This window comes from Myotis yumanensis, unplaced genomic scaffold, assembly GCF_028538775.1.
Source record: "Myotis yumanensis isolate MYYU_CA2020_CCGP unplaced genomic scaffold, mMyoYum1.0.hap1 SCAF_13, whole genome shotgun sequence".
In the NCBI taxonomy this organism is placed as follows: domain Eukaryota; kingdom Metazoa; phylum Chordata; class Mammalia; order Chiroptera; family Vespertilionidae; genus Myotis; species Myotis yumanensis.
Genome location: NW_027223764.1, coordinates 53506488 through 53559746, shown reverse-complemented (window position 1 = coordinate 53559746; position 53259 = coordinate 53506488). Strand labels below are relative to the sequence as shown.

Below are 53259 nucleotides of genomic sequence, written 5' to 3'. Positions count from 1 at the left end.
TCTCCAAGCTTGTTTCCAGAATAGGTTGCTAAACTATTGTAAGTGCACTGTGGTCCAGGAGCGGAGTCAATTTGTTGGAAGGGAGCCCCAATTAAAAGTATAACATCCACCGCCCCCAAAATATTTGACCTTTAGTGCAAAATATTGTACTTGTTTTGTCAAAAATGAGAGTTTCAAATTTGCCTCAGCCTATGCAAAATCTAAAATAGTCTAAGAGAAAAGTTTGCAACTTAGGTTCTAGAAAAATGGTGTGGACTGAGCATGGAACAGAAGGAAGAGACACCACTATAGCAGGAAGTGGATATTATACCAGAAAAGCTGCTAGGTATGTGTGGACTGGACTAGCACATGAGGGATCTTGATGCTGGACAGATGGTTAATATGGGGCATCTCGGAACTCAGGATCTAAATTGAGGATGGCCAGGGCGAGGATATATTTTTTACTGATTTCTGAGAGGGGGAGAGAAACATCAATGATGAGAATCATTGATCAGCTGCTCCCTGCACGCCCCACACTGGGGATCAAGCCCGAAACCTGGGCATGTGCCCTTGACTGGAATCGAACCTGGGACCTTTGGGTCTGCAGGTCTCCACTCTATCCATTGACCCAAACCGGCTAAGGTGAGGATATGTTTTTTTGATTTTTAGAGAGGGGGGAGGGGTAAGAAGCCAATACGCACCCTTACTGTGGATTGAACCAGAAACCAGGTATGTGCCCTATGGGAATTGAACCCATAACCTTTTGGTTTATGGCAGGGGTCCTCAAACTTTTTAAACGGGGCCAGCTCACTGTCCCTCAGACCGTTGGAGGGCCGGACTATAGTTTAAAAAAAAAAATATCAACAAATGCCTATGCACACTGCACGTATCTTATTTTGAAGTAAAAAAACAAAACGGGAACAAATACAATATTTGTATTTGCACGTGGCCTGTGGGCCGTAGTTTGAGGACCCCTGGTTTACGGGATAAGGCTCCAAGCAACTGACCCACCCAGCCAGGGCTGGAGAAATCTTTACACTTGAAAGTATTGCTCCTCCTCAATTATTAGGTGACCAGAGGTTGCAGGGGTTCCACAAGCTGCCCTGCCATCTGCTACAAAGGACAGGGCGAGCCCCATCCTGGAGGTACCTGTTCATAAATGGTTTTGTGTGGTGTCTTTGACAAGTCTCAATAAGCAGTCAGCTCAGACCCTGTGTGTTACGAGTCGGCGCATGTGTCTAATGCAGCAGAGAGCTATTCACTGCTCACAAAGCAGCTCCTGGCACTGCTGAGCCCACTCTGTACTAAGCCCCACTCATGCTCTGGGGGTGGGCAGGAGCATCAAGCTGTAAGGCTCTCATGGCATCTCTGTTGGTTTCAGTTTTTATATAAAATTCATGCACATTTAATCAGACTTATTTCTGAATATTTTATTTTTTAAGGGTGTATTTGATATTGTGGCCCTGCTAAATTCACTTATCTGTGCTAATTTAAATGTGGATTCTTTGGATTTTCTACATACAAAACTATGCCATTTTAAAAATAGTGACAGTTTTATTGTTTCTAATCCTTGTGTACTTTGTTCTTTTTTTGCCTTGTTGCCTGCTCTTAGATAAGTTTATTTTTTATCATTAGAAAAGATGATGCTGAAAAAAGAAAATGTGATGCTGAACAAAGTTGGGGTCAGAGTATCTTACTCCCACTTTCAGAGAGAAAACTTTCAGTATTTCTCCATTAAAATTATTGATTATTGGTTGCATACCCTTTATTACATTAGTTGAATTTCCATTTCTGGCTTAGTATAAGGTTGTTTTTTTAAAATATGTTTTTATTGATTTCAGAGAGAAAGGGTGAGGGAGAGAGAGAGAGAAACATCAATGATGAGAGAGAGTCATCGATTGGCCTCCTCCTGCACACCCCCTACTGGGGCTAGAGCCCAAAATCCAGGCATGTGCCCCGAGCAGGAATTGAACCATGACTTCCTGGTTCATAGACTGACACCCAACCACTGAGCCACACCAGCTGGGCTAAGCTGTTTTTTTTAATCATTAATAAATTTTGAATTTTATTTAATGCATTTTTTCTAATATCTTGATAATCCTTTTTTCTTTCTGTCTTTTTTTAATCCCCACCTGAGGATATTTTTCCATTGATTTTTGGAGAGAGTGGAAGAGAGAGGGAAAGACAGAAACATCGATGTGAGAGAAACACATTGGTTGATTGCCTCCTTCAACCAAGGTACGTGCCCTTGACCAAAATCAAACCTGAGACCCTTCAGTCCACAGATCGACACTATCCACTGAGCCAAACTGGCTAGGGCTTGATATTTCTTATTATCCATCTCCCAATTCACTCATTCTCTTCAGCTGAGTCTAATTTGTTGTTAATCATCAATTATGTTCTTAACTTCAGTTAACAACGCTTAGTTCTTGAGAAATAAAAGAATCTTTAGTTCTAAAATTTTTATTAAAAAAATTTTTTTTTACTTAATATAAAAAATTATTTTTCTCACAGTTCTGGTGGTGAGATGTCAAAATTAAGGTGTTGGTAAGGCCATTCTCCTTTGAACTCTCCAAGGAAGAACTCTTCCTTACCTATTTTTAACTTCGGTAGTTCCTGGCAATCTTGGTGTTGCATTAGTCCGTCCTGTACCTCTGTTGCCACATGACCTTCTCCCTGGGTGCAGATTTTTCTCTTCTTATAAGGACATCACCAGTCATTGACTACGGCCCACCCTAGTTTAGTATCACCTCATCTAAAAATACTATATCTGGGAAGACCCAATTTCCAATAAGGTCACAGTCTCCGGTATTGGGAGTTTAGAACTTGAACATACCTTTCTGGAGGACACAATTTAACTCACAACACATGGGTTCAATTTTTTTTTCTGATAATCTCCAAACATCATTTCATTCCTTGAACATATCAATCAGTTCAAATCTTGGCCTAATCTTTCCAATATCTGCATCTTTGTATTTGTGTTATCTGTCTGGTACTAGTTTGTCTTTTATGCCTGGATATATATATTTTTTAATATATTTTTATTGATTTCGGAGAGGACGGGAGAGGGAGATAGAAACATCGATGAGAGAGAATTATTGATTGGCTGCCTCTTAACACCCCCCCCACTGGAGATCGAACCCGAAACCTGGGCATATGCCCTTACCCAGAATCATACCGGAGACATCAATACCCAGGCCAAGGCTCTGTCCACTGAGCCAAACCAGCTAGGGCTATGCCTGGGTATTTTTGATAAGAGCACCAGGTATTGTGAATATAAAGTCTAGATACAGAGTAACTATAAGATCCATGAGCTATAACATGTCAGATTGGTGGAAAGACTACAATCAGATTTTTTTTATTCCCTTGAGAACATGAGAAGCTCAAAATGGCCAATATGTATTCAGTGGAAATCATAAAACTGGCAATCAGAACAACCGAATCTGTGAGCCAAAACCCGGGAAATTTCTGCAGGCGCCAATTTGAATTACTAGGAGAACATTAAATGAATCAGTGAAATATAAATATTGCAGGAAACATGAGCAGGACGAGTGCTGGTGGTGCAGTTGTGGAGTGGCCCAGGAGGCCTCTGAAAGGTCCTACAGGAAGGGAATTGGGGATGCAGGGATGCTGGGGAATAGGGACAAGGCCCAGCAGAGGGAGGGGAGTGCAGTGCCCTAGGCTGAGGCTGCAGCCTGTGGTGTGTCTAGGAGGCGGGCTGAGTGTGGGACAGCACAGGCGAAGTTGGAGCACTGATGTCAGACATGGGGCTGGGGTCAGACCCGAGGGTCAATAGGCCATGTTAAGGGGATTTTTCTGAAAGATAAGTAGAGGATCTTTGGTGCATTTTGAACAAGAGTTGATCTGACCTTGCTTTAAGAATATTCCTCTGATGGCGGCATTGAGATTGAGTAATAAATCTCCAGAGCCAGACATAGGACCTAACCAGTAATCAACCCAGATGGTTCCGGTCACATGCTCCTGTGTTAGCTGTGAGCCTTTCTTACCCTGGGTTTTATAGTATTTGACACAAAAATTTAGGGTAAGATGCTGGTACTTTCTAGGAAACAAATATTACAGTGTTTTCAAGTCATTAATCTTAGAATAAACCTTATAACTTCTTAAATTAATAGGCTCTCATTTTAAAAGCACTCTCTTGCTCTACTACTCAGCAATACAAAGTAATGAGCTACTGATTATTGTAGGAACCTGGCAGGATCTCCAGAATTACAGAAATATATATGATAGAATTCTAGAACATATCAAACTTCAAACCTTGATTTATTTTTGGGTGCTGGGTTAGAAATCGGTTTATCTTCTAAGTGAGATATCTCTGTAATGTTCAAGTTTTCTATAATAGGCATGAAAAATGTTTGCAATTAGAAAAAAGATTGCTTAAAGGGGAGGAAGGATATAGAGTCCTCAGACAGGCACAGTCACTGGTTTCTTTCAGATGATGATAAATACCAGAAAGGCAGTGGAGCCTAGTCCTTCAGAAATGGCTCAAAAGCAAGAAAGCCTGAGAGTCTCCTCTTATGCACAGAGGAGGTAATGAAAGTCTGTGTCTCATGTTGCTGGGGAAATTGCATTAACATGTGAACTATTTATGTGTCCATCACATCCTAAGGATTCAATAAGTGAAAATTACCCTTTGTTTTCTCTGGTCCTTTCTTGGGCTGCACCTCATCTGGGAGAAAATGACAAGAGGAGGAAATTTCGACTAAAGCCACCCACTCCCCTAGGAGAGAAGGGGCCCGTGAATGGGTCTCTGGAGCACACAGGAAGCCGGGACAGAGACTCCCCCATCCTATGGCAACCTTTCCCACGCCCCCCTCCAGAGCGGGGAAGAGCTCGTTTCCCTTGGGAATTAGCAGCCCACCTGCAGGGATCCACAGGCAGCCTGGGGGGGATAACACCGATCCATCCTGCATCGCCCTCCCTCCGTCCACAGTCCTGACTCCTCCCATCGAGGATTAGCCCAAGGCTCCCAGACATCCTCCCTGCGCCCCTTGCCCAGCCCGGGACAGGTAGAATCAGCCTAGACCACCAGGCGCTAGCCTGTTATTGGACAAGGCTCACAGACGCTGAGCACCCAGCCTCTCCCACACACGCACACTGGGGTTGCAGGTCGCGGGGCCCTTACCCAATATGGGTGCTTATAGAACTTGGGTCTGTGGAATTTGTTCAGGCAAAACTTAAATGGAGCCGTTCTTGGCAGGCTGCAAGCAGAGCAAACTGTGTTCCCGTGTGCGTGCGTGTGTATGTGTGTGTGTGTGTGTGTGTGTGCGTGTCCTCTGGACCAACACGGGAAGAGGAATGTGGAATGCTCTTCTTCCCTGTGCGCTCGGCATCGTGAGTCAAAATGACTTAGGTTCCCAGGATACGCTGGGGTTTCCTTGTTGCTGAAAGGATTTCAAACAGTTTGTCACGGCGTGAGACGATGGGGACGCAACTTTCTCCCAACAAGCAGTTGTCAGGCACTCAGAGGGGCGCCTGCCAAGATCGTTTGCATGCTGTGGCCCCACAAAGGGTCACAGACTTTGCGTTCTTAGGCAGAGCTCATGTTTACTTTCTCACATGCAATCCACTCACACCAGTATCCTCTATGTCCCAGGAGGGAAGGGACTTGCACCCACTCCCTGGGGAAGGCTCTGTGGTGGCTCGCCCGCCTGCGCCCTCCTCTGGGGATCGCATTTTCTCGCTCTGCTCCTCTAGCACCTGAGTTCCCCTCCCCTGCAGCTCCTGGTCCCTCCGGAGTCCCAGCTCAGCAGAGGGCAGTGGTACTCCTTGCAGTGGCCACATTGCCTCCTCTTTTGCCTGCGTTCGAGTCCGAGAGCTGAAAAAGCATGAAGGCCAGTGTCCCCGCAAGTCGCTCACATTCCAGTACACTGTGCCCTCTACTAGGAAAGATGTTTGCGTGGCTGGCTCTTCTACTGTTCACAGTTGAGTCACCTCAGGCCTGACCACATCACCCGCTGATGCTCATGCACCCACCAACTCTTCTTTTCCGGGTGTGCATCCCATCCCGCTCAGAGCTGGAGCTTGGAGAATCTGTCTGCGGATAAACGGGCTTGGTGCAGCCGCCCACTCCGGTGGCTCCGCTCACACGGCATCACTCAGCTTGGACAGTGGCTGCACTTTCAGCCAGGCGTCCTGCGTCCCAGTCAGGGTCTTGGAGCTCCTGCTGCAGCTCTGGACTAACCTTAGAAACCACCCCTTACACGTTCTGCTTGAAGGGCTCTAAGCAGGTCTAAGAACACCATTTCCAGACCTCAGGGCCTGGGGATGCCCACTGACCTCCTGACCGCAGCCCACAAGTCAGGGACCCAAAGTCTATCCATATCCAGAGCTGGCACCACTGAGAAATGGAGGATTTGGAGCAGGACACCATCAGAGAGCTGGCTTGAAGCAACATCAAAAGGGGCCCCATCAATCCAGACCTAGACTGGGAGCCACTGCCAGACAGGGCCAGGGCACACCTCTACTGCCCCAGGGTCTCCACTGAACGGACCTTACACCCTTGGCTGTGGAGGTTGGCAAGAGCAGCGAGGCTGCAGCTGCTGAGGTGGGAGAGGGCCCCAGTCCATGCAAGCAGGGACCTTTCAAGTGAGGGGTTCCAGGGGTGGACTTTTGAATATTGTTAGATAGGACAAGGTTCTAGAGGTCTGGGTGCTTCTTACTAAACTCTATTCTCGCTAAATGCTAAATACTTTGCAGAAGTAGCTGTAAACAGGAAGCGCTTGAGAGGAACTCAACTGGTTAAGTGTAGCCAACTGCAAAGAAATCAACATGTAATTGATCAAATGGTATATATAAGCAGTGGCTAAGGCTCCCTTCAGAGGGAGAGTTTTGTATGTGAGTCCCTGGTGTCCTTTACTTGCTACAAGTAACTAAAACTACCGCAGGGTGGTCACATGTCATTCTTGAGTAGAGTACCACGAGTACTGAACCCTCCTTGTGCTTGGTAACAGTAAGGGAGCTAGATTTCTACGGATGGTTTTTGGTCCTAAATGCACTATGTAGGCTTTGTGGGTCTTGGGAAATTACCTAAGTGAGGGGAAGGGTCCATGGGTTGGTGTGAACATTATAGAGGGTTTTACTAGAGTGGGGCAGTGAAGGAATGGCTGCATTTCCTGGGCTGTGTGAGCAACAGAGAGCGTTCCCTGAGTGAGGCGGGGCTTAGTGGAGGGAGAGCCACGGGATCATTCTAGGTTAAAGTATGTCATGGGTACCTGGCTCATTGGGACTCCTAGGGTCTCTAGGCAAGGTGTGGAAATTGTAAGGCCTTTGGTATTGAGGTGTCTCAAATGGGGCATGGATGAGGCAGGGGGGCAGGAAATCAAGTATCAGGAGGTTCTCAAAATGGGAGACATGTTGGGTGTAGGCCTTAGGCTAGACATGTGGTCCCAGGAAGCATGAGCAACCACCCTGCTGAGGGCCTGGCTCTTCCTGAGCAAAATGTCAGAGCTCCTGTCTGGCTTGCCCAGCCCACAGAAGGTCACGAGGCCAGGGGAGGAGTGAGACCAGTTTAATTTGGAAATAAGCTTTGAGTAGCCTCCTGATCAGAAACAGCCTAAGGCCCCCCAAGTGGGGAGGGAACAGCATGGGATCTGGCCCTCGTGGTCCCACGAAGCTGGTCCTGCGCTCAGCAGGTACTGGCAGAGCCTGTGGAGAGAATGGGAGTCAGGTCCTCACAACATGGTCACTACACAGACACCCCCCTCAGCCCTGGGCAACCCCAAGGCTGGGCTGGCTCGGGACAGTCCCGCCTGACACATAGCCTATCATTTCTTAACTCTCAAATGCTATGGTCACCCTGACTGATGCCCGGAAGCCCCTCGAAGAAGCCCGTCTCACCTGGAGTGATGAATGGAACAGCTTTCTCAGATAAGGGGCTACGGAAGGAACATCAGATTAGCATATTTGACCTTCTGTCCTCCACCAAGACGCCTGGTGCCCCTCCCGAGAGGATCCCCAACTGCCCCCTTGCTATTCTTCCACCGTCATTTTAAACAATAGCAGAGCTCAGAGCTTTCTGATGTGGGGCCCCTTCAGGGTGGATTATCTGTGACTAATCCCACTGCAAGCCCAGGGAGCAGCCACCAAGCAGTCCTCTTTCTCCAAGTTATAGGACTTTTCCCCACAATAGTCTGCTCAGCTTGAGGTGCACACAATAGGGGCCTTATGCTCACCTGTGCTTGCGATTGTGCTTGCATTTGCACTTGCCACCTGTGAGAGGAAGAGACATCAATGCAAAGGGCCTGGAGATCCTGGGCCACCCCTCTTCTCACATGCCCTCCCTCCGCCCCATCCCGCCAGCCCCACAGCTCACTCAGGGCGAACAAGATTCCAGCGATGCACAGGAGCGCAGCGCAGATCATCCCGCCCAGCTGCAGGGCCTCCCAGTCTAGGAGAGGAGAGAGAGCTGGGGCCAGCCTGCTCCACCCCAGCACTTGGGCAAGGTATTTGTGAGCACAGAAAAAAAAAGGGGGGGGGGTGTTCAAGGGATGATCAAGGAAGGCTTTTCTGAATGGTGGCATTTGATCTGAATGAGGAGGGAGCTCAAGGGCATTTGGGGGCATTGGAGGACAGTGCAGACCCACTGGGGGGGCTGGAGGACAGCAGGGAACTGGGTGCTGAGAAAGGCAAGTGAGAGTGAGGGGAAGGAAGAAGGTTGGTGTGAGATACCTGGCCACCCAGCAGCCCATTGCCTGCAGCTACTTCCCCAGAATCTTTTTCCTAAACATGATGGGTGCCTTCCTTCCATGCTGGAAGGAGGTTCTTTTAAAGGCCAGCCTGCATGTTGGCCTTTGTTCTTGTAACTGACCACACTGGCGCTTTAATCTCCAGCCCCAGCCCCTGCCGCCCCTCCTTCCTCACCCCCTCAAGCCCCGCTCTGTCTGCATTGGGCTCCACATCACCCCTCACCAACCTCTAGCAGAGGTTCAGGATAGGCAAGGGAAGGGGTGGCGGGAGGGATATCAGCTCTTACCATAAGAGAAGGAACTGTCTTTATCTGTAGGAAAGAAAAAATAAGTAAGGACCAAAAGTTGGAGGCAGGATGTGGGATCTTAGAGGGAAAATGTGGGACAGCAAGAGCAGTTGGGGGCCTCACTCACCAATCAGGTCGTTGGCTTCCATGGCAGGCAGGCCTGGGTGGGAGAAGCAGAGGATTTGGTGATCATTCATGACACTGGTCTCAACATGAATCAGCAGGCAGACCTCAGCCCAAAGGGCAAGGATAACAGCTCATTAGGAGGCACCCTGGGGCTGGTTGCCTCCTTCACACTCCAGCCCCAGACAGTGCTGCTGAGGTTGTCCCCCATCCCTTAGCCTTTGGCCCCTCACTCACAGCCCTTGCTGCTATTTCTCAGGCTTCCTGCTATTTTTTCTTGCACTCCAATGGGATGGCGTGTTTGTATCTCTACTCTCTCCAGGGAAGCTTCCAACACAGACCCTAGCTGACCCTCTTCTTCCTAAAGAAATGGCGACGCTATTCTCTTCATGCCAAGAGATGGTTACAGGCTTCCCCCAGTTCAATGACCCAGAATAAATTGTGCAATTTCCACTTCTTCCCTGTACTATTATTTCCTGTACTATCTCTTCCCTTTAAATCAACAGTGTACATGAGAGCACATTTATTCGAGCCCTAGCTGATTTGGCTCAGTGCATAAGGCATTGGCCTGTGGACTGAAGGGTCCCGGCTTCGATTCCGGTCAAGGGCACATGCCCGGGTTGCGGGCTCGATCCCCAGTGTGGGGCGTGCAGGAGGCAGCCCATCAATGATTCTCTCTCATCACTGATGTTTCTATCTCTTTCTCCCTCTCTTTCTCTCTGAAATCAATAAAAATATATTAACAACAACAACAACACATTTGACATCAGGCCCCCCTTGAGAGATGCTGCCCTGGTCTTCACTGCCTTAGTGGGAATGTGAGTGGCAGAGGGTCACCTCTGGAGGACTCACCTGCCAGCACAAGGAGAAGGCCCCAGGTCACTCCCTCCATGTCACAGCTGCAGGGCAGGGCTGTAGGGGGAGGTCAGGCTGGAGTCAGGTGGGAAAGCAGGGCCCCAACCCCAAAGGTGCATTTGCTTGTTGGGCCATCTTGGGCAGGTTACTAACTCCTGTTTCCTCATTAGAGATAATAGTGTGTTGTGGAGTTATACGGATTGATTAATACTAGTTAAGTGCTTAAAGCAGTGCCTTTGCATAGTGAGTGCCTATAAGGCTTTGTTAAAATCTATGTCAGGCCCTAGCCCGTTTGGCTCAATGGATAGAGCCTCGGCCTGCAGACCGAAGGGTCCTGGGTGCGATCCCAGTCAAGGGCACATACCTTAGTTGCAGGCTCCTCCCCAGCTTGGACGGCAGGAAGGCAACCAATCGATGTGTTTCTCTCACAATGATATTTCTCTGTGTCTTTCCCTCTCTCTTCCACTCTCTCTAAAAACCAATGGAAAAATATCCTCGGGTGAGGATCAAAAAAAATAAAAAATATATGTCAGATGCCTGACCCAAGGTCAGCTGAACAGGGCTACTGTTCTAACTCAGGTCCCGTCCCCCACCCCCCACCCCTTTTTTTTTAATTAAAAAAATGTTAAATTGCAGTTTACATTCAATAGTATTTTGTATTAGTTTCAGGTGTACCAATGCGGGCTATGATGCCAGCTCTCCTAACCGCACACAAAGGACGCACCCAAGTCTGAGCTGGGCAGAGGAGCCAGCGGCTTACCAGGGAAGTGGGAGGACTGTGAGGGGCAGACAGAGCCTCCCATCCCACCCCAGCCCGGCAGGGACCCTGCTCCAGGCTGCCCCAAATTCCACTCAGAGTACAAGCTGCTATTGGCAGGAAACTGCTTGGTGGGTGGGACATCCATGTTGCCTTAGGGTGCCAGAACTGGTCCCTGGGTGGCCCTACCCTGGAGATAAGGCCCTTCCCAACTTTCTGCAGATTGTTAGCTGCAGGGAGGGATGGTCAGTGTTCCGTATTGAAGCCATTGTTACTATTTGCTGGGCTCAGCTGGAGGGAAGTCTAATCCACTCTCAGCCACTTGACAGGGAGTTACTTATCTCTCTGTGCTTCTTTGTCCTTAAAATGAGGGTATCTAGAATATCAGCCTCGCCTCATAAGGTTATGACTGAATTAAGTAAGTTAATTTGTCAAGTCTAAGAACAGTGCTAGCACACAGTAAAAGGTGTTACAATAATAAATACATAAATACCTAGGTCCTACTGCCATGAAGGGTTGGCCTTTAGCGTGCTGCCTCTGAAGGCAGAGGTGTGTCCTCTGAGCACTCTCTGAAGCCAGCCCTCCTTTACACTAGCCTGCCTCTCTCCTCCTCTCCCGCCCGGGAATTCCTGGATCATGAGGGTTGTGACTCCATTTTACACATTCTTTAGCCGAAAGCTGGCTCCTGTTTCCTCCAGCCCCCAACCCGCCATCCATCCGACAGTGGTCACAGAATAGACACCTCCAGTTCTCAAACCCCCAAACACGACCCCTGTTACCGAGAACATCCAGGTACCTCCACCCCTTCCTCAGGCTGGTCCTCTGGGCCATCCCTCCACCCCCACCCCTTCACCTAGGCGCCTGAAGTCCTAGCAGTCGCCTACTCACCTGAGAGCCAGTTCTCCTGAGCTCACCTGAGGGCAGGGTGCGCAGAACAGGTCTGAGGAGGCCGCTGGGGCTGTGTTCAGCTTAGTGGGTTCCAGCTCTTTAAACCCAGCAGCCTCGCCTAGGGCAACAATACCTTCCAACAGGAGGGAACTGGTCAGACTCTGTAAGATTCCTACAGCTCTCTCTCCCCCCGGGTTTGCTTTTAAGGAGATGGCTGGCCCTGCCACACCCAGTGCAGAGCAGAGCTCCTGGGGGCTCCAGGGCAGCTCAGACACTGAGGTGGTGGTCGGGGTGAGGAATGAGCAGAACCTCTGACCCTTCCCTTGAGGAGAAGGGGACTTTTAAAATATATATATATATATATATATCCTATATAATAAAAACCTAAATGTAAATTATCCCTTCGACCAGGAGTTCAACCACGGGGCTGGGCCAGCCAGCCAACCGCCCGCTGCCCCTTACCCTGGCCAGCCCCACCCTGGCCAGCAGGGGCAGCAGGCAGCCAGGGGAAGGGAGGCCCCGGCCAGCAGCCATTAGAGACCCTACCAGTGCACGAATTTCATGCACTGGGCCTCTTGTAATATTATATATATTATATTATATTATATTATATTATATTATATTATATTATATTATTATATTTTTATTGATTTCAGAGAAGGGAGAGGGAGAGAGAGAGCTAGAAACATCAATGATAAGAGAGAGTCAATGATCGGCTGCCTCCTGCATGCCCCACACTGGGGATTGAGCCCACAATCTGGGCCTGTGCCCCAACTGGGAATCAACTGTGGCCTCCTGGTTCATAGCTCGATGGTCAACCACCAAGCTACATTGGCCAGGCATGGCTAGCATTTTTAAAAATATATATTTTATTGATTTTTTAAAGAGAGGAAGAGAGAGGGATAGAGAGTTAGAAACATCGATGAGAGAGAAACATTGATCAGCTGCCTCCCACACACCTACTGGGGATGTGCCTGCAACCAAAGTACATGCCCTTGACTGGAATCGAACCTGGGACCTTTCAGTCCACAGGCCAACGCTCTATCCACTGAGCCAAATTGGTCAGGGCATGGCTAGCATTTTAAAAAACATATATTTTTATTTATTTGAGAGAAAGAGAGGGGAAGGGAGAGATAGAGACATCAATGAACAGAGAATTCATTGATCGGCTGCCTCCTCCATGCCCCACACTGGGGATCGGGCCTGAAACCCGGGCATGTGCCCTGACTGGGAGTCAACTGTGACCCCCTGGTTCATAGGTCGATGCTCAACCACTGGGCCATGCCTGCTGGGCATGGCTAGCATTTTTAAGGACTGTTGCAACCACAATGCTCCTGGTAAAATAGGCCACCATGTTAACATTGGGACAGCCACTAGAGGTCCTGACCCCACACTAGATTCAAGGGGTCTTAGAAATTAAAGGCCATATGACTTACGGGGGACACCTCACTAGATACCAGGCTTTACTTCTAGACTCCCCCGAGGTGACTCTCAAAGTATGTCAAACTCTTATTCCTCCTGCCTGTGGAGGAAAAGGAGAAAATTTTGCACTCTTGCGTAAGAACAGTAGAACAAGTTTATTCAAACAGGGCTGACCTCAAATACAAGCTATTAGATAATCCAGATAAAGTATGGTTTACTAATGACAATAAGTTTAGAAAGAAAGACATTAAGAAAACTAGATATACTGAAGCTTGGCATTGCCTCCTATTGCCTTTGACCGAAGGCTGCTTCATTGCCTTGACCAGAGTCCTACAGCTGAGAAAGGGACACAAGTCCATATTTACCGACTCCAGGTATGCCTTCCTCCCCAATATGGCAACATAAAAACAACGGAGACTCTTAACAGCAAAGAACTCCCCTATTCAGCACCTCCAGGAAATACTCACTCTCCTACAAACAGTAGTAAAACCTGCAGAGGTAGCTGTACTTCACTACAAAGGACATCAAAGGGAAAACACAAATATTACAGAAAACAACCTAGCTGATACTACAGCAAAGAGGGCTGCTTTACCACCAGCCCCCCTTCAGGCTGGACTATTCCCACAGAATTCTGTCCGCCGACAGAGGCCACAATACACAAAAAAGAAAAACAAAACAATCGTGAGTAACAGAGCATGATTAATATTTCTAATAACTACAGCTAGTCCCCAATATTCTATTTTTGCCCCTAACAATTGTTTTATTCTGATTAAAGATAGCACATTCTAACCTGGCTCTGGAGTTGTACGCCCCCCGGGACCTGGGAGTCAATGTTGGAATGCAGTCCACCATAGTTCAAGAATTGCCCAAACCTGTAATACCCATCTTGCATACCCATTCCTATTCTTTTTGCCTACGTCCCCATGTAATCTTTGTCCTACCCAAGATAAGCAGCTGGCTTATGATGGGGTGCAGAGCAGATTTTCATGAATGACCTGCTACTCTCCCATACTGCTGTCTCTGCTTAATTGGCTCAAGCAGTGACCGGCTGCACAGAGAGTTACTATGATTGTCCGGTTTCACAATCAAAGTTAACAAAGCATGATTAATATTTCTTATAACTATGGCTAGTCCCCAGTATTCTATTTCTGCCCATAACAAGTTGACATGGAGTCAGGACTGGCCTTGAAGTTCCATTTGCTCAATGGTCCCATTGCTTTTCCTTGGACTGGGTGTTCATGGAGGGGGAGAGCTGGGGCTGATGCACCCCTCAGGATCATCCACCCTCTGACCAGGCCCCACTTTATCTAGGGAGACTGACAGCTGGAATTCAGAAACCATCCAGCCCAGCCCGGGTTTCTTCCCTACCTTCTGGGGGGTGGGCGGAGGAGGCCGCCAGCACCAGGATAAGGAGTGGGCCACCTTCCTCTGTGGGCCCCCAGGCCTGATTCATGTGCTGCTGGCCAACTCTCCTCTTGCCTCTCATTCCACTGCATACCTTTAGGCCAGGGGTGGGCAACCTTTTTGTGAGTGCGTGCCAAAATCGGCAAAATCTCTTACTCAAAATTCTTCTGCGCCCTAACCAGTTTGGCTCAGTGGATAGAGCGTCGGCCTGCGGACTGAAGAGTCCCAGGTTCGATTCCAGTCAAGGGCATGTACCTTGGTTGTGGGCACATCCCCAGTAGAGGATGTTTCTCTCTCATCAATGTTTCCAACTCTCTATCACTCTTCCTTCCTCTCTGTAAAAAGTCAATAAAATATATATTTAAAAAAAAAATTCTTCTGCGTGCCAACCCTAATTTTTTGAGAACATGTTACGCCTACTTGATATCTCTTAAGGTGTACGTATGTGAAGAACCTTGAAGAAATAATAAAATTCATTCGAGCGACAAAAACACAGTATATGATGGTGAAAAATACATTTATTTTTATTATTTTTTTAAAGATTTTATTTATTTTTAAAAAAATATATTTTATTGAATTTTTACAGAGAAGAAGGGAGAGGGATAGAGAGTTAGAAACATCGATGAGAGAGATCCATCAGCTGCCTCCTGCACAGCCCCCAGTAGGGATGTGCCCGCAACCAGGGTACATGCCCTTGACCGGAATCGAACCTGGGACCCTTGAGTCCGCAGGCCGACACTCTATCCACTGAGCCAAACCGGTTCGGCAATACATTTACTTTTTAATGTATACATGTACACTGATAGTCCAACAGAAAACTTTATGACTCCGTTTGATATTATCAGTGGGACTTTTGCTGCTGCATCACTGATGACAGATATTTTTACATCAGGTTTATATTTTGTGACCTTCAGAGATATGCACGAGCTACTACTTTCATCCGTCAGGCTACTCCTATTATGAGACTTAACAAAATTCATCACTAAGAACAAAGATTCACAAGCGTATGTGGATGAAATCATGGAGAGTAACACTGTTGCAAAGTTCTTTAAACAGAAAAAATTTTCTGGAATGGCATTTCAAGTCCTCAATAGTTCGTTTTCGACACTGGAAATTGCTCTTCCCCTCTCTCGTCAATCCATGTCTATGGTCTTTAAGATAACTTGTTATGTAAAATTATGTATTTATCTAAGATGCACCTAACACTGAATTTACCTGAAAAATAAAGAAGTCGATATTAAGAAAAACATTGTAAATGGAAGATTATAAGAGAGGGTTTCACGTGCCAGCAAAAGTTACTGGCGTGCCATGGGGTTGCCCACCCCTGCTTTAGGCTGTGCCATTGGCTTTACAGGACCCCAGGCCTCTCTATTCTGGAACCCCCTTTCCCCAATTTCTCTCTGTTCACTGCTTTTCCCACTGCATGGTGACCAACCGAAGGCAGGGAAGTTGCCTCCCTTATTCCCAATGCCCAGCTATGACACCAATAAATAGACTTTGACTGGATTGGAGGAGGTAATCCTTTGGCTGCTGGTTGACCCTCAAGCTGGACCATGGCAATCAAAGTTTCCTCACTTCACCCCATGTTCTTGAAATGTATGCTCTGCCTTCCAACCCCACATGGGGACTGTTCCAAGGACACTGCCTTGTGTGTTTTGTACTGAGCTCAGCCTATCAACAACCAGTCCTTGAGGTTCTTGTTATAATTGCAAGATGCCCTTCAGCTATAACCAGCAAGAAACTTTGAAAAAAAAAAAAAGCTTTATTACTCCTAGAACCTGGAAATTACACAGCACACCTGGGACCACTCAATGAGGTTGGTGAAACAGGAATTTTAGGAGTAAAATAGGACAGGTTTAGGAAATTTTAGAAATTAAGGGGACCATGGAGGAAGCACAGGTGTGCAGAGCAGCAGAAGGTATATTTCCATAGAATAGGAGAGCTGAAAAGCTGCAACAGGTATATTTCCATAGAACGAGGGAGCTGGGAACAGCAAAAGGTCTATATTTACAAAATAAAGAGAAGGAAGCCCTTCATCCAGAAGGAGAAGAAGAAAGATCAAAGGGAATAGGAAAACAATGAGGAAGGAGAGGGAGAACCTCTCATGTCCCATGTGAGGTGTGACCTTTGAGCACAGGAGTTACTATAGTAACCACTCTAGGGGAATAGTGACCAATCAGAGGGGCTATCAAGGCACCAGGATCTGCAGCCTTTATAAGCCATAGGGAAAAGGAACTCAGTGGGACCCTTTCCCCCTCCCTACTTGGGGGTCCATTCTGTGGGACTCTTTCCCACTCCCCATGTGGGACTCTGTACTTGTTCTTCAATAAATCTCCACCTTTACTATACCACTTTCTGTCCATGGATTCATTCTTCAATTCCAGTGGACAAAGAATCCGGGTTCCAGTCCAAAAATTCCCTTTCATTGGAAAGAGAGAGAAAGAGAGAGAGAAAGAGCCTGGGTTCTGAGGTATTAGGGTTGAGGGTGGGAGCCTAGGGTTTCCTGGGCTCACACTTTTTTGGTGGATTCAAAACATTAAAGCTGGAATTTAAAGTCCGAGAAGAGAAAGAAAAACAAATAGTCCTAATGACCAGTTATTGAAATCAAATTTCTTAGAGCAAAGAAGTCTCACTGGAGGGAGGCGACCTGGTTCTTTAGCTCTTTATCTATATGACTAGCCATGTGTTTCTTTGAGATAGCCTTCTTTGAAATGGATATTTCATACCTGGGCAATCAAAGCTTAAGTCAGAGACTTGCATTACAAAAATAAATACAATAACTGCCAGGGCTAACACTAAACCTTGAGAGAGAAAGGTGTTGTTGAGAACAGTTTTTGATGGGACTGTACCACTGCGCCCAGTTAAGGGCTCTATATAAACGTTTAAGATTCTGGCCGGCAGATGCAGATATTTACTCCCCTTGTGCTTGACCAAGACAATAAGTTCCCTTGCTTGTTAAACCTCCACCCATCTATCTGAAGTGGTCTGCCTCTTTCTTCGGTCCTTTCCTCTCCTCCATGTAGGCAGCCAGTTTTCCAACCAATGATTGTTGAGTCAGTGAGGACAAGAAGCCATCAGACGCTCCTAGTATTGGGGGCAGGGGACAGACAAGGCCCCAACGGCAGGGCAGGGGGAATTCAGGTGAGTAGGAAGGGGGGGGCGGGGGGGGCGGGCGGGCACTTCTCGTGTGAATATGTTGCATTTCCTCATGAAAATTTTTCATGGAGCTCAGTTTTCAAGATTCTGCACAGAGTTTGACCAGAGGTTCTGAGGTCAGAAAGAGCTGGATTTGCAGCCCAGCTCTACCACTCGCTTTCTGGGGGATCTCAAGAAACGTCATCATTCTGGGTTTCATTTAATTCCCTCTCCCATAAAATGGAGTAATGGCAGGTTTTACCTGGGAGGTTTGGGGTGGAAGTGCTGCAGGGGCTCGGGGCCACCCCATCAGCCCTCAATGCGGATTTGCGGGGTGAATGCCTCTCAGGCCTGGTGTGTGGAAAGTTGTTCACCTCAAGATTCAGAAGAAACATTAATAGCCACATACTTTGGAGTCAAATGCAGGCTCTGTTAGTTGCTTGCTATGTGCACTTGAGCAACTGACTGAACCTGTTTACTTATCTGTAAAGGGCCTGCTTTGAATGTTTATGGTATGATGACATCTGATTAGGCTGCTCAGTTCGCAGGAGCTGTTAACTGGAGTTGGGAATCGCCCTGATGTACACACAGAGGGATCTGCAGCATGAGAAAAGGGGGATCATCATTAGAGAGATCCCCATGGGAAAACGGCATTCCAGAGAAAAGAAAGGTCTTGCACAAGGTCACGCTCTGGACACTCAACCAGTTTCTAGTCTCCCCTGCTGAGTTCTTCTGCCCTGTCAGGCTACAGTGGGAAATGAGCAGCAAGAAAGCAGGCATTTGTAGGAAGGGGACACTTTAAGTCCCAAGTGCCAACTTTGCTTTGGAAGGTCTCCATGAAATATGAAAAGGACTCAGATCCACTGCTCCAGAGGGTCTAGTGCTTTTGCCCTACAGCTTCTGACCTCTTCTGACCAGCTACTATCCCTATTACCACCAGGGATTATCACCTTCAACAAGTAGAAAGGAAAAGTCACCTGAGCTAGGTGATACTGACCCTGGTCCAAGGTAGGGGACAGGTTGGGTCTGGGGCAGAATCAGGAAGAGGAAGAGGATCCTAGCTACCTGTGAGTAATGTCTGCAAGCACCATGGTAAGTCATCACCTCATCTCTTCTTGCCCAAGTTGGCTGTAGGTGTAGGTGTACCATGGCCGAGTCCTGCATCTGACCCCTTCGAGAGGCCCCATAGGCTGTCTATACACTCCGTGATGGGTAGCAATGGGAGTGGTGTCAAGTCAGTTTCTAGGTTAATGAATTGTTTTCTTAGATATTAAACCCAGTACTTGTAAATGGTCACAAAACTTGGTATAGAAAACATTAGAAGCTTTACATATTAAGATGTATTTACTATACTGTCCTTTTATTCCTTAGGAGTGTTTAGAATGAACAACTACTCTCTCAAGATGTGATTCCTGAGGGCTGGACTGGCAGTGAAGGATGTTTTCAGGAAGTCACATTCAAGGAGCGTTGCCCACTGGCTCTGCTTCTTGGATATGCATTTCTTTCTTTTTTTGTTGTTAATCCTTATCCAATGATATTTTTTCCATTGATATTTATTTATTTATTAAATATAGTTTTATCGATTTCAGAGAGGAAGGGAGAGGGAAAGAGAGATAGAAACATCAATGGTGAGAGAGAACCATTGATCGGCTGCTCTCTGCACACCTCACACTGGGGATCGAGCCTGCCAGCTGGGCATGTACCCTGACTGGGAATTGAACCGTGACCTCTTGGTTCAACCATTGGGCCACGCTGGCTGGGCTTTTTCTATTGATTTTAGAGAAGAGTGGAACAGAGGGAGGGGGAGAGAGAGAGAAACATCCATGTGAGAGAGACACATCAATTGGTTGCTTCCTGCACACACCCTGGAGGGCCTGGGATGGAACCTGCAACCCAGGTATGTGCTCTTGACTGGGAATTGAACCTGCGACCCTTCGGTGCTCGGGCAGACACTCTAACCACTGGGTCACAGTGGCCAGGGCTTGGATATACATTTCTCATCCGAATCCCTGGAGCCATCCATTTGGGTCTGATTTTTTATCTACTACATTAGAGGCCCGGTGCATGAAATTTGTACACTTGTGGGGGGGGGGGGTGTCCCTCAGCCTGGATTGCAAGAGGGCACTAAGACCTCAGATGATGAAAGGCTGGGAGGAGTGGGTGATGGAGAGCCAGCCTCAGTTGAGTGGGTGCAGATGAAAGTCTGGAGGTATCAAAAGCTAAGAGGAAACTGCTAGATCCAACTCTGAGCTCTTTTTTCCCTTCTGGACTCAGCACTGCAAAGCATACAAAGGACCTTGTGTGGAAAGAGAGAAGTCTGTTGCCAAGAGTGGGCTGAAAATCTGCACTCACACCTAGGACTCCCTCCTCCGATCAAATCATTGCCACAGCTCCCACACTCCCAAACTGTGCTTTCTCCCTTCTCCAAGCACTGCCTATTGTCCTGTGAGAAAGATATGTCCTAAAAGCCATTGATTTCCCTTAGGAAAGGTAATGAAATAGGACATTCTAACATTGCCAAAGGTAAAATGAAAGGGAAGTGGCTTATATCTTGTCTGGTATATAGAGGTGAGGAGATAGAAGAAGAGGGCTAGGTAGAAGAGGGCTAGGAAGAGAGAGGCGGGACCACAGGGGCTGGGAAGTGGAGCATTGCAGGCATGGGTAGAATACAGCTTGCTGACCACACCTGGTTCCATGAAAAACCACGGAGACTGGCAAAGTGACCTAGAACTAGACCCAGCTAGGCAAAATTGCTAAGGCAACCTAGCTGGATGGGGAAAGAAGGGTGAGTACGGGAGACGTGAACTTTAAAATGTATGGACTGGTGTGGCTCAATGGTTGATCATTGACCTATGAACAGGAGGTCACAGTTTGATTCCTGGTCAGGGCATCTGAGCAGGTTGCAGGCTTGATCCCAGTGTAGGGTGTGCAGGAGGCAGCCAATGGATGATCTCTTCCATTGTTGATGTTTCCATCTTTCTCCCCCTCTCCTTTCCTCTCTGAAATCAATAAAAAAAATTTTTTTTAAAAAGTGTGGATGTTGCAAAGACAGGCAGCTTGCAGATAACCAGTCATAACACAGTGAGGCGTAGAAACCAATCCCAAGGATGTTGCTAAGGCAGAATTATTTGAAAAAACCAATCAGAAGCTAGCAAACATGTATCTTTCCCCTAGGGCCTAGGCAAAAAAGCCATGCCCTCTCCCCTGACCCCTGACACTCCTGTGGCAGGAGATATACTCCCCTGTGCCCACGTGTCTTATGGCCATGTGGGACTCCACACATGGACTAATGGACTTTAGTTAGCTTGGACGATGAACTACACCTCGCTGTAGCATGGCATGGAAGCTCTGGACACTGGCCTGCTTTTGGAACCCCAGCTGCACTTTTTCCAGGACTGACTTCTCTCCATAAACTTTGCTTCTGCTAACCATTTTTAAAATATATTTTATTGATTTTTTACAGAGAGGAAGGGAGAGAGAGATAGAGAGTTAGAAACATCGATGAGAGAGAAACATCGACCAGCTGCCCCCTGCACATGTGCCCGCAACCCAGGTACATGCCCTTGACCGGAATCGAACCCGGGACCTTTCAGTCCGCAGGCCAACGCTCTATCCACTGAGCCAAACTGGTTTCGGCTCTGCTAACCATTTTTGTCTGTGACTTCATTCTTCGATTTTGCGAGACAACGGACTTGGACCCAAACACCCCATTTTGGTTTCCATGGGAGCATAACATGAGTCTTTTTCTATCTTCTAGGGTGGACTGGATGGCAGGCATCAGTGGGAGGCTGAGATTGTCTATTTTGAGGGCTCTAGTGCAGGAGGAAAAATAACCCTTTTTGTTGTGTTTTTAAGTTTTTATTTGTTGATTTGAAAGAGAGGAGAGAGAGAGAGAGAGAGAGAGAGAGAGAGAGAGAGATTTCTTGTTCCATTTATTTATGCATTCATTGGTTGATTCTTGTATGTGCCCTGACCAGGAATCACACCCACAATCTTGGTGTATCAGGAGGCTGCTCTAACCAACTGACCTACCTGGTCAGGGCAAAATATACCCCATTTGTAATAGAATCAGAGGTGAGCAGAGGGAATTTGTTCTCTGAGAACTCTCCCATCTGGACCCACTCCCTGGGCTGCCTCCCTCAGGGGTCTCCTTGCTCTTCTTGCCCTCTTGTTGCCAACCCTTTTGGGGCCAGGGACCCAAATGAAGGCCCTTCTGCGCAGGCTAATAGAACTAGAATGAGACGGATCCCTCGGGTCAAGCAGAGTAGAAAGTGTCTTCTTTGCTCAGGAGTGGAGAAGGGCGAGTCACGCTCGGAAATAGGCCTTCTCCCTCAAGGGGGAGGTGGGGGGCGTCTTTTAAGGGGTTTAAAGTAGGTAGGTGGGATACGGGGGTGATGAATTTCAAGAAAAAGGGAGCCGATTTCAGGTAAGAATTGGGGTATGCCGAGCCCAAATGATTCCCTGGGTGTGATTTTAATAAGTTAATGAAGACAAATTCCCCGGAGGTACTGCCTTGAGCTCTCTACTGGAGCTGTCTGCAGGTGCCGCGGTTAACCATTGGCAGTTCACTCACTTCCTGTGAGCAAGCATGGCTTGTGAGCTGACATCTGGGAGCAGGAGGGTTTCCTGGATGCTGGCCCTGTGGCACTCGCATGTTCCCCAGGGCCCCTGTGTGCTGAGCGCCTCCTGGTCATGGGCCCGCAGATCTGGGGCTCACTCCCTTGGAGGACCGCGGGGGGGTGTGCGGTGGAGGCAGCCTCACTGCTCACAGGCTGCCTACGCGAGAGCACGAGTGAGCGGCGGAAGACGGGAGGGAAGGGTGGCCACCTGCCGGGTGGTGGCTGCGGGACCAGGGCTCTCTTCCCGAACTCAGCCTCGGCTGATCGCCAGCGCGTGGGGGAGGCTGCGGGGCGGACCCTTCGCGCAGCGGGGCCTCCGAGCCTTCCGGACAAGGGGGTACAGAAACGGCGTGAGTGTCTCAAGACGGGGAATACTGGGGTCCCCGAGGCAGCTACTCCCTGGGAGTCTGGCGTGAAGGCCCCGCTCCCTTTCACAGACTCGAGCCTCCAGGAACGACTTCTCCCACCTCCAGGAGGTCACATCCCTGAGGCCATTCCTGATTCACGCTCTTCACCTCCGCAAGGAAGGAGTGGAGAAGCAGCCAATTGGAGCAAGGCCGTGGCGGCTTCCAGCCAATCAGCACCTAGGGACGGCGGAGCGGTCCCGCCCCCTCGCGCGGATTGGCTACTGGCGCCCTCGCTACACCGCCCGCCGCCCGCACGGCGCTGAGTGCCTGCTGCTCTGCGCCCTCCCGTGGCTGTCGGCTTCTGGGTTAGTTCATCGCTGGGTCTTTGTTGGCTCTTCCGTCCGCTCCGCGGAGCGGGTTATGGGCTCTGGAGGCAGCGGTCTTCAGTAGCAGCGCCTTAGAAGCAGGAGGGGAGCTGAGGTGAGGGGCCTGCAGAGGCGCAGAGCCCGGCTGCGGAGGGCCCGAGGGGCGTGGGGCCAGGAGCCGGGAGCCGGGGCCTGGGGCCGGGAGCCGGGAGCCGGGAGCTGGGGCCGGGACCGGGAGGGATTCCGGCCCGGAGACACGGCGTCCTTCTGGGGTGAGAGTGAAGACCTGGCAAGAGAGAAGCGGGAAGGGTTCACAGCAGAGGCAGGCGATGCCGCTTCTCATCAACGCTTTTCATATTCTTTTTTAAATCCTCACCCGAGAATGTTTTTCCATTGATTTTAGAGAGAGTGGAGGAGAGAGGGAAAGACAGAGAAATATCAATGTGAGAGAAACACATGGATCACATGCGCCCAACCAGGGCTCTGGCTGGGAAGGAGCCTGCAACTGAGTTACGTGCCCTTGTCTGGAATGGAACCCGGGACCTTCCAGGCCGAGGCTCTGTCCACTGGGCCAAACCGGGCTCCCAGCGCCTCCCTCCACCCCACAGGGCGCTCCCCACTCAGTGCCACCAGCCTTCTCAGAATTACCTCCAAGACCCACCTGTTTCATCCCTTCCCCTCCCCCCCACTTCACAGTCCGCTTCTAAAGATAAGCCCTCTGCCCAGCTGGCTCAGTGGTTGGGCCTCACCTGTGAACCAGGTCATGGTTGCGGCTCCATTCCCAGGAGGGGGCCCATCATTGATGTTTCTCTCTCTCTCTTCCTCTCTGAAATAAATAAAAAATATGTTAAAAAAATAAAACAAATCCTTCTGGCCCTGGCCGGTTTGGCTCAGTGCATATATGATTCAGGTCAAGGTATCCTCCAGTGAGGATTAGCAACAAAATATAAGAGCAGCATAAACCTCTTGTGGTCTCACGCTCCCCCTGCCCCAGCCTGTCTCTATTTCATGGAGTTCCCCATGTCAGTCACTCCCTGATCCTCCTGGCCACACTGGCCGGCTAAGCACGCACTTGGGAGATTATCTGTTGAAGTGCCTCCCCCCGCGGCTGTGACCCCTCACGGACACGTGTACTCCTCACTGGGTGACAGCGGCGTGGTTCACAGCAGCAGCCTCTGTGCTGCCTGGTGCTCTTCCAGGACTCCCACATGTCAACGCATGTCGCCCGCACAGCCTGTAAGGGCGGATCTCTGCACCCAATTTCAGAATGAGGAAATGGGTAAAGAGGTTAAGTGAAGCGCTGGGCCACGCAGCTGCACGTCTGGCTTCAGGGTGGCTCTTTTTTTTTTTTTCTTTTTCCCTATTACAGTTTACACAGCTCATCACCACCACACTCGGTATTAAACTGTGCATGTGGATTCTCTTCCTTTTTCTCTTCTTCCCCCTTCCTTTCTCCCTCTCTCCCTTCCTCTCTCCCTCTCGTCCTCCCCCCTTTCCTTGTCATTGATTTTATTGGGTGACATAGATTAATAAAATTATATAGGTTTTGGGTGTACAATTCTTTTTTTAAAAGTTTTATTGCCCTAGCCAGTTTGGCTCAGTAGATAGAGCATCAGCCTTAGGACCAAAGGGTCCCAGGTTTGATTCTGGTCAAGGGCACGTACATTGGTTGCAGGTTCCTCCCCAGTCAGGGCTCTGCAGCAAGCAACCAATTGATGTGTTTCTCTCACATCGACGTTTCTCTCTGTCTTTCCCTCTCTCTTCTACTGTCCCTAAAAATCAAGAGAAAATACCCTTGGGTGAGGATTCAAAAAAAAATTATTTTATTTTATTGATTTCAGAGAGGAAGGTAGAAGATGAGAGAGATAGAAACATCAATGATGAGGGAGAATCATTGGTCAGCCACCTCTTGAATGCCTCCCACTGGGGGTCAAGCCACAACTGGGGCATGTGTCCTGACCTTGAATTGAACCATGACCTCCTGGTTTATAGGTCAACATTCAGCCACAGCTATGCAGGCTGGACTCTACCATGTTTTTTTTTTTAATAAATATATTTTATCGATTTTTTACAGAGAGGAAGGGAGAGGGATAGAGAGTTAGAAACATCGATGAGAGAGAAACATCGATCAGCTGCCTCCTGCACACCCCCCACTGGGGATGTGCCCACAACCAAGGTACATGCCCTTGACCGGGATCGAACCTGGGACCCTTTAGTCCACAGGCCAATGCTCTATCCACTGAGCCAAACCGGTTAGGGCCATGCTTTTTTAATTTAATAGATTATAATTTGACTTTACAACTTTTAGTATATTTTCATTCTAATATAATTACTTGACATTTATTTACTGATTCAGTGCTGGTTTATAATTTTTATTTCTATATTATTTATTGATGGATTCAACTCTGATTTGCTACTAATGCTATATTTTGAATCATACAATAGGTCTAGCACTTTTCCAGGAACTGGGACTTCTGAACAGGTCAGTGCAAAGCTCCTGCCTCAAATAGCTGATGAATAGGAAAAGGGAATAGATGGTAAAATATTTCAAGTAATGATTGAACCGTGTAGTGAAGACACATAACATGGCTGAGATGTAGAGTGATGTGGTGGAGAGACAGCTTTTCTAGGTTGGATGTCCAGAGTTGGCAGTGATAGGAACAGGTTTAAGACATTTGTATGCCACAATCATAAATTTCCCTTTGCATTTTTTTCTGATTAAACTGAGCCAATGAAGTGAAATATATATCCAGATTTTAGATTAGAGTATAATTTATAAAAAGGGTTTCTTATCTAGAACTAGTGGCTCTCATCCCAAGAAATGTCTCTCAATGTGATTTGTTTATCTACATCTTTATATGTTAGTTATAATAAGATTAAGTATCTGATAAGAAGAATTATTTACATATTTGGCAGTAATAAAATAAAAGAATGTTTTTCCTGGCACTGAATGTTGAAGTTGAAAGACTAAAAACACTCGCTCAAGTGACCAAAGACACTATGATTAGAAAGGATCTACATTTAAGCCTATCTGTGTTTTGTTTTTAGCATTGAATGTCACTATGAATGTCAGTAGTTTTTAGAAGCTTGTCTGTAAATAAAGAATGCATTACAAGGATTCAAATGCAATATAAGCTTGACAGAGTCTTTCCATTGCAATAGCTAATTTAAAAACCCTGCCGTCATTTGTTATGTAGTTTTATCAGCGAAAGGGCTAGTGTTGTGTTCTACTCCAATCAGACTACAGAAGGGAATAAAAAGCCTGGCTGGTGTGGCTCAGTTGGTTGATCATCCCGTGCACCAAGAGGTCTTTGGTTAGATTCCCTGTCAGGGCACATGCCCAGATTGCCTGTTCAGTCCCAGTAGGGGACGTGTACCTATGGATGTTTCTCTCTCATTAATGTTTGTCTCTCCCTCTCCCTCTCTCTAAAAATAACAATAAAAAATATTTTATAAAGAGAGAATATCAAGTACCTTCAAGCCATGTGAACTAATAAGAAGTTGAAGTATAGTAACAATGGAAAAAGTCATATTAAAAAATTAAATAGCAGCCCTGCCCCAGTGGCTTGGTTGGAGTTAGTTGGAGCTGGTTGGAGTGTTGATCATTGCCCGTGCACCAAAAGGTGTGTTCAAGTTCTTAGCACACTAGTAAAATATTAATATCTTAACTTCTGATGATCAACATTGGAATTTTCCACAGTGAGGGTCTGAAGCCACGCCCTCTACCACACAGCTCTTGGAGAACCAGTTTGGCCACTAGGGATGGGTGGAGTTGACAGTATTATACTTTTTCATTGATGGTGTTAGGACTAAAAGGGGTTACATGCTAACCTGGCTAGCTTAGCCACCGCCTGCACAGTGGCCTTGCAAACTCAGAGACTTAAATAACCACAAAGGATGGTCTGAAATGAAAACCTTAAAAAAAAAAAATATATATATATTTTATTGATTTTTCAGGGAGGAAGGGAGAAGAATAGAGACAGACACATCGATGAGAGAGAAACATCCATCAGCTGTCTCCTGCACGCCCTCTAGTGGGGATCGATCACACAACCAAGGTACATGCCCTTGACCAGAAATGAACCTGGGATTCTTCAGTCTGCGGGCCAATACTCTATCCACTGAGCCAAACCAGTTAGGGTGAATTAAAATCTTTTTAATAAAAAGCATTTTTTGGTGGGTAGTCATGTCCTAAACCAGTATCTTCCCTGACAAAGGTCAATCTTTACCTTAAATGAGGCTGTCGTCTTTTTGCATCTATGATAACATATCTTTGGAATGGCGAAGTAATTTTCCTTTTTCTAGACCCCTCAAAGCACAGGCACCACTCTGTGGAGACCACAAATCCCCTCATTGTTACTGAGTTAATTGCTGACTGTTAACTATTTTGCACCCACTAAGTAAAAGGAGTATGTGTCTATCATTTTGCTTTTGACCTAATCCCAGAGGTTTCCCTGCTTTGCTTCCTCCCACCTCCCTAATCTATCACCAGTGGATTTCATGTAAACCACTTACTTTTCCTCTTTTGACTGTAATGTATAAAGGTGCAAAACTGTCATTCTCTGGAGCATCATCTCAATCCGTTGAGATTTTGCTTCCCAGCAATTATTGACAGTTTTGTCTCAAATAAAGTCACAAAAATTCTTCACAGGCTCGAATGTTTCTTACATTGACATAACTAAGACCTTCTAGCTCCTAGGTGTGGACAGAGTGGGGTTCATGGGTCTCAATTCCATTCCTAAATTGGTTCACCTGCCTTGGAAAACAATCGGCATGGCTTCAGACAATTGAAGGTGTGCAAACATGGTGCCCAGCAGCGATGCCCAGGTGAGTCCTTAATAGCACAGTAGCACCTCCATCAGAAGAAGTGCTCATCGTAGAAGTGGGATCTTAAGGTGGTCCAGTGCTGTAAGTTCTCTATGAAAAGAACACAAAATTATGAACATAAAATGTTTGTGTCTTTTCTTTTAATCTGAAGGAAAACATGTTCAGGGCTTCTAAACGATAAAGAGAAAATGTTGGCTTAGACTGGTGTTCAGTCTGGTGCCAAACTTCCAATAGACTCAAATCCACATAAGAATTTTATTCAAAGAGGCAATCCTAATAGAGTAATCCTTCAACCTTCTAAAAATTTGCTGTTTCAAAAAACAATGTTAAAATAACACATTTGTGTCAAAGTTTATTTTCTTTTAAAAATATATTTTTTATTGATTTCAGAGAGGAAGGGAGAGGGAGAGAGAGATAGAAACATCAATGATGAGAGAAAATCATTGATCAGCTGCCTCTTGCACACCCGCTTCTGGAGACCGAGACCACAACTTGGGCATGTGGCCTGACTGGGAATCGAACTGTGAGACCTCCTGGTTCATAGGTTGAAGCTCAACCACTGAGCAACACTGACTGGGCCTGACTGCTTCTTCTGATTTTTTTTTTTTATTTCTATGTCCATTTTAATGTTGTTGAAGTTCTCACTAAGTTCTTTGAGCATCCTGATAACCATTGTTTTGAACTCTGTATCTGGTAGTTTGCTTGCCTCCATTTCATTTAGTTCATTTTTTGGAGATGTCTCCTGTTCTTTTATTTGGCACTAGGGGCCCAGTGCATGAAATCGTGCACTGTGAAAGGAGCCATGGGCAGCAATGCTGCAGTGGGCACAGGAGCAGGTCTTGGCCCATCCTCTGCGCCCCCACTGCGGCCCCTGATCTTCTGTCTGCCAGCAGCTGGTGTGAGTAGGGGGAGGTGGAGAAGCCCTGAGAGGCAGTTGGGCCTGGCCAGCAGCCCCTGCCCTGTCTTGGGGCAATCGGGGCTGGGCCAGCACTGGCAGCGGGTGCAAGCGTCAGGCGGGACCATGGAGCATGGGGCCGACGCCTGCCATATTCTGCGCGTGCCCTCTGGTGGTCAGTGTACGTCATAGCGAGCCGTCGAACGCCTGCCCGATGGAACAATTTGCATATTAGGCTTTTGTATATAGAGATGTTTCTTTGTCTCCACATTTTGGCTGCTTCCCTAAGTTTGTTCCTATGTATTAGGTAGAACTGCTACATCTCCCAGACTTGCGCACAGCCTCCCCAGTCACCCGAGCTGGGTGTTCCAGGTGTGCCTCTGTGTTCACTGTGTGCACTGTCCTTTGGTAGCTGAGCCTTGATTGCTGTTGGTGTCAGTGGCAGGGATTGACCCTTAGGCTGATTGGCTGCAAGGACTGGCTGCAACTATAGCAGAGGAGCTGCTGTGCAGGAGCCAACTCTATGGAGCAGGACTTGCTTCAGTGGAACTTTGGTGCTCACCAAGTCCATTGCTTGAGTGTATCACTTATGGAAGTGGTAGGGTTGTAATTAGGTGTGGTCTGAAACTGTCCACCAGGCACACTGGCTCTGGGGTCTTCTTAGAGGTGCAAGGTCAGCCACTGCCTGTGCCCTGCCTGGGGTCCACACACAACAAGCTATAGACCAACCTGCAATGGCTGCTACTTGTGCTGGACTTGGAGGTGCCCAAAAGAGAGGCCAAGCTGAGAATCAAGGCTGGCTGTACCCTGTGTCTTTAGATTCGAGCATTTATTTTTATTTATTTATTTTTTAAAAATATATTTTATTGATTTTTTACAGAGAGGAAGGGAGAGAGATAGAGAGTTAGAAACATCGATGAGAGAGAAACCTCGATCAGCCGCCTCCTGCACATCTCCTACTGGGGATGTGCCCGCAACCCAGGTACATGCCCTTGACCGGAATCGAACCTGGGACCTTTCAGTCCGCAGGCCGACGCTCTATCCACTGAGCCAAACCGGTTTCGGCGATTCGAGCATTTAAACCATTTGCATTTAAAGTAATTGTTGTTCCATGGCTGGTTGTTCAGTGGTTAGAGCATCAGCCTGCAGATTGAAGGGGTGTGCGTTCGATTCCCGGTCAAAGACACGTACCGCAGTTGGAGGCTTTGTCCCTGGCCCTGGTCAGGATGCCTGTAGGAGGCAACCAATCAGTGTGTCTCTCTCACATTGGTGTTTCTCTCTCTCTCTCTCCCTCCCTCCCTCCCTCCATCCATTCTACTCTCTCTAAAAATAAATGCTAAAATATCCTTTGGTGAGGATTAAATAAAGAAAAAGTAATTGTTTTTTTTCTTTTAAATGAGTTCAGAGAGGAAGGGAGAGGGAGAGAGAAATAGAAACATTAATGATGAGAGAAAATCATTGATTGGCTGCCTCCTGAACACCCCTTACTGGGGATTGAACCCACAACCTGGGCATTGCCCTGACCAGAAATCAAACTGTGGCCTCCTGGCTGATGCTCAACCACTAAGCCCCACGGGCTGGGCAGTAATTGTTGATAAATATGTATTTATTGCCATTTTATTATTCATATTTTTTATCTTTTCTTTTTCTTCTTAAAGGAGGCCCTTACCCTAGCTGGCTTGGCTTAGTGGATAGAATGTTGGCCTGTGGACTGAAGGGTCCCAGGTTCGATTCTGGTCAAGAGCATGTGGCTCAATCCCTGGCCCTGGTTAGTGTGCATGGGGGAGGCAACCAATCAATGTGTCTCTCTCACATCGATATTTCTCTCTCTGTCTCTCCCGCTCCCTTCCACTCTCTCTAAAAAAAAAGAAAATCAATGGAAAAAGTAAAATAAAATATTCACATAAATATGTTTAAAAAAATAGAAGACCCTTTAACATTTCTTATAATACTGGTTTGGTGGTAATGAACGTCTTTAGCTTTTTCTTGTCTGAGATGCTCTTTATCTGTCCTTCAATTCTAAATGATAGCTTTGCTGGGTCGCCCTGGCAGGGTAGCTCAGTTGTTTAGAGCATTGTCCTGATATGCCAAAGTTGTGGGTTCAATCCCTGGACAGGGCACACACAAGAATCAACCAATGAATGTGTAAATGAGTGGAAGAACAAATCTCTCTCTCTCTCTCTCTCTCTCTCTCTTTTCCTTTCTCTCTCTCAAATCAATAAAAAAAAAATTAAAATGATAGCTTTGCTGGGTAGAGTAATCTTGGTTATAGGTCTTTGCTTTTTCCATCACTTTGACTATTTTGTGCCAATCCCTTCTGGCCTGCAAAGTTTCTATTGAGAATTCAGTTGACAGTCTTATGGGAACTCCTTTATAGGTAATTAATTGTTTTTTTCTTGATGCTTTTGACATTTTCTCTTTGTCTTTAAACTTTGCCATTATATTATTATTATTTTTTTAAAAATATTTTTTTATTGATTTTTTACAGAGAGGAAGGGAGAGGGATAGAGAGTCAGAAACTTCGATCAGCTGCCTCCTGCACACCCCCCATTGGGGATGTGCCCGCAACCCAGGTATATTCCCTTGACCGGAATTGAACCTGGGACTCTTCAGTCTGCAGGCTGATGCTCTATCCACTGAGCCAAACTGGTTAGGGCCATTTTATTATTTTATTATTATTATTATTATTACTAGGGGCCTGGTGCACGAATTCATGCACCTTGAAAGGAACTGTGGGCCCTAACCGGTTTGGCTCAGTGGATAGAGCGTCGGCCTGTGGACTGAAAGGTCCCAGGTTCGATTCCGGCCAAGCGCATGTACCTTGGTTGCGGGCACATCCCCAGTAGGAGGTGTGCAGGAGGCAGCTGATTGATGTTCCCCTCTCATTGATGTTTCTAACTCTCTATCCCTCTCCTTCTGCTCTGTGAAAAATCAATAAAATATATTTAAAAAAAGAAAAGAAAAGAAAGGAACTGTAGGCCATGAGGCTGTGGTGAGCACAGGGGCAGGTCTCAGCCCATCCTCTGTGCCCCTGCCCAGCTCCTCCTGCCACAGCCCCTGGTCCCCTGTCTGCTGGCAGCTCTGCTCCTGTTGCTCCCACGCGCTGATGGCGCCAGCTCACCTTGCACTTGCTGCTGGCACCAGAGCTGCCACTCGCACCTGCTGCCGGCGCTGGCCCCGATCGCTCAGCGCTGTCAGTGGGTGTGAGTGGTGGCTGCTGGCCCTGATTGCCCCTCAGGGCTTCTCCACCTCCTGCTGCTCCTGAGGGGTGGGACTGTGGCACACTGGTGCAAAGAATTTTCAGTAACCACCAGAGGCTCACCCCAATGACAGCAACTGGCACCTCGCCTTGGTCTGGCACCCCTGCTTACCTGCTCCACCATCCCACCATGGCCGCCGCCCGCCATGTTCTGTGCTCTCCGCCTGCTGCCGATGCCTGCCATGTTCTGCGCATGCCCCCTGGTGGTCAGCACACATCATAGTGAGTGGTCGAACTCCCAGTCAACCGCCCGCTGGGACAATTTGCATATTAGGCTTTTATATATATGGATAAAAAAAAATTCTTACCCAATGATTTTTTTCCCATTGATTTTTAGAGAGAGTGGAAGAGAGAGGGAAACACAGAGAGAAACATTGATATGAGAGAAACACATTGATTGGGTGCCTCCTGCATGAACCCTGACCAGGCTTTGGGCCCGAGGAGGAGACTGCAACCAAGGTACATGCCCTTGACCAGAATTGAACCCGGGACCCTTTGGTCCACAGGCCGATGCTCTATCCACTGAGCCAAATTGGCTAGGGCTAAACTTTGCCATTTTAATTATAATGTTTTGGTGTGGGCCTCTTTGGGTTTATTTTGTTTGGGACTCTGCATTTCCTGGACCGGTATGTCTATTTCCTTTGCCACATTAGGGAAGTTTTTATTATTTCTTCAAATAGGTTTCAAATTCCTTTCTCTCCTCTCTCCTATGATGTGAATATTGGTATGCTTGATAATGTCCCAGAGGCCCTTTAAACTATCTTCATTTTTATTGTTGTTGTTCTGATTGGACGTTTTCTGCTTCCTTATCTTCCAAATTGCTGACTTAATCCTCTGCTTCATCTAATCTACTGTTAACTCCTTTTAATGTATTATTCATTTCTGACTGGTCCTTTTTTATGTTTTCTATCTATTTTTATGTTTTCTCTCTCTTCATTGAAGTTCTCACTGAGTTGATCTATTCTTTTTTTGAAATATATTTTTATTGATTTTAGAGAGGAAGGGAGAGAGTGAGAGAGATAGAAACATCAATGATGAGAGGGAATCATTGATTGGCTGCCTCCTGCACGCCCCCTACTGGCGATCGAACCTGCAACCCGGGCATGTGCCCTTGGCCGGAATCAAACCCGGGACCCTTCAGTCCACAGGCCGATGCTCTATCCACTGAGCCAAACCAGCTAGGGCTGAGTTGATTTATTCTTTCACTAAGTTTGTTGAGCTTCTTTTTTAATATATATTTTTTATCGATTTCAGAGAGGAAGGGAGAGGGAGAGAGAGAAAAGCATCAGTGTGAGAGAGAATCATTGATCGGCTGCCTCCTGCACACCCCACATTAGGGATCAAGCCCACAACCTGGGCATGTGCCCTGACTAGGAATTGAACTCTGACCTCCTGGTTCATAGGTTGATGCTCAACTACTGAGCTACGCTGGCCGGGCTGTTGAGCTTCTTTATAACCAGTGTTTTGAACTGTGCACCTGGTAGATTGCTTGTTTCTATTTCATTTAGCTCTTTTTCTGGAGTTTTGTCCTGTCATTTAATTTGGGACATGTTTCTTTAGCTCCTCATTTTAGCTGCCTCCCTGGGTTGTTTCTATGTATTAGGTGGAGCTGGTATGTCTCCTGGTCTTGGTAGAGTGGCCTTATGTAGTAGGTGCCCTGTGGGGCCCAGTGGCATAGCCTCCCGTCACCCGAGTTGCTCCAGGTGCACTCCCCATGTTGGCCATGTGCACCTTTCTTTTGTAGTTGAGCCTCGATTGCTCTTGGCACATCAATGGGAGGGATTGACCTCTAGGCCAATTGGCTGAGAGGACCCACTTCCATTGCAGTAGAGGATCTTCTATGCAGTTTCCTCCTTCTCCACCCTCCCCCCACCCAGACACGACCTTCTTCAGTGGGACTCTGGTGCTCACTGAGTCCATCCCTTGAATGTGTCGCTCATGGAGGTGGTTGGGTGGTGCTCTAGCATGGTCTAAAGCTGTCCACTGGGTGGGCTGGCTTAGGGGTTTTCCCAAAGGTACAGTCCAAGGTCAGCCTCTGCTTTTTCCCTGCCTGGAGCCTCTTGGCATTAGCTACTAAGCAGTCTGCAGATGGTTGCCAGTTGTGCTGGACATGGAGATACCCAGGAGAGGCCAAGCTGTGAACCGAAGCCAGCTACTGCTTAGTACAGAGCTTGAGACTGCTTAGTGAGAGTTATGGGACATATTGAGGCCAGATGCTATTTGTTTGGGTTTTGTGGACCTTTGAGATTTTAGAAAAGTCTGCAGCAGGAGCCACGACAGGCCATTTGTATGGAAATATCACTGGAGTCAGCTTGGGTGGGCCTGTAAGTTGGGTGGAGTGAGGTCTCAGGTAATCACCAGACATGGGCAAACAGTGTAAACCAGGTTGATGGAGACTCAGGTATGGCATGAGTGGCTGGTGCCTGCAGGGGAAAGGTCAGCAAAGGAACAATGGCCTCTACTGTGGCGAGCCGGCACGGCCTTGGCATACTCAGCCCCAGGGCGCCTTATGTGTCATGCCAGCTCAGCCTGGTTCAGAGACCCTGAGTGGGGGTGGTGAAGGATTAAGAAAAGACAGACAAGAGAATGAAAGCTGGGTCTCGGTGGGACGCTTCTTCTCTGGTGGAGAGACAGTGCCAGCGCCCACAAGCCGTGTCTTTATTTTATAGCAGATGCCACGAGGCAAAGTAAGGGTGTGATCAAGATATTTACATTCTCGTGGGTTTCAGTCCCACTCAATTTACATGCATCTGAACTCTATCACTCCCACATCACTCAGGCACGTGGGGCCACGTGTTCGTATCATAGGTTCAAGCTTACAACTATAGCTGTTGGCTATAATTGTGCTGGGAGGGCTCTGCCCTCAAGCTGGGACTTGCACGTGGCAATGAGAGGACTGTGCCCTCTCCTCAGTCCAAGGCTTGAACCTGTCCAAAACACTGTAGCCGTGCCCCACACTCTAGCACCATTTTTATCTGGGAGAAAGCTGCTCCTCCAGCTCTTACCCTGAAGCCAGACCATTCAGTTTCTCACAGTATGTTCCTGGCACCTTGCGTACTGCTGTCCCAGTGCTGAGCTCTGAGTGAGTGAGCCTCAATAAATCTGTGTGCGGGCCCTTTAAGAGGAATGCCTGGGACTCCAACAGCCCCATCAGGACTGCTTTTAATAAAAATAAAAATAAAAATAACCCAAGAAACAATGTACTAGGGAAGAAAAATTTTCCACTCCCATCGAAGGTTCTTTTGACTGGTCTAATAATCAAATTGAGATGGTTATGTGGGAAAAATGGAATAAATTTTAATAACATGTACACCTCTTGTTTACAAGGGAGAGACCCAAGAACACTGAATAACTCGCTAAAATAGTGGAAGCCGTCACCTTAAATCCCATCCACTTTCAGCTAAAAGCAAGAGAAGATGTTGGGGGTGAAGAGGTAGTTATGGGAAGTTACCAGGTAAAGCACAACAAACAAGGATAAGATTGTTAGGCAGATTTACATGCAAGGCCTTCTCCATGTACAGATTAAAATGTCCTTTATAAATGTGAATGTCCTCTTACAAAGGATTACTTCTATTTGGTTTTCATATCTTCTCCCAACTCTGCTGTTTGTTAAAATTAGCCAGCCTAAAATAATCAATATTCCCAAGGTGGCAGCTCGGCTCACCTTCATTGGCAGAGAAAGATAATATGGCAGTTTTGTGGGTTAGAACTTTAATTTGCAGTGAAGCTAGTGAACTAGTCATGCATATATACATGGATTAGGATAGATAGCATACCCAGTGAAACAATAGAATACTGCTTATATATATAGTTCAAGGCTCTGTATGTAGTAAAACTATAAATGTGCCCGCCTAAGGACCTCCAAACCTGCAGAGAATTTTGTGAGTTTGTTGAGCCAAACTGATGACTGCTGCAGAGCAATATTTCAAATGCTCCTGAAAATAACATTTTCACAGCTTTTCTTATGCATTTGAAATTAAGGAGAAAGCAAGGTGGGGATTGGCTTATAGGATAGTTAACAAGATTGTATGCTCATGTTAATAGGTCCTCTGAGAGGTATTACTTTTGTTTTTTCAAAGGTCTGTTAACCTAGAGGCACAAGAACAATGGACAGGGCTGGCTTAAAACCTTTCATTAAAGAAGTCATAGGCCTGGGGCATGACTGTCCACCATGACCTGGCTAGTTAGGAATTTATAATCTATTATAGCATCCTTTTTTCTTTTAAATCTATTTTTATTGATTTCAGAGAGGAAGGGAGAGGGAGAGAGAGATGGAAACATCAATGATGATAGAGAATCATTGATTGGCTGCCTCCTGCATGCCCCCTACTGGGGATCAAGCCCACACCCAGGCATGTGACCCTGACCAGAATCGAACCTGGGACCTTTCAGTCCATAGGCTGATGCTCTATCCACTGAGCCAAATCGGCCAGGGCTCTTTTTCTTTTTTAAATATATTTTTATTGACTTCAGAGAGGAAGGGAGAGAGAGAGAGAGAGAGAGAGAGAGAGAAAATCATTGATTGGCAGCCTCACACACACCCCACACTGGGGATTGAATCCAAAACCTGGGCATGACCGGGAATTGAACAGTGACCTCCTGGTTCATAGGTCTATGCTCAACCACTGAGCCATGCTGGGCAGGCTATAGCCTCCCTTTTTCTGTTTCTGTCTTCAATGGTAGTGGAAAATTTTTCTTCCCTAATACATTGTTTCTTGGGTTATTTTTATTGTTATTATTTTAAAAATATATTTTATTGATTTTTTACAGAGAGGAAGGGAGAGGGATAGAGAGTTAGAAACATCAATGAGAGAGAAACATCAATCAGCTGCCTCCTGCACACCCCCTACTGGGGATGTGCCCGCAACTTAGGTACAACCCCTTGACGGGAATCAAACCTGGGACCTTTCAGTCCACAGGCCAACGCTCTATCCACTGAGCCAAACCGGTTAGGGCTTTATTATTATTATTAAAAGCAGTCCTGATAGGGCTGTTGGAGTCCCAGACATTCCTCTTAAAGGGCCCCTACACAGATTTGCGGAGACTCACTCACACGGAACAGCAGTAAAAGGTAGGAAAGAGCGAGGCAGAGTATACTAGTACACGGGAGGCTTCACGGGTCCCAGTAAAGGTGGTGCTGTTAAACAGGACTGAGTACTGACCTGGCTGGTTTGGCTCAGTGAGTAGAGCCTTGGCCTGTGGACTGAAGGGTCTCGGGTTTGATTCTGATCAAGGGCACATACCTTGATTGTGGACTTGATCCCCGCCCCAGTCTGGGCAACCAATCTATGTGTCTCTCTCACATAGATGTTTCTGTCTCTCCCCCTCCCTTCCACTCTCTAAAAATCAGTGGAAAAATATCCCCGGGTGAGCATTAACAAAATAAAAACAAACGAACAAAAGAAAACTGGACTGGGTACTGCCTATCACTTTATTGTGTTTACATTGTGTGAGAAAACCAACTGAACACCATTCGCATAATTAAGGACTCTCCGTGAATGCCAGGAAGGAGGAGGCTCTGAAGAAGCAAGGGACTGCTAATTTGGGAAAGGCTTGCAATGTGTGATGGCGGGGTACGGTGGTTTCTGAGTATCGGCAGCCATGGCTGGGCAGGCTGGTCATTCTAGAGATGAAGAGGAAGAGGTAGGGCCATAGTGGCCAAGTTTCACCTCTCAAGGCCTTCAGGGTCTCTCATAATTTAATTAGATGTGAGCCATGTGTTTATAGAATCATTATACCCATTTTACAGTTGAAAAACGAAGTTTGAAGAGCTTAAGTGTATTCTCCAAGGCTAGTCTGACTCTAGAGCCCCCAGTCTTACCTCTGTCCAGTACCTCACTTTGCAATGCAAACTCACTGAGCCCTCAATCAGCTCATGAAGTTGGCACTGCTGATATTCTGTGTTATACCCGGGGGAGCAGGGTGTGGAGAGCAGTTAGGATGTAGCGAAGAGGCAGGATAGTTACCTGTTAGGAGAATTTTTGACAAGTGGGAAAAGGGAAACTGAGGCAAATGGTTAGACAAATAGGGCCAAACAAGTCAAGCAAATTAGAGCCAGCTAGTTAACCACAAGATCTTGTCTTCCCCAACCAAGGACACTTGAGAGTAAATGATTTACACCACTCCTCTCTAACCAGAGAATAAAGAATTTAAATCACCCTGATCTGGGAGATAAATAACAGACCCATTTAGTGCCATCAGTGCCAGCCAAACCCAAGGACAGATGAAGTCAGGGGCTAAATAACAAACAACAACAAAAAAAGCAATTAGACCAAACAAATTCAAGATTGAGACAAAGCTGACCAAAAAATGACCCTGGCTCCTCTATGCCCTCATTTTGGTGCATCAATATACTAAAAAGTACAACTGAAAACCCATGAATATTCTGCTGCAACCCTCCCCTAGGGTTCCTTCCTACAAAAGAGGGATAAAGGCCTCTGGGCCATAAATCGCAGTGTTGGTTGAATGTGCCTGGGGGTGAGACGGGGTGGGGAGGGTAAGAAGGGGGGAAGGAGAATGAGTGGTGGATTGAGCATGGGAGGTCAGCGTTTCCTCCCTTCACTAGTCCCTCCACTGTCAACTCCCTGCACCGTCCAGGAGCCTGCTAGGTGCCAGCAAGGAGCTGGTCCTGGTTCTGCTGAGCTGACTCCCCTGAGCACTGAAGCCACAGGCGTCCACACTAAGTTAGAGTAAGTTCTGTCTGTCCGCCAGGCTGGGTCGAAGCCCAGGAATGATCTCTAGGCCCTCCAACTTGATCAGCTTCCATGGGACAGAGCCAGATGGAAGGAAACCCTGAGTCTGTTGTTTCAGGCAAGTGCTACAGAGTTTTATGGATGTGAAAATACACATTCTGTACAAAGGAGAACAGCACACAGATTCTCCTAGAGAAAGAAGGGACACAGGGAAGCTGTAAGGCTGTGCCCCCCAGAGCAGAGGCAGCACCTCACCTGTCCTGGGGAAAGCCCTGCGATGAACTGATTTGTGCCAGGAAATCCCAGAAAGGACTAGGAATTGGAGCGCCCAGGGCCTTCTGAAGGTGGGTGCTCACTCGGGGCTGGAGGATTGCCTGGGAATCCAGGAGAGTAGCCGCCAGGGCCTTCCCGCTGGAGAACCCTCCCACAGGCCCTCAGCCTTCTGTGGGGCTTAGTGTTTCTGCATCCCTTGTTTCTTCCTGGGTCTTCTCTGTTTCTTCCCTTTGGTCTCTGAGTTGTTCAATTTTTATTTCTATATCTAATGCCTCCCTGTGTTTGCTTATCTCTGAAATTTCTGTGGCTCCGGACGTCTCCTTTGTGTTTCCCTCCAGGCCAGGCACAGCAACTCCCCCCAGGCCCATCAGTTACCCACCCTGGCCCCACTGGGGCCTGGCCTCTGAGTCAGGCAGGTAAGGGCACAGCATCCCCAGGTGGTTTTCACCGTGGGAAACAGAACTGAGCCCATCTCCACTGGCCAGAAGGTGGCAGTGAAGGACTGTTGCAGCATTATTCCTGCCTCCCACTAATTCTCACAGGTTAGGTTTACAGAGTTACTAGTGTAACTTTTTGGACCCATTTCCTCTACTCTAACTTGGGGATAATAGAATAATTTTCTGCTGGAGGTAATTTGAAAGGAGGTGCTCCCTTGGCACATACTGAGTGCTCAGTGCTGATTCAGTGCCCTTGTCATCACTTCCTCACATTTCTCATCCAGCCTCACCACTGGCTGGTGCTGCCTCCTTGGGCATGTGCTCCTACTGGTGCCCGAGGGCACAGCACTGGACAGGACCACTCCCCTCTTGACCTGATGAGCTTTTGGTGGGAAAAACTTTTCAGACTCCAGATGCCTTAACAATTGTACTTAACTTAAATATCTGAGCGTATATTTTTTGAATCACGGTATCTATGTGATCTGTCAAGAAACCTGAAGAAATGAGCTCTACACATAGTGTCCATTTAAACATTATATTTATCTAATCACTGTTTACATACAAATGTATACCTTTACCAATCTACAGAGATAGCATGTGTGCCTATATGCATATCTGTACCATTTATCTCCCTTAGAACTGATTTTAACACTATGGTACACTTCTTCTGTCATTCTTTCAATATTTATGTAACCACTGTACTTCTCTAACCATTCCATGTATTTATATATAATTTTTATTAAACCAGTCTATATTTCTTTTTGGTGTTGTTGTTTAAACCAGTCTACATGTGCATCTGTAGGAAGATAGATGTGTAATACATTTCTTGAACGTCTGGCATGTCAGATTCCCTCTGTGCTTTATAAAACATGGTTTAGCCCTCGCTGGTTTGGCTCAGTGGATAGAGCATTGGCCTGCGGAGTGAACGGTCCCCGGTTTGATTCTGGTCAAGGGTGCATGCTGGGGTTGCAGGCTCCATCCCCAGTGGCGGGCATGCAGGAGGCAGCCGATCAGTGATTCTCTCTCATTATTGATGTTTCTATCTCTCTCTCCCTCTCCCTTCCTCTCTTAAATCAATAAAAATATATTTAAAAAATGTTTTATATAGTACATGCTCATATTCCTTTTATATTTGAAGGTCAAATGGTCATAGCTGACATAATTTAGGTTCTTCAGCCACTCAAAGTAAGATGCTGTCACTAATCCAGCATTCAAGTAGAGATCTGGAATGACCACAGTGTTCCTCTCCAGGAAAATCTGATCAGCTTCTGGAGTTGTCAGTCCATTGGCACCTTCAGCAATGATCTTGGCTTTGGTTCTGGGTGAATTGGACTTGGTCAGCTGCTTCTCACTGGCATCAGGGATCAGCATGTCACAGTTGGCTTCAAAGATGTTCCCTTCATAAAGCTTTGGCCTTGGGGTGGCCCAGGATAGAACTATGTTGCAATTGGAAGTCTTCCAGTTCCTTTGGGTCAGTACCATCTGGATTCCATATGTTCCCATTAGATTCACCAACACCAATACATTTAGCACCAAAGTGATGCACATATCTCAGCGTGCAGGCCCACATTGCCAAATCCCTGAACAACAAATGCTTTATCTCCAAACCCTGGTGTCATCCCTAAAATGCTCATGGAAGAAACTTCACTGATGAAGTTTCCAATCCCATGGAACACTCTCCGGCCAGTACCAGAGATCCACCTGTCTATGGAATCCACCCTGACTGATGGGCTGCCAGTGAAGGCATGGGCATTAATACCATAGTGCCCAGGGGTGCTAGCGTAGGTGTCAGCACTCCAGGGCATGTCCAGCTGGCCCGTGTTCATGCCTGGGGCAGGCACATCACTGCCAGGACCAATCATGCCCTTCTTTACCAGCTCCATGGTGAGCCTCCTTGTGATCGTTTCAATTCATGATCGGTAGTTCTTGGGATTGACCTTAACACCAGTTTTGGCACCCCCAAAGGGCACATCAACCACTGCCTGCTTATGTCATCAGAGAAGCCAACGCTTTCACTTCCTCTACACTCACATCAGTGCTGTAACGGACACTTCCCTGGCAGGGCCCGCAGTGCTGGCTGTGCTGGGCCGAGTAGCCCTCGAGGATCTCCCTGGAGCCATCACGCCAGAAGGGGACCGACAAGATCAGCACCTGGTTTCAGGGCTTGATGATCGCAGGATACCACCCTCCCCATTCCGCTTCTGCTCCTCGCTCTCCTGGGTCTTGAGGTCCTCCACCAGCTTGAAGAAGTTGGGGGCTTTCCCAGTCAGCCGCCACCTTGCTGTAGTGTTGCCAGGAAGGCAGGGACCTGATTCACAGGTCATCGCTCCATCACTAAGCCGTGCCAGCTGGGCAAGACCTTCTTATTCTCATTCCTGGTCTTGCATTGGTGCATACACTTCCATTTATTTGAGTTTTGTTGCTGATGAACATGTAGGCAGTTTCTGAAATGGGGCTGTTAAGAATAGTGCTGTTGTAAATGCTAAGAGTTTTCTTTCCATTTGCAACGGAATGGATGGACCTGGAGAGCATTATGCTAAGTGAAATAAGCCAGTCAGAGAAGGTTAAGTATCACATAATCTCACTCATTTGTGGGATGTAATGAACAACATAAACTGGTGAGCAAAAATAGATCCAGAAACATGGAAGCATCGAGCAGATGGTCAAACCTCAGAGGGAAGACGGGAGGGTGTGTGTGTGTCGGGGAGTTGGGAGGGAAGAGATCAACCAAAGAAATTGTATGCATATAAGCATAACCCATGGACACAGACAATGGAGGGGGGTGAAGGCCAGGGCTGGGGGTGGGGGCAAGTTGGTAGAGGACAACAGGGAGGAAAGGGGACATATGTAATACTTTCAATAATAAAGAATTTAAAAAAGAATAGTGCAATCAGACCATCAAACCTCAGAGAGAAGGTAGGGGAAGGTGGGGGTAAGTGGGAGAGATCAACCAAAGGACTTATATGAATGCATATAGGCCTAACCAATGGACACAGACAACAGGGGGGTGAGGGCATGAGTGGGTGGGATGGGGTAATGTGGGGACAAGGACACATATGTAATAACTTAATCAATAAAGAAAAGAAAAAAAAAAGAATAGTGCTATTAGGTAAACCTCTGTCCACCTTTCTCTTGGGTCTCTTCTTGGCAGTGAGATGCTAGTCATAGGGAGCACACGATATGCATAGGCCTGGCTGCTCTCCCTTCACAGGCTTGGCATTTTCCAGTGTTTTCATGGTAACCATCCTAGCAGATGTGAGAGGAATCACTTCTTCCTTCCTTTCTTTCTTTCTTTCTTTCTTTCTTCCTTCCTTCCTTCCTTCCTTCCTTCCTTCCTTCCTTCCTTCCTTCCTTCCTTCCTTTCTTTCTTTTTTTCTTTCTTTCTTTCTTTTCTTTCTTTCTTTCTTTTTCTCTCTCTCTTCCTTCCTTCCTTCCTTCCTTTCTTCCTTCCTTCCTTCCTTCCTTCCTTCCTTCCTTCCTTCCTTCCTTCCTTCCTTCCTTCCTTCCTTCCTTCCTTTCTTCTTTCTTTCTAAAATATATTTTTATTGATTTCAGAGAGGAAGGGAGAGGGAGAGGGAGACAGAAATATCAATGATGAAAGAGAACCATTGATTGGCTGTTTCCCACACCCTCCACACTGGGAATTGAGCCCACAACCTGGGCATGTGCCCTGACTGGGAATCAAACCATGATCTCCTGATTCATAGGTCAATGCTCAACCACTGAGCCACACCAGCTGGGCTCAACAGACATTTATTTCTCACAGTCCTGGAGGACAGGAACTCCAAGATTAAGGTGTTAGAAGATTTGATGTCTGGTGAGAGCCTGCTCACAGATGGCCGCTTTCTCAATGTGTCCTCACATGATGGAAGAGGCTTCCTGACTTGTCTTTGTTGTTGTTTTGTGGTCTCAGGAGTTTATTTGAGTGGAGCCTATTCCCCCTGCAGTGAGGAGCCTCTGATGACATTCCTTGAGGGCGCATTGCGGGCACCTCCACATTCACCCAGGGGTGACCATGTTTTTAGCAGGGCTTTTTTTTGACTGTCTTTGCCCTGATCTCTGTTAAGCTGTCTGCTTCATTTGGCATTACACCCATATGTGTAATACCAGGCTGCACTAATTACTGGCTAATTACTGTATTATTTTCGACAGTGCCCTGGGACATACATTGTTCATAGTCTGATCCAATTAATTCAGTCAAGGGTAGTGTTTGAGGACAGTTTTTGAGAAGGTGGGCTCTTAACTGTCTCTTCTACTGGTTTTCTCAGGCGAACTAGCTAGCCTGCAGTTTAGTTAGTTGCTTTTAATTAAGAGGAGCTATTGAACTGGAACTTGAACTTCATACTCTTTCAAGGAAAGTCAGTTTCTTTGGAGAGAGTTTCAAAACTCTCTTTCCTGCCCTAACCAGTTTGGCTCAGTGGATAGAGCACCGGCCTGTGGACTGACGGGTCCCTGGTTCAAGTCCAGTCAAGGGCACGTACCGTGGTTGCAGGTTCGATCTCAACCCTGGTCAGGGTGTGTGCGGGAGGCAACCAATTGATGTGTCCCTCGTACATCTATGTTTCTGTCTCTCCCTCTCCCTTCCACTCTCTAACAAAAAGGAAAAAACAAAAAAACCCTCTCTTTTCTTATTGGAAGCCTCTCCCTCTGGGCAATATCTGTGAACCCCCTGTTCAGGGAGCTGAGTCGGTGTGGTAGCTTCTGGTCTTCTCAGGTTCCTTTCCTAGTATGGGACCTCTGCCCTACCGGTGAGCTGGGGAACCAGTGATCAGGACCCCAATATTCTTGACCTGCTGCACCCGAGATGGAGCCATTATCCTATTGTTGAGAAAGGGGGTTCCTGACCTCTCAGACACACTCACCAGGAATTTAGCCTCTTCAGCTTGAAGTTGGAGATGAAAAATGCTGGTGGCCCACTTCTCCTGGTGAAGCACAGTAACCTTTTTTGTTTTTTTAAAAAATATATCTATATTGATTTCAGAGAGGAAGGGAGAGGGAGAGAGAGATAGAAATATCAATGATGAGAGAGAATTATTGATTGGCTGCCTCCTGCACGCCCCACACTGTGGACTGAGCCTGCAACCTGACTGGGAATCGAACTGTGACCTCCTGGTTCATAGGTTGACGCTCAACCACTGAGCCATGCCAGCTGGGCCAGTAATCTTTTTGTGTAAGAAAAACAATCCAATGTTTCTCTTATTCTCATACTACTACCACACTCACAACATTTTTGACACCAGATGTGTAGGTTTTCCACACACCAAGCAATTCTGTAACACCAGCTGAGTGTCCTACAATTCAATTAAGTTCTGAGCCAACTGCTATTGTATAAATACCAAGAGCAATTTATGAAACCTGCATTCCAGTGCAGCCCCTTCCCACCCTCCACCCACTCCCTTTCCGACTGTTCTAGAACCTGTCCCCATTGGGAGATCCGGCCCTGGTTTTTGCTGTGGTCAGCAGATCCCAGTGAAGGGTTTTGTGTGTTTAGTGCTAATTTCTTTTGTCTTTTTTCTACTCCATTCCCTACATTTGCTGATTTCTAGTTTATACTCTGTAGTCTCAGTCTGTGTTTGATTCCATTACATGGAAATAGAAAGTATGTTATATGTAAATATTTCTCTCTTTTCCGAGTCCAGTGTCGCTAGAGAGTGGTCTGGTTCCTGAGTAGGGGCTGCTGGGGATTGAGAAAATGAAAGAAAGAGACAGACTCAGAGATGGAAGGAAAAAGCTGGGGCCGGGTGGGACCACTGTCCTCTGATGGAGAGACAGGGACCCAGAGCCAATACAGCATGTTTATTTTACACAGCAAAATACCAGGAAGTTTTACTAAAGGTCAAGACAAAGATTATGCGCATTCTTGGATGGGCTCGAGTAGTATTCATTCCTGGTGCTTGGCTAGATTTAGATAACAAAACCCACCCCCTGGCACCTGGGCTGAAGGTCAAGCTGACAACACTCCTGCCTTTCGGCAAAGTGTGTTTCCAGGACGTGGTTCTGCCTATGCCACTGGATTTAGCTGACAATAATTAAAGAAATGCTCATGTGCCTTCCCAGGTGCTCTCTACAGTTACACGTACTGCTGAAGAATTGTCTTGCAACTTATGACTTCCCCCTTTACTACAAGACTATAAATAAAAACTTATTTTTCTTTAAAAAAAAAAGAGCATGGTACTGGCATAAAAACAGATACCTAAGTCAATGAAGTAGAATACAGAGCCCAGAAGAAAACCCATGCCGTATCTACCACAATTAATCTACCACAAAGGAGGCAAGAATATACAACTGATAAAGCCAGTCTCTTTAATAAACAGTGCTGGAAAAACTGGACAGGTACATGCAAAAAATAAAGCTAGAATACTTTCTTACACTATAGGAAAAAATTAAACTCAAAATGGATTAAAACCATAAAATTAAACCATAAAACTCCTGGAAGAGCTGTAGCTGGGGAGCTCAAGGCTGGGGCTTGTGGCCTCCAGCAGGCACTGACTCTGCTGGACGCTGGACTGTGAGCTGACCGTGGACTTGGTGGTTAGGCCTACCCTGGTGGTGGGGGCACTGCAAAGCAGAAAGGAATTTGGGCCTGGGTCTCGGGCAGGGCAGGAGGCGGAAGGGCCTGCTCCCTTGCTGGGGGGTGGACATGGAGGCAAAGATGGACACCCTCCAGGAGGAGAGCTTGGCTGTCTCTCACTGCTTCTGAGGCAGCATTTGATGCTGTGGTTGGATGTTTAGAAGATATTATTCTGGACTCTTGAGTTCCAGTTATTACAAAGAAATCTCATAGAGAAGTACTACCAGGAGTTTGAATACACAGAAGAGAATACTCACCTACACACTTTTTTTTTTCATCTAGAAGCATTTATTTATGCAAAAAACTTAGATATGATTATGTGTACACAAAGGTGCATATGTTACCTATGCTGAACGGTGCCAAGCAACAGTTATTGATGCAACAGTTGTCTTCTAGGATAAACATAAAAGCTGAGCCCAGACTGGCAAACCAAAGCAAAAATCTTACGTCCTAAAAGCACAATGCTGAAAGTTAATAGCAACCTTAAACATCTCCAACATTTTTCACAAAGTTGCCAAAGTCCAACTATTTTAAAATGTTGACTTTTTTTACGTTAATAATAAAAACATGGTGACAAACTTCATGAAACCAAATGTTGGACGGTCTTTACTCCTTTAAAATTCCAGATATTCCAACATAATCACAGGAGTAAAAACCATTTTAAAGTTAAATGCTTTATGAAGCAACAATATGTACATTTATTGCAAATTATATTAAACTAAAATGGAGCAGAAATCAAAATATGAAATGATATAAAATCAATAAGAATTTTAAATATTTTCTCACATTGATAAAAGTCAGAAAGCAAAATTTATAAAATTGCCACATCACTTTTCATAGCAGGGAACTGCAATCTGTATATTGCAGTTTTGCAGAAAAGCAGGCAGGCGGAAAGAATCCTATGCCGGAAGCCGGTCCATCCTTGCTGCTTGACACAGTCGCTGCAGGAAAGAAACATCTGCACAGCATATGTTTCAATGGACCTGGCATATATAGCATACTGTTCTTAATATGTTTGCTCCCTTTAGCGCCATGTGTTTTAACCAAGGTCACCTCTCCGAGAAAGGTTGTTTCCCCAGGTGGGGATCTTTCCCTGAGGTTAGGGAGGGGATACAACCCCTTAATTAAGTGCCAGGTGGGTAGTTAAGCTACATAATCTTTACTCCCTGGAATGGAGATAAGAAACGCCCTAACCTTTGTAATAGAAATTGACAGGATTAAAATCGGCTGGTATAAATACGGATGTAACAAGACAATAATCATCAGATCCTAACCAGAACCTAGCCAGAGAACATGGCAAAAGAACCTGGATAGAACCTGGCTAAAGAACCTGGTGACTGAACCTGGCTGGAGAACCTGGAGAACCTGGCTGGAGAACCTAGCGAGAGAACATGGCACCAGAACTTGGTTGGAGATCCTGACCAGAACTTGGTTGGAGTTCCTAACCAGAACTTCGCTGGAGATCCTGGAGGGAGAACCTCGCTATGCTGATGAACTGAAACCAGTTTCCATGTCATTCATTCTTCGCCGACTCCGTCCACACCTTTGGGGATCCCTGGACCTGTTGGGGTTGGACCCCAACAATCCTATATAATAAAAGTGTAGTATGCAAAATGTCTCCTCAACCAGGAGTTGTCTGGGAGTTCGACCAGGGGGCAGGGCCAGCCAGGGGGAAGGGAGGGAGGCCCTGGCCATTGGTGGTGGTGGCAGCGGCAGCAGGCGGCTAGGTGAAGGGAGGGAGTACTCAGCCAGCAGCTGGCAGCCACTAGGGACCCTACCAGTTGCACTTTTCTAGTTATACATAAAAGTTTCCAAAAGGAAAAACAAATATTTAATCTGTTCTCTTTTCGTCTAAAAAATTAATTCAGTAGACTTCCATTCTTTTCTTGTGTAACATGGCAATTCCACTGATGATTTTAAGGACATTCTGTTACTTTCTTTAAAAACGGAAGCATGAAAATTAGTGATGTATTACGCCTTTAAGCTCCAGCTATGCAGGAACTGGAACCAAGTGTTACGCAATTTGTTAATTATTAACCTTTTGTAAGAAAAGCTTTGGGGGAGGTAGGAGTTGCTTTAGTGTCTCTCTGAAGAGGCCTGCTGTACATTTCCATCAAAGGACTTGCGATCAGTGGAAAGGAAGTGACAGTTTCTTTCAGCTTTCAAGGCAGAAAGTTTGTGTTCTAAAGTCAACTTCATTTTCTGTTTAGGGACATTTTCAATTCAAGTTTTTGCAGAAGCTGGAGCCAGTTTCTGTTTAGCCTTTATTTTCTCCTTTGCAAATGAGTTTTTTTTTTGTTACCATTGTAAGTCAATTTGTCTCTATTGGTGCTGTCTTTTCTTTCTTTTTTTTTGTAAAATATGTTTTTATTTCAGAGAGAGGAAGGGAAAGGGAGAGAGAGAGAAACATCAATGATGAGAGAGAATCATTGATATGCTGCCTCCTGCACATCCCTTACTGGGGATGGAGCCCGCAACCCAGGCACGTGCCCTGACTGGGATTTGAACGGAGTCCTCCTGGTTCATGGGTGCATGCTCAACCACTGAGCCACGCCCACAGGGCTGGTGCTATCTTTTTGGCTGCATCTTGAAGTTGTGTCTTTTGGCATACCACTTCCAACCCCCAGGGTTTTTCTGTCTGCCGATGGCTCTCTTTCTTCCCTTGCTAAGAGGTTCACTTATGTTGTTATTTTTGGTTGTATTATCCTAGGCTTCCGATTCAGATCGATGTCCTCTCCTGGGCTTTGCAGGGGCAGGTGGTGCTGATTTACCTACTTTCTCCTCTGTCTTTTGTTAGATATTTTCTGCACCAGTTGCTGTTACTGTTCTTTCCCTGGTCACTGTTGATACTGCCCTGAGCAGCCTGATCAGAATTAATCTCATTCTGTATTGGGTCAATATTCTTTTAAAAAATATATTTTTATTGATTTCAGAGAGGAAGGGAGAAGGATAAAGAGATAGAAACATCAATGATGAGAGAGAACCATCGATTGGCTGCCTCCTACATGCCCCCCACTGAGGACTGAGCCCACAATCTGGGCATGTGCCCTTGGCCGGAATCAAGCCTGAGACCCTTTGGTCTGATGGCTGATGCTCTATCCACTGAGCCAAACCGGCTAGGGCCTGGGTCAATGTTCTTTACAGGTGTGACAGAAATAATTTCCACAGGGTTCTCTCTATTTTCACTAAATCCAGTTTCTGCTGCCTCTGAACTCTGTTCACTTGATGGATTTCCAGTTGAAGGGCTCAGCTCTGAATTTACATTAACATTTCTTCAGGTCTCTGCTCCAGTGCTTCTAACACATGGCTTCCTTCCCGTTACTGATAAAGGCTTGTTTACTGCACCTAGTACTCCAGCAGGGTTTGGCTTTCCTGTTAACAGAAGTACTCTTGTCTCTTCTGAACTATAACTCTTGTCATTACATAACTCATTCCCTGCCATCTTTTCATAAAGGCATGGCTACTGTTTTCATTCTTTGTCATTAACACTTCAAGCTTGGACCATAGAGACATTTGGGAACCTGCAGGAACACTATCTGGGGAGAGAGACTGGCAGGCTATGTCTTGATGCTCCCCACACACCTATTTTTAACAAATAGATTTATTTGTAGAAAAATATATTGAAGAACAGCTGCTGGAGTGGACTTGGGGTTTAACATGGTGCTTTCACAACCTTACAGCGCCATTCAGATGACGTGGCTGCTGACATTTTGACACGCTACTCATGTTTACCGATTTTCTGGCTTTTAAAGAGATGTTCTGGACTACAGAGCAGAAAAAGAGGCCAGGGGCTGGATTTAAGCAGTGGTTTCGCGGTGACTTCATTGTGTAAACCATCCTCTCTGCCAGCGGCTCAGAACCATCTGCAGCATGAAGTCCCACCTCCAGGCAAGGAGATTGTCCCTGAATCCACTGCCCAGGACACTGGGAGAAGCTCCAGCTAGTGACAGAAGAAAACATCCTAGAAAGACTGACTCTATTCTGTAACTCTTCACAAAAGTTAAGAACTGATGGGATAAAAAAAAGTGACCTGCCCCTGCTGGGACCTATTTTTTCTTGTTTAGTAACCCTAGTACCCCTCCCCAAGTACACTTCTCTCAGGGGCTTCCGAGTTGGTTTCCTCTGGAGCAAGCCCACATATATCCAGCTTTCCCGGGGGGGGGGGGGGGGGGGGGGGGTGGGGGGGGGCGCGAGGGGCTCCCTCAGCATACTGTTGGTGTGTCAGCGCCCTCTATTGTATTCCCTTTGTCCCAGAAGGCTATGCATCAATCTTTTTGTGAACTCACAGCTTTTACATGTGTCAAAATTTCAGTCCTTCAGCCTCCATGGGGTTTTTGACTGTTTGGGAGTATTTATCTAGAGTGTCACTCAAGCCAGCTCTGACTGTCTTATGATCCGAAGCTTCTTTAGTGCAGCTAGTCTTGGCTGTAAGAATCAACTGAGATGTTTTTTATTTAAAAACTACGTGTGAAAATCAATTTCTAGCCTTACATTTGTTGTCTTTGTAGCATTTTGTCTTCTATAATCTTGGAACTTCCATGATTACCCACTATGCTGTATGCTTTTTAGTTGTTATTGGTATGTAAGTGGAAATACTTTTTATGTTGGTGCTATTTTGCTGGGCACCAGTGAATGTGTTTATGCTGGAAGCAGACTTATAGCATGTTAAGTGTTTGTGCAGGTTTGCTTAAAACCTTTTCTGTATAGATCAGTTTGTCAAGTTTTCTGTTGTAGGGGCTCAGTAATTCCTTCTTCCTGTCAATGTCTTCCTACCAAGATGTTGTTCTATTGGTATAGCTCAGCAGGAATAGGAGATAGCAAACAGCTTTATTGGTCATCTGTCTGCTTTGATTTAGTACATTGGCTTAATACAATGTTTGATAGAACATTACTGACTAGAAAACAGATGTCACATCTCTAGAAAGAAGAAAAAACATAGTAATTAAATTCCGAATATGTATGTTAGATTTTTAAAAGTGAAAATAAGAATCTGTATTGACACATACACACACAAAAGAACTCCTAGAAGAAAACATAGGCAGTTAACTCTTTTTTTTTTTTTTTTTTTTTGTTAATCCTCACCCAAGGATATTTTTTCATTGATTTTTAGGGAGAGTGGAAGAGAGGGAAAGACAGAGAGAAGTATCAATGTGAGAGAAACACATTGATTGGTTGCCTCCTGCATAAGCCCAGACCAGGGCCCGGGCTGGGGAGGAGCCTGCAACCAAGGCATGTGCCTTGACTGGAATCAAACCTGGGACCCTTTGGTCTGCAGGCTGATGCTCTATCCACTGAGCCAAACTGGCTAGGGTGGCAGTTAACTCTTTCACATTGCTCTTAGCAATAATTTTTTGGATATGTCTTCTCAAGCAAGAGAAACAAAAGAAAAGAATAAAAAAATGGGACTACATCAAACTAAAAAGTTTTTGTGCAGTAAAGGAAACCATCAACAAAATGAAAGACAATCTACTGAATGGAAGAAGATATTCACCAATGATACATCTGACAGGGATTAATATCCAAAATGTATAAGAAACTCATACAACTTAACACTATTCCCCCCCCCCCCCCCCCCAAAAAAAAAATCCAATTAAAAAATTGACTGAGGACTTGAACAAACATTTCTCCAAAGAGGATGGTAGAGATGGATGGGTGGAGGGGGTAAATGAGAAAAAAAGGAGGACATCTGTCATACTTTCAACAATAAAAATTAAAAAGTAAATAAAATAAAAAGAGGACATAGAGATGGCTAATAAACCTATGAAAAGATGCTTAATGTCCCTAGTCATCATGGAAATGCAAATTAAAACTACAATGAGCTATCACCTCACATTTCTCAGAATGGCTCTCATCAATTAGTCAACAAACAACAAATGTTGGGGAGGATGTGGAGAAAAGGGAATCCTCATGTACTGTTTGTGGGATTGTAAATTGGTGTAGCCAGTATGGAAAACAGTATGAAGGTTCCTCAAAAAATTAAAAATAGAACTCGCATATGACCCAGCAATTCCACTTCTGGGTATTTATTCAAAGAAATCTAAAACGCTAATTTGAAAAGATATATGCACCCTTATATTCATTGCAGTATTATTTACAACTGGAGGCCCGGTGCATGAATTTGTGCACCAATGGGGTCCCTTGGCTTGGCCTGCGGGATCGGGTTGAAACTGGCTCTCCAACATCCCCTGAGGGGTCCCGGATTTCGAGAGGGCGCAGGCCAGGCCGAGGGACCCCACTGGTGCACGACTGGGGCCAGGGAGGAACTCGGGAGGTTGGCCAGCCAGGGAGGGACTGAGGGAGGGCTCCAGGGCATGTCTGGCTAGTCTCACTTAGTCCCAATTTGCCGGACCTCAGCAGCAAGCTCACCTACCAGTTGGAGCATCTGCTCCCTGGTGGTCAGTGCACATCATAGTGACTGGTCGACCAGTCGACTGTATGCCCCCTGGTGGTCAGTGCATGTCATAGAGAGCAGGTTGAATGGCCTTAGCATATCATTAGCATATTACCGGACGACCGGACACTTAGCATATTAGGCTTTTATTATATAGGATAGCGAAGATATAAAAGCAACCTAAGTGTCCATCAGTAGATGAATGGATTGCCCTAATCGGTTTGGCTCAGTGGATAGAGCGTCGGCCTGCAGACTCAAGGGTCCCAGGTTTGATTCCGGTCAAGGGCATGTACCTTGGCTGCAGGCACATCTCCAGTAGGGGGCGTGCAGGAGGCAGCTGATCGATGTTTCTCTCTCATCAATGTTTCTAACTCTCTATCCCTCTCCCTTCCTCTCTGTAAAAAATCAATAAAATATATTAAAAAAATAGATGAATGGATAAAGAAGATATGGTATATAATGGAATATTACTTGGCCATAAAAAAGAAATCTTGCCATTTGTGAAAACATGGAAGGTATTATAGAAGGTATTATGCTAAAGGACATGAGTCAGACAGAAAAAGGCAAATATGCCAAAACCGGTTTGGCTCAGTGGATGGAGTGTCAGCCTGCAGACTGAGGGGTCCCGGGTTCAATTCCGGTCAAGGGCACGTGCGTTGGTTGCGGGCACATCTCCAGTGGGAGATGTGCAGGAGGCGGCTGGTCGAAGTTTCTCTCTCATCGATGTTTCTAACTCTTTATCCCTCTCCCTTCCTCTCTGTAAAAAATCAATAAAATATATTAAAAAAAAAAAAGGCAAATATGTGAAATCTAAAACAATTAATAAACCACCCTAGCTGGTTTGGCTCAGTGGATAGAGCTTCAGCCTGCAGATTGAAAGGTCCCAAGTTTGATTCTGGTCAAGGGCACATACCTTGGTTGGAGGTTCCCCAGCCCTGGTCATGGTGCATGCAGGAGGCAACCAATCGATGTGTCTCTTTCACATCAATGTTTCTCTCTGTCTCTTCTTCTCCCTTCCACTCTCTTTA

The 53259-nt window shown here is 46.4% G+C and overlaps 1 protein-coding gene, 1 long non-coding RNA gene and 2 pseudogenes across 3 annotated transcripts; 1 reads left to right on the top strand and 3 right to left on the bottom strand.

The window, feature by feature from the left end:
• Positions 1-7491: 7491 nt before the first annotated feature.
• Positions 7492-11763, bottom strand: FXYD4 (FXYD domain containing ion transport regulator 4). Of its 2 annotated transcripts, none has more exons than XM_070433144.1 (8): positions 11595-11763; positions 9947-10006; positions 9099-9131; positions 8972-8995; positions 8312-8386; positions 8172-8208; positions 7837-7874; positions 7492-7644 (listed from the first exon to the last, which is right to left on the bottom strand). In XM_070433144.1, the coding sequence occupies exons 2-8, from the start codon at positions 9984-9986 to the stop codon at positions 7625-7627; spliced, it is 267 nt and encodes an 88-aa protein (XP_070289245.1). In that variant the 5' UTR covers positions 9987-10006; positions 11595-11763; the 3' UTR covers positions 7492-7624. The 2 variants fall into 2 exon arrangements, with proteins under 2 accessions (XP_070289245.1, XP_070289246.1); XM_070433145.1 differs by having other exon boundaries at positions 11621-11763.
• Positions 11764-22368: 10605 nt separating this feature from the next.
• Positions 22369-24131, bottom strand: LOC139022090 (uncharacterized). The gene is made up of 3 exons (XR_011473606.1): positions 23959-24131; positions 23636-23712; positions 22369-23172 (listed from the first exon to the last, which is right to left on the bottom strand). It is a non-coding gene; the product is annotated as an uncharacterized lncRNA (long non-coding RNA).
• Positions 24132-38684: 14553 nt separating this feature from the next.
• LOC139021549 (glutamate dehydrogenase 1, mitochondrial-like) lies at positions 38685-44083 on the bottom strand (annotated as a pseudogene).
• A 1838-nt stretch (positions 44084-45921) lies between these two features.
• LOC139021548 (ADP-ribosylation factor-like protein 2-binding protein pseudogene) lies at positions 45922-49784 on the top strand (annotated as a pseudogene).
• The last annotated feature ends 3475 nt before the right edge of the window (positions 49785-53259 follow it).

What these genes read in the sequence shown, in the direction of transcription:
- FXYD4 (XM_070433144.1), bottom strand. Translation starts at nt 9,986, where the DNA reads ATGGAGGGAGTGACCTGGGGCCTTCTCCTTGTGCTGGCAG. An exon ending in AGACAGTTCCTTCTCTTATG is followed by an intron (nt 8,387 to 8,971) that starts GTAAGAGCTGAT and finishes CTCCTCTCCTAG; the next exon opens with ACTGGGAGGCCCTGCAGCTG. An exon ending in TGTTCCATTCATCACTCCAG is followed by an intron (nt 7,645 to 7,836) that starts GTGAGACGGGCT and finishes TTCTCTCCACAG; the next exon opens with GCTCTGCCAGTACCTGCTGA.